General features: G+C 41.3%; 1 protein-coding gene and 2 pseudogenes across 1 annotated transcript; all 3 read right to left on the reverse strand.

Annotated features, from left to right (window-relative positions):
• Positions 1 to 15,767: 15,767 nt before the first annotated feature.
• On the reverse strand, positions 15,768 to 48,208 carry LOC112307335 (cytochrome P450 2C19). Its single transcript, XM_053922676.1, has 9 exons — positions 47,922 to 48,208; positions 43,970 to 44,132; positions 43,645 to 43,794; positions 29,561 to 29,721; positions 28,232 to 28,408; positions 24,636 to 24,777; positions 21,614 to 21,801; positions 17,010 to 17,151; positions 15,768 to 16,286 (listed from the first exon to the last, which is right to left on the reverse strand). Exons 1-9 carry the CDS (start codon positions 48,087 to 48,089, stop codon positions 16,105 to 16,107), a joined length of 1,473 nt encoding a protein of 490 aa, XP_053778651.1. The 5' UTR covers positions 48,090 to 48,208; the 3' UTR covers positions 15,768 to 16,104.
• A 759-nt stretch (positions 48,209 to 48,967) lies between these two features.
• On the reverse strand, positions 48,968 to 50,101 carry LOC128780730 (vacuolar protein sorting-associated protein 37A pseudogene; annotated as a pseudogene).
• Positions 50,102 to 66,141: 16,040 nt separating this feature from the next.
• Positions 66,142 to 66,872, reverse strand: LOC128780688 (large ribosomal subunit protein eL24-like; annotated as a pseudogene).
• Positions 66,873 to 72,089: the final 5,217 nt, after the last annotated feature.

Here is a 72,089-nt window from a genome sequence, read left to right on the forward strand (position 1 = left end):
AAATACCATATGATCTCACCTTTAACTGGAACATAATCAATAGAAGAAAAAAGCAAACAAAATATAACCAGAGACATTGAAGTTAAGAACAATCTAACAATAGTTGGGGGCTGGGGCAGTGGGAAGAGGGGATTACAGGAACTACTATAAAGGACACATGGACAAAATCAAGGGGAGGGTGGAGGTAGGGGAGGGAGGTGGGTTGACCTGGGGTGGGGTGGAGGGATGGGGAGAAAAGGCATACAACTGTAATTGAATAACAATAAAAATAAAAATAAAAAAGAATGTGTGTTGGATGGGCATATTGGCAAACTGGATAAAGTAGAGTTTCAACAGAAGTTATACACAATCTAAAACAAAACAAGCAGACTCATACACACAGAGGCCAAAGGGACAGTTACCATAGGGAGGTGTTGGAGGGATGAGGGAAAAGGGGTAGGGGAATAGAGTCAATAGTCTTGTCATAAATTTATAGAGTGACAGGTGATTATTAGAATTAATGGGGTGATCACATTGCAAAGTATAAAAATGTTAAATCATTGTATTTTACACCCGAAACTAACATAACCAATATAAGATTGTAACAAACTGTATTCAAATAAGAATAGAAATTTTAGAAAATTATAGAAATTATAGAAGGGAGAGAAAAGAATGAACAAAGAAAGAAAAGAAAGCACCACAGTGCCTTGTGGAATTCAACAGTTGAATAAACGTATAATGAGAGTCTTTGAAGGAGAGAAGAAACAAAATGAAGAAAAGAAAATATTTGAAAAATAATGTAAATTTTTACAATTGATTTCATAAACCTACGTATGATTATATACAGCAAATACATATCAATAGCCCTGACCGGTGTGGCTCAGTTGGTTGGGCATTGTCCCACAAAGCCAAAGGTTACTGGTTCAATTCCTGGTCCAGGTTCATGCCTGGGTTGCAGGCTGGGATCCTGGTTAGGGTGCATACAGGAGACAACTGATTGATGTTTCTTTCTCACATCGACGTTTCTCTCCCTTCCCCTCTCTCTAAAATGAGTAAGTAAAATCTTTTTTAAAAAAAGCAATAAGAAAATACACATCAATAAAAATGGTTACATAAAACATATTTTAGACAATCCGAAACTACATAAACTTATCACCAGCAACCACCCCAAAATTATGACTAAAAGAAATTATTCATGCTGAAGAAAAATGGTCCCAGATGAAAGCATGAATCTGCAGAAAAGGAAATTTGGGAATTTACTTGCAGAAAATGGTTTAGAATATTATAGACTAATATTTACGTTTGATCTTCTTTAAAGACTGTATATGTGGAAAAGCTCAGATCTCGGCTCAGATGTGACTCCTCAGAGGGGGCTCCCTGCCCCTCCCTTTACAACAGCCCACCCCACCCCAGCACTCTACCCCCTTACTCTTCTGCATCTTTCTCCATGTTTTCTCCGCTCTCCCCATGACTTATACTTGCAGTTGTCTGTCTCTTTAATGTCTGTCTCCCCCGAGAAAGTAGCCACCACAAGGGCAGGGCCTTGGTCTGTCTGTTCACCATTGTGCTCCTGGCCCTGGTCAGTGCCTGGCTCAGCATCAGGGCTCAGCAGGCACTAGGGAAGTGAGTGAAGACTGCCACATGTGTCAAGTCCCTCACTCCTCCTGGCTCTGCCCTCTCTCCCTGCTCCTGCAGGGAGGGGCACAGGGGATCCTCTAGGGCAGCAGGACCTCCCGGGGCTAAGCCAGGGAAGGGGCAGCCCAGCCTCCAGGGCCCAGGTCACCCCCTGCCTGTCAGCCTCAGATGCTTCTTCAGAAGCTGCCACCCCCTAGGGAAGAGGGACAGTGTTCCCAGGGCGCCAAAGGGCAAATACCAGAAGGTGGTGCAGTTTACTGAAGCAGATGGGTAGGTTTGTACATAAACAAGTTGTAATTTGTGAGTAAGGAACTACAGGCCATCCAGCCCGCCCAGCTGCCTCCCAGGCGTGAGGGTGCAGGAGGCAGTGACTACCAAGGTTCTCAGCGAATCTAACCACCTGTCCCTAGGGCTGAAGCCATGGTCAGAAATAAATTACCCAGTGTTTTACTCACTCATTTCTCACCCCCGGTGTAATTATTTCACATTCCATTTTGAAAGGAAAATTAAGCTATGCTTCCATGAAACCCAATGAACTTCAGAGATGAAGCCTGCAGACCTGTGACATGTAGCATGACTCCAGCCAAGAGAGCAGCTGGGATGAAGGTCAAAAGGTCAAAAATGGAGAACAATTCCCTCCATCGCTGCAACCCTGAAGAAGTCAGGAGGTGAGCCAGTGGGAGTGCGAGGGAGGGCAAGTTGGGAAACCTTGTGTTTACACTGGGCTGTGCTACCCGTGAGGTGGGGTCAGGGGAGGGAGAAAATAGACTGGGAAGGAAGGAAAGCAAAGATTATGGGGCAATGGAAATGGCTCTATATCTTGATTGAGGTATACAATCAAAAGTCAAAGACCTATGAATTTTATTGTTCATAATTACACCTGAATTTAAAAATATGTTGTAGTGCCCTGACTGGTGTGGCTCAGTGGATGTGGGTGTTGTCCCATAGACTGAAAGGCCACTGGTTTGATTCCCGGTCGGGGCACATGCCTGGGTTGCAGGCCAGGTCTCCTCCAGTCGGGGTGAGCAAGAGGCAACTGATCCATGTTTCTCTTCTCTCCCATGTCGATCTTTTTCTCCCTCCTTTCCCCTCTCTCTAAAAGTGAATAAATAAAATCTTTACAAATATATTGTGATATATATTCCCTAACACTCAACTGAATTGCAATATTGTAACCTAATTACTCCTGAGTTATGACAAAGTCAGTGTTCTAGAAAACCTGCCTCCCACAATGTGATGCACAGACCAGAAGCATCAGCATCACTTGCTAGAAATGCAAAATCTCAACCTCACTGAGACCTATTAATGACATCAGAATCTGCCTCTTAACAGAGTCCGCAGGTGATTCCCATGAACACTGAAATGTAAGAAACAGATTTCTAGAGGGACTGGAAAATTCCTCTTTTTAAGGCTCTGGAACCTGGCCACGAGGAAAATATGGCATTACTAGATCCTAATTGTTATTCCCAAAACAAAAGATTATTAGGGCTCTAATTTATCCTCCCAAACGAGATGTATTTCCACAAGGGAAGAGAATATTTAGTTTTTGCAAATACCCTTTAAAAGCCTTGTGTCTAACAAATACTCTTGCTTTCTATCCAGTGCCTCTCTTCATGAAAGCCAGTCCTAAATACCCTCAGTGACATAAGAAAGTTGTGACCAGATATCGTCTACCCAGTGATCTCCTGATTCCGGGCAGGGGTCAGGACACCTCTGTCCTTTCACGCTCCCATCCAGCCATTCTGCAGCTCTGGAAGAAGGGCACACTCCTCTGAGCCCCTCGGACCTGGGGAAACTGGGAACAGCTCAGACGTCTGGGGAAAAGGAAATGCAGATAAAATTTAAGTAGTGCTCAGCCTTATCATCAATAGAGAATAAGGGTAGAGAAGAAAAACTTTTCAAAGGCCTTTGCTTTGATTCCTGAAACTTCCGTCAGGTTGTTTTTCATAAGCAAAGAAAAGGCAGCATCCGAGGAAGGAGTCATCCCTGACCTTGGTAAGGAGACAAATAGAGACCCAGCAGTCAAGAGAAGCAGAAGGTGCCCCTAGAAAGTTCAGGATCATGCAAACCAAAGCCCTAGGTGAACAGTGATGGAAGTGTCACTGAGTGGCCGAAATGGTAAGGAACAAGAATAGGTCCTTGGGTTTGGCTGCACAGATCAACCGGGCGCCCTCCAGACCACAGTCCCAGTGGAGGTTGGGCCAAACAGGGAAGCCAGAGCACAAGGCAATCAGAAGAGATGTGGTGAACTTTGGGGACAAGGCATCAGAATGTGGCACACAGAAGGGAAGCGAGAACCCCCGGTGCCTCTGCTTTAAGGTTCAGGTGGTGTCGTCCAACACAACACTTAGTGGCATACGCTGAAACGATACTTTGGATAGATGGCACTATAAATGTACTATTAAAATTAATTTTATCTGTTTTTCTTTTCAATGTGACTACTAGAAAGTTTTGAATGACATGCATGGCTTGCATCCTCCTTCTATTAGACAGTGATGAAGCATTCATTTACAGAGTAATTCACCAAACGTTTGTGGACTCTCTCTACTTGGCGCTGAAGAGAGAAAAAGCTGAAAAAGATCGAGGATCTTGTAGTAGCACAAAAGATACAAAGATAATTTGGAGCAAGCTTCAAAGAAATGCAAGAACAGGCTCATTCAGATGCCAGATTTCTCAGACCTGGAGGGAAAGCCCTGAAAACCTCAGAAAGTGGGAAATCCAAAACAGTAGGAAAGGTTTCAGAAATCTCATCTGGCTTGAGACAGGAAATAGGGGACATGGCCAAATGAAAAAGGACACCACACTGCCCTAGAGTCTATACATTTATTGAGTAAAAACAACATCAATGGCAGACGTATCAAATTCATTCGGGTTCCAATTTGGCTGTCCATTTGCAGCAGAGAGGAACCGAGGTGAAGAGAAGGCAGAGAGATGCTGGCAAGGGGACAATGGACAAGACAGTCTTCCATGTGCTATAAAAGCAGGCATCACACAGCAGTGACAGTCAGTTAGCAAAGGCGGGGATGCAGGTTTAATGAGCAGAGATAAAACCAGAGTGAGCAAGTACTTCCTCGAGAGGAGAGGGCCAGAGCATTGAGAGAACAAACAGCAGCAGGGGCTACATGGAGAAGAGGGTTCTGAGCAGGTGTGCTGGTTCACTTGGGGAACACAGTGACCACATCGTAGCCTTCGAGTGGGGTGACCCACTCTCGGGAGTGCAATTCACAGTAGATTTGATCCTCCACAAAGAAATGGCCCTTCTGTTTCAGGTTTGTGCCGCAGTCGGTGCACACGTAACACTCGGGGTGGTGGTGATGGTCCCGCAGCTTCACAAACACGTGACTGCAGGAGGGAGGGAGGGAGGGAAGTGGCTCCATTAGTGACAAGCACAGGAAGGTGGCACACCAGGGCCAGGGGCTCCTCCCAAGAGGCCCCTCAAAAGGCAGATGAGGGCCTCCCAATTGGCCTCCATGGATAAAGGGACCTCCCATTCCTGGGGTCCAGAGAAACCACTCTTGAAACCTTCCAGAATTGTGTGTTCATACCCCAAGGGTCCATGGCCAAGGAAAACCTCCACCACCTGGCTCAGGGACACAGAATGTACCTGGCCTCTCTCCTCCATATTCCAGGTGGCATTTTTTCCCCATCACACCCAAAGTGGGCAACATTCAGCATTTCCTTATTTTCACGGTTTACTCAACTTGCAGGCCCCCCAGTGCCTGGGGACGGCAGATACTCACACAATGCCGGTGCCACATTTGTCACACACGGGCAGCTTCTGCGCATTGCCAATCGATGGGGTCACTTTGGGGACTGGAGCCTTAGCACTTCTGAATCCCGAGGGCTTGTTGGGATCCCCTACAGTGAGACAAACACCCGGGTTGGTCAGGAAGAGCGGCACCGCAGGATTGCGTAAGTATCACTGAGTTCTCAGAGCCGTTTATATGTATGTTCCAGCAAGGTCGTGGTCAATGGAGTCCACCAGACCTGAGTCTGCTGTGTGATCCTGAGCAAGTCACTTAACTTCTCTGGTTCCCACTTTCCTCTTCTGAAAAACACATCTTTTTTTCCCCCTTCACAGTGGCACAAAAAGATTTTAAAATGCACATAAACCCCTCCTACCATTCCTGGCGCGTGGTCAGCACTCAACACACACATGACCTTCTGATTAAATACATGCAAACGTCGCTATGGGAATTTAACAATGCCTCAGACAGAGTAAGTAAAGCCCCGAAAGGCTGTATTTAGAAAGAAATCTGATTCACAAGAACAAAGTCACTCCAGTGGAGCTTGATACGAGCAGCCAGAGCACAGTGAGCAGCCTTTCTGCAGTCAGGTTCATGTGTATAAAATAGGCTCCGGGTTGCTGGGTGCTGAACCGACTACAAGCCAGTTCATCAGGTCTGCAGAGCCCTGTCTCGGCAGCTGTCAACAATGGTGAGCTTCTAATTTTACTACTATTGCTATATACTTGGCTGGCTAGGTTTCCACGCCACGTGTTTCTTTACCATGATGTGGCCTAGTTGTCTTGTTATGTTTATCAGCTCTGTACACACATGTCTGTCAGGATGACAAATTAATAGAGCACCAGAACCCTGTTCTGTATACTTTTCAACAGTCCACAGAGCCTAGCATGAGGTCTCAATAAGCGCCAGGAACCCTGGCTGGTGTGGCTCAGTGGATTGAGTGCCAGGCTGGAAACCAGAGAGTTGCCAGTTTGATTCCCAGTCAGGGCGGGCACATGCCTGGGTTCGGGCCAGGTCCCTTGTGGGGGGCGAGTGAAAGGAAACCACACACTGATGTTCTGTCCCTCTCTTTTCCATTTCTAAAAATAAATAAATAAAATCTTTTTAAATTTTAATTAACTTATTTATTTTTATTGCTGTTCAAGTACAGTTTTCTGCCTTTTTCCCACACCCTTCCCCACCACACCAGCCCTCCCCTCTTCTCTCCTGTTTCCACTACCACTTGTTATTGTCCATACGTCCTTTATAATAGTTCCTGTAAACTCTTCACCCTTTCCCCCCATTTTCCCATCCCCTCTCCCCTCTGGTCACTGTCAGCCTGTACTCAATTTCAATGACTTTGGCTATATATGCTTGGTTTGCTTGTCCATTTTGTTGATTAGATTCCTGTTAATGGTGAGATCATATGGTATTTGTCTTTCACCCCCTAGCTTATTTCACTAGCATAATGCTCTCCAGTTCCATCCATGCTGTTGCAAAGGGTAGCAGCTCCTTCTTTCTTTCTGGTGCATTAAATACCATTGTGTAAATGTACCATAGTTTTTTGATCCATTCATTTACTGATGGGTACTTAGGTTGCTTCCAGCACTTGGCTATTATAAATTGTGCTGCTATGAACATTGGGGTGCATAGGTTCTTCTGGATTGGTGTTTCAGGGGTTCTTAGGATATAGGCCCAGCAGCGGAATTGCTGGGTCAAAAGGCAGTTCCATTTTTAGTTCTGAGGAAATTCCATACTGTTTTTCATAGTGGCTGCACCAGTCTGCAATCCCACCAACAGTGCACTAGGGTTCCCTTTTCTCCACAACCTGTCCAACACTTGTTGTTTGTTTATGATGGCCATTCTCACCACTGTGAAGTGGTATCTGGTTGTGGTTTTAATTTGCAAATCTCTGATGGCTACCGATACTGAGCATGTTTTCATATGTCTCTGAGCCCTTTCTATGTTCTGCTTGGAGAAGTGTCTGTTCAAGTCCTTTGCCCATTTTTTAATTGGGTGTTTGTCTTCCTGGAGTGCAGTGGTGTGAGTTCTTTATATATTTTGGAGATCAAACCCTTGTATGAGGTCTCATTGGCATATATGTTTTCCCATGTAGTTGGCTCTCTTTTCATTTTAATGTTGTTTTCTTTAGCTGTGCAGAAGCTTTTTATTTTGATGAGATCCCATTCATTTATTCTTTCCTTGATGTGCCTTGCTCTAGGGGACATATCAGTGAAAATATTGCTGTGTGGAATATCTGAGATTTTTCTGCCTATGTTCTCCTCAAGGACTTTTATGGTGTCACGACTTATATTTCAATCTTTTATCCACCCTGAATTTATTTTTGTGTATGGTGTCAGTTGGTGATCAAGTTTCATTTTTGTGCATATAGCTGTGCAGCTCTCCCAACACCATTTGTTGAAGAGGCGATTTTTACTCCATTTTATGCTGCTGCCCCCTTTGTCAAATATTAATTGACCATAGAGACTTGGGTTAATTTCTGGGCTCTCTATTCTGTTACATGGGTCCATGTGTCTGCTCTTATGACAGTATCAGGCTATTTTGATTACAGTGGCCTTGTAATGAAGTTTGATATCAGGTATTGTGATCTCCCATACTTTGCTCTTCTTTCTCAGAATTGGGGTCATATGGTTCTATATAAATTTTGGAAGTGTTTTTTCTGTATGTGTGAAATATGCCATTGGTACGTTAATAGGTATTGCATTGGATCTATAAATTGCTTTCGGTAATATGGACATTTTGATGATGTTAATTCTTCCAGTCCATGATCATGGTATATGTTTCTATTTGTTTGTGTCTTCCTTAATTTCTTCCTTCAGGGTTGTGTGGTTTTCTGAGTACAGGTTTTTTACCTCCTTGGTTAGGTTTAATCCTAGCTATTTTATTTTTCTTGTTCCTATATCCAATGGGATTTTTTTCCTGATTTCTGTTTCTGATTTTTCATTGTTGGTGTAAAAGAATGCCTTTGATTTATGAATATTGACTTTGTGTCTGGCTGTTTTGCCAAATTCATTTATTAGGTCAAGCAGATTTTTTGGTGGAGTCTATAGGATTTTCAATGTACACTATCATGTCATCTGCAAACAATGACAGTTTTGTTTCCTATTTTCCAATTTGGATGCCTTTCATTTCCTTTTGTTGTCTGATTGCTGTGGTAGGACTCCCATACTATGTTGAATAGAACTGGTGAATGGGGACAACCTTGACTTGTTCCTGAACTTAGTGGGAAAGTTTGTAGTTTTTGCCCACTAAGTATATTGTTGGTATAGGTCTCTCATATATGGCCTTTAATGTGTTGAGGAATACTCCCTCTATTCCTGCTTTGCTGAGTGTTTTTATCATAAATGGGTGCTGTACCTTATCCAATGCTTATCAACACCATCTGGATACAGGTGAAGTCAAGGTTCTCTTTAAGTAGGAAATAATTATCTGACTAATCTATTGCTCATGCCTAGCCCATCCCTTTGCCCTATTTCAAAATGGCTGAAGTATTTATCAGACTGTCATTTATAACCAATTAGTGAGTTATCAAATTAATTCAGCATGTTAAAATTAAATTTAAAACATGAAATATAGTAATAGAAAGATAAATGTTATAGTGCATCATGATAACAGGGTGTTTATTTGAAAAACTATTTCTCTGATTTTTACACATACAGATGAAGAGAGTGGTGGTGTGAAGTGTATGTGTTTCTTACTATAGTACAACACATTGTCAGATGATGTATATCAGAGTGGCCTATCTTATACAGTCATAACAACTAAAATCCAGTGTGGATCATAATATCATGAGATGTTCCACCTGTAAAAACCCTGGTGAACAAATAGTCAACTCTCCATTTTCTAGACCAGGAGCTATCACTCACAGATAGGATGCATAATTTCCAAAGTAGCCTAGCCAAGACAAAGAATGAACTAGACCTAGCATCTAGATTCCTCAATTCTCTATCTAGTTTGCTACAGGCTACCAGACTGAATAAATGGTTTCAGTGCCTACCAAGGGTACTATTAAATCATGAAGGCGCCGGCTAAAGCAAAGTCAATACACTGCGGGACTGGGAATGCCCAGTGAGTAAGGGTAAAATGTGCACATTCTGCAGGGTGTAAGTGCCTAAATGAAAATAAGCTAAGTACTTTGGGCGTTCTCTTAATCTCCCCGATGCACTCTTTATCCATTACAAAACAAGGGTATGAATGCCACAAACTTTTTAGATGCCTGTAGAAATATGTGTAGGGTATCCTGGGAAGAACACTGGCTTCTAGCTGTCACTAGTTTGGTCTTAGGCTGGTGGACTGACCTTTCTGAAGCTCCATAGCCCCTTTTGGAAAAGGGTGGTATGCTCCTGAATTCCTTCAGAGACTTATGGTTAGGAAATGAATGCAAATGGTTGTGGAATTGCTTTGTCACTTGAGAGTTCTGTAACTCTGGTCATTTTATCAGTTCTCTGTCTTTCCAGCCCTATCCATCTTTACTTCCTCAACATATAGCAAAGTCTCTGATGTGCATTATAGGCCTGTAAAGGTTGGCTGAGTGAATTAATGAATGGTTTTTATTCTTTCAGCTCTACAATGCTTTCCCTTTTTTTAATACATTATCTTCCAGGAAGTCATAATGAATTATTTAAAAACACTGCGGAAAAGAATACATTTCTTTTGGAGAAAGAAGAAGAACACCAGGAATCCCTGGATCTCAATACCCCTCGAGACTTTATTAACTCCTTCCTGATTAAAATGAAAGAGGCACAAATGACCATGCAACTTCATCTTTGCAGATGCCGTGACTCATGGGTTAGTTTTGATCTTTCCTGTGAAATTGGGATGTTAAAAATGGTGTGACTCAGTGGGCTGGGCATCATCGCACAACGCCAAAGGTCACAGGTTGATTCTCAGTCAGGGCATATGCTTGGGTTGTGGGTTTGGTGCCTCATTGGGGTATGGGTGAGAGGCAACCAATCAATGTTTATGTTTCTCTCTCACATTGATGGTTCTCTCGTTCTCTTCCTTCCTGTCTTCCATTCTCTCTAAAAATAAATGAATAATATCTAAAAAAAACCCAAAATGCTTCTCCCTAAAGAGGTATTGACTTCTTCCTTGTACAAACCATATTTGATATCTTGACATAGTTCTAAATTCTCGCTAAAAAGACTTACAAGATTTTATATTTACCTTGTTAGCTGTTATTTATTTAGAACAGATTGAACACATACATACAAACAAGCACACACATTTAAGGTTAATGGTAAACAACATAAGTCATTCATAAACTAAATTCCATGAATGCAAGATGAAATATGTGAGGGATCACAGGAATGGATAGGAATCAAGAAAGGCTTACCTTTGGAAAGATAGTAGGACATCTTCCCAGATGAGGCAGTTTTAGGGGATACTGGCTTAGATTAACAGAAGTGACACAATAGGTTAGGGAATGATGATAGAGTGTGTGGAATTCTCAGTGGTTATCTTGATTGTAACTGAGGAACTGTCATGGGTGTAATGACTGGTGACATTGGGAATAGTGATGCAGTTGTGGGGTGGGTGGTTCTGGTGCCTGAATGAGAAATTTAGACACGATAAAATAGACAAGAGATGCTAGAACTGACAGTGAGTAGCCATGATGACTTGATAAAAATTATGTTTGAAAGAACTGATTGGCTCTCATGGATGAGAAAGTGGGGAATCGGAAAGGAGTTATTGAAAGCTTGTAATCCTGATTCTATTTTAACTATTTGAACAAATCTTAACAACTCATCGAACTTTACCTACAGCTATTACACTCTCTAATGTCTGACTTGATTTGTCAAATAAGGAAGTTAAGCAAATAAAGATGTTGTATTGAGTTATATTACGGTATCTCTAAGGCTGTTTTATTTCTCAAGTAATTCTAATACATCATTCCTAGGAAGAGCACACTAAACAGTCTGTGTTTACCATGGACCACTTGATCAGCACCATACTGGATATGCTTGGTACAGGAACAGAGACCACGAGCTCCTCCCTGAAATGCGGAGTCCTGCTCCTGCTGAAGCACCCGGAAGTCACAGGTAAGATCACAGATGATGGGCGGGATGAACATCCGGGGAGCCATTGCCAGGCAACACTGACAACTATCCCACTCTTCGCCTGCCTAGACCATGCACATGAAAAATTTCCATCACTGATACATCTTCCTATCATTGAATGAATTAAATTCAAATTAGATTATGGTACAGTAAGATTTAAAAGTATTTAAATAGCGTAGAATTAAAGGGCAGAGGTCATTGTTCTCCCTGCTATGGTGGAGTGTTCCTGTATTGGGTCAGACCAGATGAATAAGCAGAGTTGTCTTAGGATCTGGAAAGAATTAGCCTTCTTCTTTCTCTGAAAAGATATCACGTGATATGCCTTCCATGTCCAGATAAATATACAGGGTGTGGCTGAAGTAACGCTTTCTTGAGTGTGGTTCGCAGGGTAATGTTATGGATGGAATAAGTTATAGTTTCAATTTGAACATTTCACTGAAAATGCCATATGGTGTGCTTGGGTGTGATATTGTTATTCGACAGAATTACATGGTTATGATTTTGTAACAAAAGATTTTGTAATAAAAAAGGGGCTTTATTTCTGCTGGACCCTGCATAATTTTTTTTTTTGTTAAAAGATATTTCTTCTCAAATTCATCTGCAATTTGAAGAATGACTCAACAACATTGTAATCTTTATCTACTAAAGAGATGTATTCTCTAAATAAAAAAGTTATACACAAATAAATTTTTTAAAAAAATATTCCCTTTTAGGCTAACAAATTTTCCCTCATGAACATGATTTCTCTTGCTAATGTAACTTTCCCATTTTCCTCATTTCCATAGAGTCCTCATGTAAGAGGATATTTCCTTCACCACTGTATCATTTTCTGTGTTTTGGCACATCGAGACACTTTTAGTACAATTAAACCTCATAATATTATCTCCATAACTTCAGCATCAGAGTTTCCTACTTTGTGTAAAGTCCTCTGCCCTCCGTTAAAAATGAGATGTTTTCCAAACGGTGCCATGTAGAAGCACAGCCTCCAAATTCCTTCGCTGGTGCACAGTGTGGGATATGGTGATGATGTGTTGGGGCAGAGATATCAGGGACTGACACAACATAGGGAGGGGAGACCTGAACAGAGATCTTGTTGAATGAAATAGGGAAGAAAACCAGTTTCCCCAGTCTCAAGTCTGTGAGAGGCACCCTGCTCCCCATCATGAGCTAATCAGCTGCTACTGCTGTGGCTTGTGGAGAGGAACCTTGCAGAATGGGAAAATTGCTCTGAGACTGGTTCTGAAATTTTCTCAGCTGCTCCAAGCCACACTAGATCTCCGAGTCTGTCCCCACTGAGTCCAGCTGGGTAGAGAGATCAGAAAGTTGCTCAACAAGGGGCTTGCTGAGGCCCACCCAGCTTGGCCAATGAGCAGCCTGGGAGCTGTGCAGAACATAGAAGTCTGGACTCTGTGTGATGCAAAGGCAGTGTGCTGGGAGTTAGCTGGGCAAGAGTTGAGCCCCTAAGATTCTTTGCAGCCAGGCAGACCCTGCCCCAGGAGGGTACAAATCTCTGGGAAGAGACAGGTGTGCCCACCCATTTCCTGCAGTATTGCAAACAGCACATCCAACAGGGAAACTCTGCAGAACAGTCCTGCCAGGCCCAAGTTTCCCCTGCAGGGCACCTTTCCACAGGGGAAAGAGAGAAACTCCAATCGGGGACTTTCTGAACTTTTCTCAGCCCAACAAGCCACGCTGGTTCCCTGGGGCCTGTTCCATTGAAACCAGTTGGGCAGAGGGAGCACAAATGGGTGCAACAAGGGATTTTCAGGGCTCCATCCAGCCTCAGATCTTCTTCAGAGCTGCTGTCAGCACCAAGCGGGAAAGAGCTGACCCTGTTATACACATTGGACCCTCATTGAAATGGACAGGTAACTCATCAGAAACTGTACATTCCTGGAAATAATCGAGGACAGACTAAGTGTGTGGCACAGGGGCAGGGGGCAGGGGAACATTCCCTGCATCTTCCCTGAAAGCTGAACTGTGCCTCCCAGGGGATGATCCAGGGGTCTCATCCTCCCAATTGCACTAGAGGTCCTCTCAGGAACAGACAGGTCAGTGGCAAGGCTAAGACTAATGGCAGAACTGCAGATAGAGACAGGTGGAGGTGGTACCTGCGGTGCTTTCAGACATTGGATAACCCACCCCTGGGTCTTGTGCTGATAAAAAGCCAGCAGTTCAGAGCAGAGAGGTCCATCCCAGACACAGCAAAGCCTGAAGGAGACAGCCAAAGACTGTGGATCACTTGTAGCCTTGAACAGGCTGCCTAGAGCTAGATGGGGACCACAGGGGATATTACCAGAGATGTAGCCAGAAGCAGGAGCTGGCAGGCCAGCACCAAACTCTGCTGAGATGAATTCCACCTCATTCTTTTCGTTATTTGTGTTTTTCTTTTGCATAGCTTTTGAACACTTTTTCTTTTTCCTCAATTTTGTTCCTATTGTTTCAGTATTTTTATTTCAAGTCTTGTTTTATTCTGTCCCATTTACTTATCCCATTTTGCCTGCTTCCTTCCCCTTCTGATTTTCATTTCAAATTTTATTTTCCCTCTCTTCACCTTGTTTCTATTACTCACTCGTATTACTTCTCCTCCCTCTATCCTCTCAAAATCATTTTTCTTTACTTTAGTCGCATCATAGTTATTTTTCTTTCTTATAATATTCTTTATTCTCTTTCTACCTTTACTGATATTTGCCCGAGGAATTCCTACTTCTTGCAAATGCATGCATGGAACTGGAGACCAGTATGCTAAGTGAAATAAGCCAGTTGGTGAAAGAGAAATACCATATGATGTCACTTATAAGATGAATCTAATGAACAAAAGAAACTAATGAGCAAAATAGAACCAGAGACATAGAATCATGGAATAGACTGCAGCTGGTAAAGGGGAGGAGGAAGGTGAAAACTGTTTGAATGAAGGAGAAGGGATTCGTCAACATATAGAAAGGACCCATGGACGTGGGCAATAGTGTGGGAATCGACTACAAAAGTGGGGGGCAGCTGGGTGAAGGTGGTCTAGGGGGAAACATCGGGACAACTGGAACAGCATAAACAATCAAACATAACGTGCTCAAAGTCACCCATCTACAGCCAGAGCCAGAATTTGAACTCAGGAGTTTGACTGCAAGCTCGTGATTTTCATCATGGTATGTATTGCTTTCTCTCTTTCCACTTTTGAAATTATCTCAGAAGTAACGTCATTTTTGAGAGGTAATAAAAGAAAACAAAGAAACTACATGAAAATGTTAACCATTTTTATCTCTGAGTAGTAAGGTGATCAGTGATTTATGAAAAAGTTAACCCATACTAAATACAAATTCCTTTTAGAAGGAAAACAATCTATGTGAAAAAAATATGACTCAGGCCTTGGGCTATACTTTTAGCCCAGCCAGCCTCTTAGAAGCCTAAGGATCACGCCATCCATCCTGAGCAATAAGTCACTTACATCATTTCTCTACATATTAGCCCTTCCAGGTGTTCAAGGATGTCTATGGGGGTACAAGCTTGGATGAGGAAACATTTGAAATTGAATCCATTCTTGATACCGACTTACCCCCTCCTCCCAAGCCCCTACAATTCCTCTGAACAGGGTAAGGAAGATGTATGTCCCTTGAGTTTTTATCTATTTAACCTCACTTGACTGACACATAAAACGATTTCATTAAATAAAACCCTCTGAACTGGCTGGTGTGGCTCAGTGGATTGAGCACCGGCGTGTGAACCAAAGGGTCGCTGGGTCCATTCCCAATCAGGGCACACGCCTGGGTTTCAGGCCAAGTCCCCAGTTAGAGTGTGTGAGAGGCAACTACACATTGATGTTTCTCTCCCTTTCCTTCTCCCTCCCTTCCCTTCTGTCTAAAAATAAATAAATAAAATCTTAAAAAAACAACTCCCTGAAATGGTTAAAAATATTAGTTGAGACCAGTATTGTTAAAGAAATGAAAACAGATTATAAAAAATTACCCTTTTTTTAACCTCTCCTCCAGTCTCAAGGTTTTCAGTCCTCAATACTCCGCTTCCCCACTCTGCAATCCCAAGGAATCATGACCAGAAAGTACTGAATTCATTCACTTCTACTCCTAGAAATCATTTCCACCAAGGAAAGGATATTAAATAAAATTCTCATAATTGTTGTAGGTATATCCATACTGGGAAAGGCTTATTGACACATAAAAAGACAAGACGGTACACTCTTCTTAGGCACCTTGGTCTCCCTGATTCCCTGATTCCTCCCATTGTATTCTACCTGCTGTTCCTCTTATCTATCTGTTTCTCTCTCTCTCTGTTTCTCACTCTTTCTCTCCCTCCTACAGATCACGGACATACCCATACACACACACAAGTATCCAAAGACTTTTCTGTTAACATTTAATATTTATATGTCTTTCTCATTCATGTGTTCATTTGAACCTTATCATCAGTAATTATCATACCTGGGTTACAGATGAGGATCTGAGTATGGACAGTAGCAGAGTATAAAGAATAGCAGATAAACATGTGAAGTGTAACTCAGGAAACTTTCTTGAATGGAGGCTGGAAGCTCACTGGAGGGAATGGGGAGATGTGAGAGGGCAGGTCAGAGAAGGCATTCCTGGGAAGAGGGTGAAGTGGGAAGGAAGTGAACAAAGCCCCCAGGGGTGTGATTTGTAGAGGACAACACAGCAGCAGCCAGAAGGTCTGCTCTTCCATCACACAGGAACAAAGCAGAGCTGGTAAGGAGGTGGCACAGAAGCAAGCCCATTGACAACTGGGGTGATGTCGATGTCCTTTGGGTTGACCACAGGTTTCAAGGTAAATTTCTGTAAAATGGCGGTCAGGAATAAGAACAGCTCCATGCGGGCCAGGCCCTCTCCTGCACACATCCGTTTTCCTGAAAATAACACACACACAGAGTAGATACTCCTTGAACGCTCATTTTCTGGATGCCAGAAAGAGAATGTGCAGTAATTGTATGATTAGTGGTTGAACGGGGGAGGGAAGGCAGAATAGTTGGAAAAACGCATGGAAAAAGGGTGGACATATATCCAATCCACCTAACATCCTACCCAACTTATCCAAACAGGTACTCTTCTTTCAACAAATATTTATTGAGTATCAGCACCATGCCAAATATTCCATTAAGTGTTCCACAGTGTAACTTCTATTTCGAGTGTCCATCAATCTTTTTGTGGAAACACACATACGTTGATTGTACTTTCTGTTCCTAGTCTGATGTTTCAGGATCCTTCTTCACACCCTCTGCTCTTGCTCTAAGAATACCTACTCTTCATCAATCTCCAACACACCCTGAAGTTTTGAGTTCTACATAACACTGTTCTTTTTGGTTGGGATGCATGTACTTCTCTCTCAGCACCAAGCTCCAAGTTCATTTCTGATTTCGAAGAAGTGAGTCAACTCTCCAAAGAGCCAGTGATCTGGCCTCACAGTGAGGCTGCACCATGAGGAAGGAAAGTGTGTGGGTATTGGCAGTGGGGCTTCTGGTAATGGACAAAGAGCAATCCTACCAGTCCTACAGTGAGCACTACACCAGTTCCAGCTGTTTCCCCCAAAGTATCCTGTCCTCTGAATACAAAAGAAAACAAACTTGTATTACCTGCTGAGAAAGGCATGAAGTAGTCACTCTTCTTAAAGTTGCCCTTCTCATCCAGGAAGTGGCCAGGGTCAAACGTGTCTGGGTTGGGGAATTGTTTGGCATCACGCATTACAGAAGTCAGAGAGGTTACTATGGTCGTGTCCTGGAAAGAAGAGAAGATAAACTGAGTTATGGAAAAGTCATGGAGCTGGAAGAAAGGTTGCAAGTCACTTAGTCCAAAATTATGATCTATGGATGAGGAGTCTTAGGTCCAAAGAAGGCAGAGAATTTTGAGCCCGAGAGAACAAGTAATAAACAATGATCAGTTTAAGACCAGTGGCAGTGCTGTTGCTAACGTGAATTCCAATAGCATTTGAAGAACGGAGGCCCTGGGTCCTAGGGTGTCTAACCTTCTGAATCCATCCTGCTTTTCACCCTGTTTGGACACTGGTGTATGACCCCACCAGCTACTTTATTTTACACTTAAATCTTCACTCACCTCATATATGGATTATGGTTTGAAATGGAAGTCTCTGTTGGAGCTGAAAATATCTGGAGTTATCTGTTCATAGGGCTTTTATAAGTAGACATCTGATCTAATTTAAAAATCTGTGATAACAACAGTAAGTACAGTGACAACGATTAGTGCTATCATCGCCATGTAGATTGTCTTAATTTAAAAACATAGAAACAAAGAACACACTGATGGCTGCCAGAGGGCAGAGTGGTAGAGGGTTGGATAAAAAAGGTGAAGAGCAACATAATCAATAATAGTGTGATAACTTTGAATGGGGACAGATGGTCACTAAACTCCGTGTGGCGAGCACATCACAAGATAAATGTTGGAGAGTCACAAGGATGTAAAAGTACAGCCTAGGGATTATAGTCTATAATATTGTTGTAAGTGTATGTGGTGGCAGGTGGGTACTGGAGTCTCTGAGGGGGGAACACTTTGTAAAGTATATGATGGTCTAACCACGATGCTAAGCACCTGAAGCTAATACAAACTAAGATTGAATGTAAACTAAACACAGTAACAAGCAAAGTAGAACCAGAAACATGAAAATAAAGAATAAACTGACAGTGATCAGAGGGGAGAGGACTGATGGGAAAGAACGGGAAGGGGCAAGTGAAGGAAAATGAATAGAGGACTCACGGGAACAATGGAGTGGGGACTGACTGTGAGAGTGGGGCGGGGTGGGGCACGGGAGAGCAATGGGGAAACAGGTGGGACAGCTGTAACTGGACAACAATAATAATAAGTTAAAAAATCAAAAGATACAAGGACAAAAAGAGAAAAAGTATATAAAAATAAATGTTGAGTTACTGTATTATATACCTGAAATTAATATAACATTGTATGCCTATTATTTTTAAGTATATTTTATTGATTATGGTATTGCAGTTTTCCCATTTCTTTTCTCCCCTTCATCCCCCTCCACCCTGTAAACCCCTCCCTCCAGCATTTCCCCCACCTTAGTCATGTGAATTGGTCAAACATATAAGTTCTTTTGCTTCTCCATTTACCATACTCTTCTTTTTTTTCTTTTAATATATTTATTGATTATGCTATTACAGTTGTCCCATTCCCCCCCCCACTCCACTCCATCCTGCCCACCCCCTCCCTCCCACATTCCCCCCTATAGTTCATGTCCATGGGTCATACTTATAAGTTCTTTGGCTTCTACATTTCCTACACTATTCTTACCCTCCCCCTGTCTATTTTTCACCTATCATTTATGCTATTTATTCTCTGTACCTTTCCCCCCTCTCTCCCCCTCACACTCCCCTATTGACACCCCTCCATGTGATCTCCATCTCTATGTTTCTGTTCCTGTTCTAGTTGTTTGCCTAGTTTGCTCTTGTTTTTGTTTTAGGTGTGGTCGTTAATAACTGTGAGTTTGCTGTCATTTTTACTGTTCCTATTTTTGATCTTCTTTTTCTTAGGTAACTCCCTTTAACATTTCATATAATAAGGGTTTGGTGGTGATGAACTTCTTTAACTTGACCTTATCTGAGAAGCACTTTATCTTCCCTTCCATTCTAAATGATAGCTTTGTTGCATACAGTAATCTTGGATGTAGATCCTTGCGTTTAATCTTGGGTAATGTAATTATGATGTGCCTTGGTGTGTTCCTCCTTGGGTCCAGCTTCTTTGGGACTCTCTGAGCTCCCTGGACTTCCTGGAAGTCTATTTCCTTTGCCATATTAGGGAAGTTCTCCTTCATTATTTGTTCAAATAAGTTTTCAATTTTTTGTTCTTCCTCTTCGCTTTCTGGCACCCCTATAATTCGGATGTTGGAACGTTTAGAGATGTCCTGGAGGTTCCTATGCCTCTCCTCAATATTCCGAGTTCTTGTTTCTTCATTCTTTTCTGGTTGGATGTTTGTTTCTTCCTTCTGGTCCACACCATTGATTTGAGTCCCAGTTTCCTTCGCATCACTATTGGTTCCCTGTACATTTTTCTCTGTTTCTATTTGCATAGGCTTCATTTTTTCATCTACTTTTCAAACAGATTCAACCAATTCTGTGAGCATCTTGATAACCAGTGTTTTGAACTGTGCATCCGATAGGTTGGCTATCTCTTCCTCGCTTAGTTGTATTTTTTTCTGGAGCTTTGAAGTGTTCTGTCATTTGGGCCATTTTTTTTTTTTTTGTCTTGGCGCTTCTGTTAGTTTAAGGGGCGGAGCCTTAGGTGTTCACTGGGGCGGGGTAACTCTGGTTGCTGTGCTGTGACGCTGTACATGGGGGAGGGGCCGAGAGGGAGTAATGGCGCCCGCCTCACTCTCCCCCGGACTTCAGTCCCCCACTCCGATACCCACAATCAAACTGGGCCCCTCTGGTGTTGGTTCCCCAGTGGGTGGGCTTGTGCACACTCTAGGCCCCTGTGGGTCTCTCCAACGACCTCTCCCGTGAGGCTGGGAGTCTCCCCTGCTGCTGCCCCAACCCCCAAGGGTGCTTTCAATCAGAGGTTTGAGGCTTTATTTCCTGGAGCTGGAGCCCTGGGTTGCGCAGTCTGCTTCGCTCCCCCGCCGTTTGCCCGGTTTATCTGTGTGAGAATGTGGGGCCGCGGGGTGCTACCCGCTGCTCTGCCTGCCCCACTCTCCGCCACTCCCAGTCCGGCCCTCTCGGTTCATCGGTCTGGATGAATGTTTATTTTGTATTTCCTTGGAGTCGGACCCCCTTGCCGTTCGATTTTCTGTCAGTTCTGGTTGTGCGAGGAGGCGCAGTGTGTCTACCTACGCCGCCATCTTGGTTCTCCAGAATATATATTTAGAGTGGGAAAAGTGAGTCTAATACACAACTATTCCAAAAGATGCAGAAAATTGATATGAAAATATTACATACACATTCATGACAAAGAATTGTGAGAATGAGAAAAGAAGGCAAACTTTCCAATCTAACAGAGAATATCTACCACACTGGCTGGTGTGGCTCAGTGGATTGAGTGCCAGCCTTCAAACCAAAGGGTTGCAGGTTCAATTCCCAGTCAGGGCACATGCCTGGGTTGCGGACCAGGTCTCCAGAAGGGGGCACCCAAGAGGCAACCACACATTGATGTTTCTCTCCCAATCTCCCTCTCTCTCTCCCTTCTCCTCTCTCTAAAAATAAATAAATAAAATCTAAAAGAACCCTAATGTCTACCAAAAATATCATTCTCAATAGGGAGGTATTAAACCTCCTCTTCCCTGAAAAACAGAAATAAGCATTAAAGAAAGATATTAGCTCAAATAGCAGGATAATATATGTAGAATTTTCAGATCAATCGAAAGACAAATTATCACCAATGATTTTAAATTTAGCAAGGTTGCTACGTATAAGGTCATCAAAATAATAAAATCAATTATAATTCCAAGTAGTAGATTTTAAAAATGGAAAAAGAATTTAAAAATTTGTAATAACAATAGTAACATTAAGTACCTATGAAAGAGGAAACAAAAGATTTGCGAGCCAATGCCCAACATCCTAAAAAAAATGAAGAAATTTTGAAAAGCCCCCAACCCCCAACTAGGAGCATATTCCATATCTATTCACTGAAAGATTCAATGTGTCATGATGTTAGGAATTCCAAATGATCTAATTTCATCCTGATAAAAATCCCAGCAGATTGTTTTGGTAAATTGACAAACTGACTCTAACATTCATTTAGAAATGTAAGCAGCTAAAATTAGCCAAACAATATTAAAGACGCAGAACAACGCTGACTGGTGTGTCTTAGTTGGATGGGTGTTGTCCTGCAAAGCAAAATTCCCCTGGTTTGATTCCTGGTCAGGGCTCATGCCTGGGATGAGGTTTTGGTCCCCGGTCTGGGAGTGTAGGCAATGAGTCGAAGTTTCTCTCTCACATCAATGTTCTGTCCTTTTCTTTCTCCCTCCCTTCCCTCCTCTCTAAAGATAAACAGATTTGAAAAAGAGCAGAACAAATCTGGAAGACCTACAGTGCCAGGTGTCCAAACCTGTTTTAAAGGTTTATAGTCTGAACTGGAAACCACACGGAGTCCATCAAGCGGCCACATGTCTGATTTCTGCCCTTCTCTCACCTTGTGTTGGTGCAGGATGAAACTCATACTGTGAAAATGGGAACTTCAAGACCACTGAGGTCAGTATAAGAGAAACAAATCTTACCTTGGGGATGAGGTAGTCTCTGAATTTAATGTCACAGGTCACCGCATGGGGGAGGCTGGTGGGGAGAAGGTCAATGTATCTCTGGGTCTCGTGCACCAGGGCATCCATGTAGGGCATGGAGCTCCTGTCCTGCATGCAGGGGCTCCTGTCTCTGCCAACCACACGGTCAATCTCTTCCTGGACTTTAGCTGTAAGACACAAGAAAGACTGATGGAAAAGGAGAAAAATGCATACCAGAATTACATACTGGTCCAGGGAATATGAAGCACTATGAAGGTGCCTCAACATCATTATAAACATCAGTTCAGTTATATGCCCCAAAATACACCTAGAGAAAAAGAAATAATTGCCAGAGTAGATACCTGTAACTCTCCTACAAGCTACACTTAACAAAGATCAACCCATATCTATATGTCAGCATACATGATAATATAAACAGAAATGATGAAATCTTTCAAAATATAAGCTGAATATAAGTCAAGAAATTACAGTCTTTGCAGGAAGAAAAACAGGAAATCAAGTATTAGTTTTCTATCAAAATAATCTGTGGGTTGAAAAACTCAATGACAAGGTGTGTTTTATATGTACGTGTTGTTTGTGCGTGTGTACGACTTGTAATGGTCCTCTCTCCATCCTCCAGCTCGACAGTGTGACCGAGATGAACATTCTAGCGGTTTCTCCTGAAATGAATGTTCAATTTCTAAACAATGATTCACTTTATTTCTCACTCACATATTTTAAGGCAATATCTGATTTCCTGGTATGAAAAGAGAGAATTTACTTCTCCAAGCCCGCCTCATGCAAAATACACACAGACACACACACAATTCCACTTACTCCATTTCCCCCAGCCCAGTTAGGTTAAGAGTCTCTGTGTTCAAGAAAGATTCTTCCCAAAGCTTTCTTTTCAGCCCTACACCTCACTCTTTCCCTGTCGTTGTCCAGTGTCCCTGAGTGTAGGGCTCTCACGTTCCATGTCTCCAGAGAGTAAACCCCCCTCATTGTGTTGGGCAAAAACAGTTACTTGACAAAAGAAGCTGTCAAAGGGGCCTGGGCAGGGAGAGCTACCTTTTTCAGCCTGTGTCTACCTCTACCTTTGTTGACCCTTGGTACTTCTAAATACCAGAACGTACGGGGATGTAGGGACACACAAATAACTTTTCCTCTTCGTGTATCTTCCTCTTCTGACACTGAGGTCACAATTTCATCCTCTCTATCGAGTTCATTATCTCCCCTTCGCATGCTCTCCGTGTTTCAGAAATTGGTTGGAGATTTGTTAGCTGTTTCCTGACCTCCTCAATCTAGCTTTAGAAGACTACTTCTCATTTGTAGTAGGTTATAATCATTTTAGTGGGATTTTGACACAGGACAAAATAATGTATATTTCTAAACTGCTATGCATGACCATACTGTTTAAAAGTAAGTCTCTGACAGTAACCAGAGAGGAGAGGGGAGAGGGACAATAGGGGAAGGGACATCAAGGAACATGTCTAATGGACACATGGACAAAGCCAAAGAGGGTAGGTTGAAGGGTGGGAGGCCGGGATGGGTGGGGTGTGGGGCATGGTGAGGTGAAAATGGACACAACTGTACTTGAACAACAATAAAAAACTTTAAAAAAGGAAATTTCTGACAGGAAATGCTGTGTAAAATATTGAATTATTGACCTTCTCCCCAGAAATTCTTATTTTCGCAATCACCACCTTTCTGGAAACAGACTTCTGAAATAACAAAATCCCTTCTTTTTCCTACTATAATGTAGTTATTTTATTTTATCATTTTCCACTAGTTCTAAGTATTTATTTATTTATTTATTTTTTTATTTATTGTTGTTCAAGTACATTTGTCTCTATTTTCACCCTACCACACTCCTCTCGCCCCACCCATCCCTGCCTCCCACCCTTGAACCCACCCCCTTTGCTTTGTCTATGTGTCCTTCATACATGAACCTGATGGCCCCCTTACTATCCCCCATTATCCCTCTCCTTCCACCTCTCTGATTAGTGTCAGATTGAAATAAAGAACGAATAACAAAATTCCTTTACGCAATATTTTTTTAAATCATCACCCAAGGATATTTTTTAAAAATTGGTTTTTGAGAGAAATGAAGGGAAAGAGAGAGAGAGAAACACCAATTAGTTGCCTTCTCAAACATGACCCAACTGGGGATTGAACCCACAACCTGAATATGAGCCCTGATTAGGAATTGAACCTGTGATCATTCCACCTACGCAATGATGCTCCAACCAACAGAGCCACTTCAGCCTGGCCTCACAGCGTCTTAAGCCTGCAGAGTAACAGTATTTTTGAGAATCTAATTTTTTAGAACATTTTCTAGAGCGTGGAACTTATCTCAGACAGCCTCACTAAATCTCTTGGATTTTAACTTATGCTTCAGTAAGGAGAGTTTCCACCAGAACCCTGCATTTTCATAATGAGGAGAGGTCTGTGCAAGAATATACCTACTGTTGAAAGTGGATAACCTTTTCATAAAAAACCAATATGTAGTCCTCGCCCTGGCTGGGTGGCTCAGTTGGTAGGAGTATCATCCTTACACCAAACATTTTGGGTTTGATCCCTGGTCAAGGCATATACCTAGGTTGTGGGTTTGCTCCCCCGTCAGGCTGCATATGGGAGGCAACAGATTGATGTTTCTTTCACATCGAGGTTTCTCTCCCTCTCCCTTTCTCTCTTCTAATTAATTAAAAAACATATCCTCAGGTGAAGATTTTAAAAAGTGCAGTCCCAGGTGAATCCATCCTGGCTGGGCCTGCCACATTAACCTCCTGTGAAATCCAGACACTGCTTTACTGCTTCTGCTACTGCCCACAGGGTCTTCACTCCTCTCTCAGTCACCTCTCTGTGTTATAGGAAGATGTCCATTATCATCCCTCCTCTAAACCTGGAATATTAAGCAGGTCAAACAGACATTTTAATAATAACACTTCCCTAAGAGAAGCAAGATAGAATGCACTTGCCCACACCTTTTCTGAAATTGCCCCTCCCACCAATTCTGGCATACCTGAGACTTCTGGGTGCTTCAGCAGGAGCAGGAGAGCATACCTCAGGGTGGTACTTGTTGTCTCTGTTCCAGCTCCAAGGAGATCAGATACAGTGATTGTCAAGTTTTCCAAAGTGAACAGTGACTGTGGGTTGTGCTTTTCCTAGGAATAGTTTGATGAAATATCTAACACATTAATTTGTCAGAATTACAGTTCATCCAAACTAAGTCACACTGTTATCAAGTTAAGGCAACAAATTAACTGCAAGGTGCAATTTCAGAAAACAAATGGCTATATGGTATGGCAAGAGACTGTAAATTTGTTGACTCAAGCATCATTTTCTACTGCCTCTCCCTCACTTGCCTGAATGTTCCTTCATCGCCTCTTTTGCAGGTAAGTGAGCCATGCAGCCTAGTTATTCCATTGAGATATAAGCAGAAGCCTATTAATGTCACTTTTCTACTTCCTCTTTCTTATGCAAACTGATATGAGAAGGAGGAGAAAGAGTAGACATACTCTTGGGGTGAGGGGGCTTAATCATAAATTGAAGCCTATCAATGAAGTGTGGGTGAAGAGAAATGAAAAGTATTTGTCTCTGATGTGTTGAGACCTCAGTCCTATCCCTCTGCTGACACGTCATAAGACTCCTTTTATGTGAGGTCAATAAACCCACTATTTGTTGAAGCCATTCTTAATGGTTTTTCTTTTATTTGTAGTCAAACGCAATCTGAATTGGTCAAAATAGGTAAAGAGGTAAAAGGCTTGTACTTTGAAAACTAAAGCCATTGTTAAACAAAATGAGTAAGTAAATGAAAAAAACATCCCACATACAAGTTTTGGAAGATCGAACATTGGTAATATGGTGATGCTCCTTGAAACTATACAAAGGTGCAATGCAATCCCATTACAATTCCAAAGGCCTTTTTGCAGTAATGGAAACACCCATCCTCCAAATTCCTGTGGAACTACAGGGGAAGGATGCAACTTCCCAACTTGAAAACTCACTACAAACCTACCATAATCAAAACAACAAACTTCTGGCAAAAAGATAGAAAATGAAACCAAAGAAATAGAATAGAATTCTAGATATACACCAATACACCTATGGCCAATTTATTGTCAACAGTGTGCCACAACTATTTAATTCACGAGAAGAGTCTCTTCAACAAATAGTGCTGGAACAACTGGATAACCACATGGAAATGCATGAAGTTGCTCCACTTTACTCCGAAAGCAAAATATAACTCAAAATAAATAAAAAACTTAAATCCGAAAACAAAACCTATAAAATTCTTCAATGAAAACATGGGGAAAATCTTCACAAATTGAGGCTTGCTTGGCAATAAATTCTTAGATTTGATGACAAAGAAACAAAAGAAAAAATATGTAAACCAGTCTCCATCAAAATAAAAAAGGTTGTATATCAAAGGATATAATTAAGAATGTCAAGTGACAAGCTACAGAATGGGAGAAAATATTTCCCTGTCACATATGTATAAAGATTTACTGCCCGAATTATATCAACAACTCTTAGAGCTGTACAACAAAGAGAAGCAACCCAATGTTTAAGAGGCAAAGGCTTGAATGACATTTCTCCAAAGAAGATGGACAAATGGGGAACAGCACAGGAAAATACGTTCAACATCATTGGTCATCAAGGAAATGCAAATCAAAACCAAGAGTTACAACTTTATGTTAACTAGAATAGCTTTAATAATTACCAAAAAATTAGAAAATAAACATTGACAACTGTGTGGGAAAGTGAAAACCCTGCTCAGACACTGCTGGTGAGAATGTAAATGCTGTAGTCACTGAAGAAAAGTTTCACTGCTCCTCAAGTGTTGTACATAAAATAACCATATGTCTCATTAGCTCCTGTCTTAGAAATGTACCCTCCAAAATTAAATTATATCCATGAATAGATGTGTACTCAACACAAACATCCATCAATAGATGATGAATTAATAAATCATGACACGTACATAAAATGGAATATTACTCAGCCACAAAAATAGGAAAATACTGATACATATCATAACTTGATGAACCTCCAGAACATTATTCTAGGTGAAAGAACCCAGAAGCAAAAGATCACAATGCTATGAGTGTTTTTAATATGATATTTCCATAACAGCCAAACCTGCAGATTCATAACGCAGATTACAGGTTAACACATGATGGGGTAGGAGAAATGGGGAGATCATTAATGGATGTGGTGTGTTTCTGCAGAGTGTGGGAAAGTTTTGAAGTTAGAGCAACCTAGTGGTTGCACAATAGTGTGGAATGCACTAAATACCACTAAATTGTATACTTTAAGGTAGTTAATTGTATGGGATGTAAATTTCACATCAATTCTTATAATGGTGGGTAACTCCATGAACTGATCTACAAATTTAATGCAATCTCCAACAAAATACCACTGGCTTCTTTGCAGACCCTGAGAAATTTGTCCTAAAATTTACATGGAAATCAAGGGACCAAGAATAGCGAGAAAGTCTTGAAAACAACAGTTTTGGAGCACTCACACTTTGCGATTTCAAAACTTACTAAAAAGCTAGCAATTAAGACTACCACACAGTGTGCCACTGGAATAGGGACCAACATATAGATTATCAGAATAGAATTGCAATCGAACAAATACACCCTTACACTTTCAGTAAATTGATTTTTCATGAGAGTACCAAGGCAATTCATGTGGGAAAAAGTCTTTTCAACAGCCCTGGCTATTGTGGCTCAGTGGACTGAGTGCTGGCCTGCAAGCCAAAGGGTCACTGGTTTGATTCCCAGTCAGGGTACATGTGAGAGGCAACCACACATTGCTGTTTCTCTCCCTCTCTTTCTCCCTCCCCTCCCCACTCTCTAAAAATAAATAAAGAAAATCTTAAAAGAAACAAATGGTGCAGGATTCATGCTGACCAATACCAACCTCTAACTCCATTCCTATGCCATTTCACTTACTTTACACTCAACTAAGTCTTCTTCTTCCATCCAGCTATTTATCACCACATCGTCTGCACTTCTATGTCCACCATTCACCCATCAGAAAGTGCCTCCCCAGTTCTTCACTCTAAATTTATTAAGATTTATTTCCAACCATTGGACACACAGGAAGCCCAGCTGCTTAAACCAGTCTTTTCAAAAAGTTTTTTTATTGTTGTTCAAGTACAGTTGTCTCCATTTTCACTCCATCAGTCTCCCCTGCCCCACCCACCCCACCTCCCACACTCAGTCCTGCCCCTCTTTGGCTTTGCCTTTTCCATTCATTTATGCACTGTGTGCAGTGACCATGTCCGTCCTCACAGTATGCTATTCTGTATTGACTAACATGTTTGTAATTGTTTCCATGTGTCCTGAGGAGCCATTGTGTCTCCCCTCAGGTAGATTATTAGTACCCCAAATTGGGTTAATGTAGCCCAGTCATTTGATGATTTACTTTTAACAAGTTAATCTTATATCTTCCATAATGCTTAGTGGAGATTTATGCATACCGTATGCCCTTAAAATGCTTTTCAGAGTCACTTGCCTAACCATTGAAATATCACTGGTAAATACAAAAAATATTCAACTAACCAGAAGATACACAAGCAATCAAATCCCTGAGCTCTTGTTAGTTTACCTGTTCCATTTTGATGAGGAAATAATCGATAAAGTTCTGAGGATTGTTAATGTCCAGGCATACTTGATGTTCCCTTATTTTCTCCATAATATAACTTCTTAAATTAGCAACATTTTTAAATATTTTGTTATGACTCCCTGGGAAATAGTCAAGGAGAACAGGGAAATTATTGCAGAGCTAGAAGAGAAAATGATAGTATATTAGATAAAACTCTTGATGAAGACATATAATATATGCTAAAACCTGGTTAGATACTGTACTGTAAATATTAATGAAATATGAATTTTTAATACATAAGTAATTTTCTACATTGATATGTGTTTTTGAGGGAGAAAATTCTGACCAGGGGATCAGAGTTATAATCACTTTCTTTACTCATAAGTTATGTCCATAGTATAAAATCATCTGTTTATCAATTTTCTCACTTTTAACATCAATTCTTCCCTACAATCTTGAAGTATGTGATGGCATGAAATACGAAGATTTACATTTTGTAGGTGACAACAAAGGTGAAGTGAGTTTGGGAAGCCTGATGGAGCACACAAAAGTAATCCCTGCTGTTTCTATTTCTGTCTAGTAGCCTCAGACAGCATATCAGTAGTTAGAACTGGGAGGATTCTGACAAGACCATGAAACACAACTCAACATTTTATATATAAGGTAACTGCACCAGAGCAGTTAAGTGACGTCTCCAAGATGACATCATCATCTTTCAGGCAGACTGTCATCAGCAGAGTGTAAAAATTGTGATGTTTCTTTATGGTTCATACACTAAATGACCAATCATTCTGTCATCCCCCAAACAATTACCTTGTCAGGATGCCAAGTGAAGCATCAAATACTCTTACCCTTAGTGTTCCCTAGCAGCATCTGTGGTCCCAAATATTCTCCCTATTTGAAGGAGATATTCTCTTCCTTCCTAAGTGCTAACTAATGTACTAAATAAGTCACTCTAAGTGTGGATCAGATGACAAGACTTGTGGGTAATGGAAGCCCTTTAAAAGGACCTGAGAAGTCCATTTAGTGCTATAGGCATGTTTTTGGGAAGGTAACAAAGTACTTTATGGGAAATTGGGCTTTAGAATTTAGTAGAAAATCCACTGGACCAGGTCAGTGGGTTGAATTCCAGTTCTGAGTTCTGTCCATGGCTTTTCCAGTCTATCATTAAAGGGCTTGGCCAAACTTCCCAGATGAGCACTTCCTGATGCTGCACTCTGGGAATGGGTGGTGTCCACCCATTCACTTTACAGCTTGATACATACAGAGATTTGGGCTTTTGTGAGTAAAGTGCATGAAGGATTCCTTGTGAAGAAACAATCTGGGCCTCACCTGTATCCATGGAGAGCTCAGAATCCTAATATTCTCATCAAACATTCCCATTATGTTAAGAAAATTAAGGTCTTTATAATCAAAACGATTCTGGAAAACAATGGAGCAGATCACATTGCAGGGAGCACAGCCCAGGATAAAAGTGGGATCACACGGTGATGCTAAAGAATGAGAAACAGTTTTAAAACACCATTAAAATAGACATATGAAACACTTTATTTATGAAATCATAGGTAAAGGTAATTTTAGAAACTTTGAAACAATTTTCCCTTACAAATTGCCTAAGAGCAAAATATTCAGCATGCATAAAAGCAACTCATCACTTTTATCTTAACTTGAGTGTTCGATTTCTACCTAGCTAAATAAATAACGATTTTCTGCAAAATACTCAATTGGCATCCACTGCCTTTATTTGTACCCTTTTCACCCAATGTTCCTGCTAATTTATAGGATAAGAGAAAGAAAAAAAAACATTTAAACAGGCCATTTTTATATCATTTCATAATTAAAGTTTTCAGTGCTAAAAATCATTTGTCTGCAAAATCTGTAGAAAATTAAGTGCTGATATAGAGAAACAATAGGGACCTCACAATGTTTTATATAAAAAGAATAGTTGAAAGAATCATGTGTAGAAGCAAGAGGGGAAGCTAAATAGAGGGAGATTGTGGTGAATTCATGTATTTGAAGAAATAAATGTAAAAAAAGCAGGAAGCATCTATGTTTGTGTGTTAAAAAATACAAGTGAATAATTATTATAAAATGGAATGTTTTTGTCTGAAACAAAAATACCATGTAGCCCTGGCTTGTGAGGCTGAGTGGACTGAGTGCTGGCCTGTGAACCAAAGGGTCTCCAGTTCAATTCCCAATTGGAGCACATGTCTGGAGCCAGGTCCCCAGTAGGGGGTGCTGAAGAGACAACCACACATTGATGTTTCTCTCTCTTTCTTCCTCCCCCTCTCTCTAAAAGTAAATAAATAAAATGTTAAAAAAAACCCAACAACAATGTGATCTCGCCTATAAGCAGAACTGTATGAACAAAGCAAACAAATGAGCAAAATAGAACCATAGGTGCGGAAATAAGGAACAAATGACAGTGACCAGAGGGGAAGGGAGAGAGGAAAAATGGGGGAAAGAAGGGGTTGGTTCAGGCAAGGAACATCTGTAAAGGACCCATGGTAATGGACAACAGGGTGGGGATTGACTGAGGGAGCAGTGGAGTGGGTGGAGAAGGGGAGAGCAACAAGGGAAAAAATTGGGACAACTGTAACTGATGAAAATTTTTAAAAAACAATGAAAAAATTTTTTCATACATAAACCACAGGTAAGTGAAACAAAGAAAAGAGGTAAATTGATAAATGGAGTTCTTTAATTTTTACTTCAATGTTTACTAATATTTCCCTCATGGAGGATCCAAGATGGTAATGGAGTAAGCAGATATCATACTCACCTCCTACCAGCTGGAATTACAGCTAAAATATAGAGCAATTTACCTGAATAACCAGCTGAAGATTAGCTGAAGAGATGTCTTATAACCAAGGATTTACAGAAGAATCAACATCAAAACTGGTAGCAAGGGCAGAGATGTGAAAAGTGCTGGCTCTCTCCCATAAGCAGCAGCTGCCTTTCTAGAAGGATATCTCAGCTCAGGGTTCCCCTGGAGAAGTGTGGGATCTCCACCTGAAACCAGGCTCCCCAACCCAGAGCACCAAGCCAGGCAGAGGCAACACATAACATGTAGCTGTGAAAGTCAGCAGGGAATCTGTCCATCAGAGAGAGTCAGGAGTCTGTTAGAGACCCAGGTGCCCTCTTAAATGGCCAATGCACAAAATCTCATTTGAACTACTCATCCTGGGCTCCAGTGGAGGAAGGGCAGAGCAGACTAGAGTTGTGTGAGGAGAGACTGGAGCTTGTGTCTCTGGGGAGACAGCTGAATGAACAGCCTCCAGGATCCCTGTGTTGAGACCCTCTTCCACACTGCAGACACCATCTTTCTTGGTTGGAACTCCACTTTCTGGACTCCCTTTGGCCCCTCAATATTTAGAGCACTATTGTTATATAAATTGCTATGAGTAGAGCAGTTATTCACTCATTCACTGAACAAATATAATAGAAACTGAAAGTTTCTGAACCTTCAGTTATTTCCCTAACTGCACATCGGTGTACTTTTAGGAAAATTAAGTGTTGTGATGCTATGAATCTAATTCGTTTCAAAAGTTGAATGTAGTTTCATTGCTATTAGAGTTCACTGAAAATTAATTACTAGAAAGAAGACCTAACTCACAATATGGACAGGGAATTCCTACTTTTGGCAATTTTAACAATCACCTCGAAGTTCTCATTCCTTTCTGGATGCCTCTAGCTGTACACCATTTAAAATCATGTCAGTTGGAAAACGTTTATACTCTGGTGGACAGAGCAATCTTGGATGTAGGTCCTTGCCTTTCATGACTTGGAATACTTCTTTCCAGCCCCTTCTTGTTTTGAGAAATCAGCTGACAGTCTCATGGGAACTCTTTTGTAGGTAACTGCCTCCTTTCCTCTTCCTGCTTTTAAAATTCTCTCCTTATCTTCAGTCTTGGGTATTGCTATTATGATGTGCTTTGGTGTTTGTTTCCTTGGGTCCAAATTCTTTGGGACTATCTGGGCTTCCTGGGCTTGCTGGAATTCTATTTCTTTTGAAAGATTAAGGAAGTTCTCCATTATTTTTTCAAATAAGTCTGCAATTTCTTGGTCTTCCTCTTCTCCTTCTGGCACACCTATCGTTCAGATATTGGAATGTTTAAAGTTGTCCTGGAGGTTCCTAAGCCTCTCCACATTTTTTTGAATTCTTGTTTCTTCATTCTGTTCTGCTTGAATGTTTATTTCTTCTTTCTGGTCCAAACCGTTAATTTGAGTCCTGGTTTCCTTACCTTCACTTTTGGTTCCCTATACATTTCCCTTTATTTCACTTTTCACAGCCTTCAGATTTTCCTCTATTTTGCGATCATACTCAACCATTTTTGTGAGCATCCTGATTACCATTGTTTTGAATTGTGCATCTGATAGGTTGGCTATCTCTTCATCACTTAGTTGTATTTTTTCTGGAGCTTTGATTGGTTCTTTCATTTATTTTTGTCCCAGGGCACCTGTTCTGTAGGAAGGTGGGGAATCTTAGGTATTGGTCAGGGTAGGGCAACCCACATTGCTGCTTTGTGGTGCAGTACGTGGGGGAGGGGTCTGAGAGGGAACAATGACGCTTGTTGCGCTCTCGGCCAGCTTTCAGTCACTTTCTCTGCTACCCACAAGCAAATTGGGTCCTTGTGGTGCTGATTCCAGGGTTGGTGGGTTTGTATTCATTCTAGGACCCTGTGAGTCTCTCCAAGGAAGTCTCCTGTGAGGTTGGGAGTTTCTCCCACTGCCCTAACCCTCACAGGTGTTTTCAGTCAGGGGATTAGAGGCCTTATTTCCCTGAGTTGGAACCCTGGGTTACAGGGTGTCTCACTCTCCAGTTGTTCCTCCCAGTTTATCCACACCCAGATGTGGGACCACTCACTCTACTAGCTGCTGCCTTGCCCAGTACTCCAGTACTTGTTGTGGGTCCTTTCCAACCTGGCTGCCAGCCTTTGCCCCACAAACCACTCTGGATGAATGTTTCTTCTTTAATTCCTTGGTTGTTGGATTCCATACAGTTCAATTTTCTGGCAGTTTTAGTTGCCTTTTGTTTTTAAATTTCTTGTCCCTCTTTTCATTGTGCGAGGAGGCACAGTGTATCTACATATGCCTCCATCTTGGCCAGAAGTCCCATTTTCACCACCTCTATTCAACATAGTATTGGACATCCTACCTATAGCGAATACACAAGAAAAAGAAATAAAGGCATCCAGAGAGGAAAGGTGGTGGCGAGATAGGTGGGAGCAAAGTCTATTTCCGCCAGCACACGGGTGAAACACCTAGCCGATCTACTGAGGAACAAAGCGAGTAACCAACAGTACCCCAGCATTTATGAAGATAAGAGACCAAAAAATATAGAGGACACTGAAAAAACAGATGGTAAGGGGATTGCTTCAGGACAAAAAGGTCCCTGGGACCAGTGCGGGGACCAGGGCTACTGCAGCCCCAGGCCAGCGCCCTCCGGGCCTGCTGCAGGACGCCTGGGCGAGAGCCAGGTTAACTAATGGCTCGCTCCCTCCCCTGCCAAACAAGGCTTGAGCAGCACAGGGAGAGACCTGGTTGCTTGAATGCTTGAAGTCGCAGGGAGGGGAGTAAGGACGAAGTGGTAAACACACGGAGACTGCGGGCGCCGACTGGGGAGAGTTGAGAGTTGGGGCCCTGATGTGGACAGTCCCCAGTCTAGCTAGAGAGGTGGGCAGTGTGAGAGGACAGGCCCTTCCTTGTATTGAGCAGCATGATTGAGCGGGAGGATTTTCCTAAAAAGAAAAAGACCCTCGGGGGCACTTTGGGGAATTCTCCTGCAGCAGCAGCTCCAGTCTCCTCTCCACCTGGCTGCCTGGAGCTCCCGCAGAGCTGTGGGGGATATGGAGCCCAAATCCTAAACAGAGGGGGAGAGGGCACACCACACCGAGACCACAGGCACTGACCAGGGAGAGTGCAAAACAGAGAGACGTGAGACCAAAGGCACCGGAGAGAGTGGGAATCACGAAGGCCCTGTGCATGCACACCCATAGCCTGAAGGAGGGTAAGTGCCTGAACCTGTGGGTCCGGGGGCCGCTGGAGAGCTGGGTGGGAGGCTGCCCGAGTGCTAGTCGGGAAGGAGAAGAGCTGGGCTAGGCTGCCTCAGTTGGCTACAGCCAAAGAAGACCAGCAAAACTGGCTTGGCCAGCAAGCTTGGGTTTTTTTTTTTTTTTGGTAATTCTTCATTATTATTATTATTTTCTTTTTTCTTTTTTTAACATCTTTTTCCTCTCTTTCCTTTTTTCTTGTTCTAGTCCTTCTTTCTCTCCCTTTATATCTCTTCTTCCTTTCGTCTTTTTATTTTTTTAAATCCCCACAAGTGAGACAATAAAACCTGGAACTCTGAAGAGACCAAAGTTGGACCCAAACAGGGGGCATCCCAACAGCTGAGACAGTGAAACAAATTTCACTTTGCTACTCCAGAGAACTTGCAAGATATTGTATATTTGTATTATTATGATTGTTCATTGTCCTTACATCACTCATTTTATTAATATTTTTGTATCTCTCTTCTTTCTTTTTAGTCTTCTTTGCTTGACTGGTTAATTTGCATTGTTGAATTGGTTTCCCCTTGTTCTCTCTTTCACAGTGTATTGTTAATTAACTGTCTTTCACTTCACTTGGGTTCCCTTAGCACACTACTCTAGGACCTATACTCCCTATTCTAGTTACCCGGATCACATAGATTCTGTCATATGATTGTTTCTCCATTACTATTGTAAATAATAGCTGTTCCATACATCTGTAAATACTACACAGAACTTCTCCCAGCTCTCAGCCCACTTCACTGTTTCCTAAACTTTATTACTGGTGTGGTTAAATCTATTCTCTCACACATTACACCTATTTTCTACCCTTTACTCTCACTTTACCTCATAATCTGACCTCCCACAAGCTCAAAGCTTTCTATATCCAACTGACAATCCTTCCCCCCAACAACAAGAGTCTTATCTTCTTTCCACCATTTCTAAAAAGTAGCTAAGTAGATGAAATATCACAGTTAACACTATATATATATCCAAAGGATCTCCTATCTCTTCTCTAAGGGTTGGTACTTTAAATATCATATAATACACTCCTGGTGTTTTAAACCACTTCACCTTTCCCCTACAAACCTACCTTAAAAAAGAGTAGATAGAAGCTGTGAACACCAGGATACCTCCTGGAAGAGGAAACTCGCCAACAAAGGTAACACCAACAGCTAAGAACAGGAGAAGGTGAAGGAGGGAGTGGAAGTCACACTAACTCAACCCAGGACCTCTCTGGATACACAACTAAATAGTGAGAACAAACAACTGAACAAAGCAAGAGAAAAGCCTCAAAACCTTGTAAACACGGAAGAACGAGCTCCAACACTACCTGCCCACACCTGCACAACAGAAGACAAGAGGTGGGAGACAGACTGACCCTCAGATAACCAGCTGGTGGGAAAGACCCACCAAACAAAGAGCCAACAAGAACCAAAAACCAGGGGGAAAGGAAGGGGAGAAAAGGCATACAACTGTAATTGAATAACAATAAAAATTGAAAAAAAAAAAGAAAAAAGAAAATTCAACTATTAAAAAAAAAACACCCCAAAAACAAAAGACATACACAGAGCTAACATAAACCACAGCCCAAGATCAGTAAGATTGGGAGATCAAGGAGACTGTACCACTGAATCTCACAGGTATTTTACCACAGAAGTTTACACCAAAAACTCAGGGGGTCAGAACAGAGCAACTTAAGAAGCAGAGGCTAACAGGAAGAATCTCACAAAGAATGGGAAGACAAAAAAACAAGCCCCAAATGAAAGGAAAGGGGGAAGTCTCAGAAAGAATGCTAAATGAAAAACAGGCAAGTCAACTATCAGATTCTGAGTTCAAGGAATTGGTTATGAGGAAGCTTAATGAGCTCACACAGAATTACCAAAAGCTACAGGGAAACTACAATGAACTCACTGCAAACTATATCAACATGAAAAAGGAAATAGAAACTATCAACAAAGGCCAAGAGGAAATGAAGAATACAATTTCTGAACTGAAGAACACAGTAGAAGGAATCAAAAGCAGGCTTGATGAAGCAGAGGACCAGAGCAGTGAACTGGAGGGCAAGGTAGAAAAAAACACCCAGAATGAGCAAGAAAAGGAAAAGAGGTTCAGAAAGAATGAAGAGGGGTTAAGGGAAATGCAGGAAAACATGAAATGCAATAATATCCATATAATAGGGATACCAGAAGAAGAAGAGGAAGAGCGAGGGATAGAAAACCTGTTTGAAAAAGTAATGATGGAAAACTTCCCTAATTTGATAAGAGAAAAAGTCACACAAATCCAGGAATCACAGAGAGTCCCAATCAAGAGGAACACCCAAAGAGGCCCACTGCAAGACACATCCTAATTAAAATGGCAGAATTCCAAGAAAAGGAAAGAATCTTAAAGGCAGCAAGGGAGAAATAGGAAGTAACATACAAGGGAGCCCCAATAAGGTTAGCAACTGACTTCTCAATGGGAACGCTCCAAGCCAGAAGAGAATGGCAAAAAATATTCCAAGTAATGAGAACCAGAGGCCTGCAACCAAGACTACTTTACCCAGCAAAGCTCTCAATCAAGATAGAAGGCCAATAAGGAGTTTCCGAGACAAAAGAAGTCTAACAGAATATACCCCCACCAAACCAGCTCTGCAAGAGATGCTAAAGGGGCTGCTGTAAGTAAAGGAAGGAAAAGAGAGAAAGAGGGAAGAACACAGGTACAAAGAATCAGTAATGAATAAATACCTATCAACAATAACCTTAAATGTAAATGGATTAAATGCTCCAATCAAAAGACATAAAATAGCTGAATGGATAAGAAAGCATGACCCACACATATGCTGCCTACAAGAGACCCACCTCAGGACAGAAGACCTACACAGACTGAAAGTGAAGGGCTGGAAACAAATATTCCAAGCAAACGGACAGGAAAAAAAAGCAGGGATAGCAATACTCATATCAGACAAAATAGACTTCAAAAAAAGGGCCATAAAGAGAGACCCAGAAGGTCACTTCATAATACTCAAAGGAAGAATGCACCAAGAAGACATAAACACTGTAAATATATATGCTCCCAACATAGGAGCACCCAAATACATAAAGAAAATCTGGGAGGACTTCAAGAAAGATATTGACAGCAACACAAATATAGTAGGGGATTTCAACACCCCACTGTCAAAAATGGATAGATCTTCCAAACAAACTATCAACAAAGATATTGTGTCACTGAACAATGCCCTAGATGAAATGGATATATAGACAGCCTTTCATCCCAAAGAAGCAAAATACACATTCTTTTCAAACGCACATGGAACATTTTCAAAGATAGACCAGATGATAGGACACAAAACAAGCCTCAACAAGTTCAAGAAAATGAAACTATATCAAGGATTTTCTCTGACCATAAGGGACTGAAACTAGAAACAAATCTCAGGGAAAAAACCCAAAACACTCAAAATCATGGAGATTGAATAGCATGCTATTAAACAATGAATGGTTGAAGAATGTGATTAGGGAAGAAATCAAAAAGTTTCTGGAAACAAACGAAAATGAACTCACAACAATCCAAAACCTATGGGACACAGCAAAGGCAGTCCTGAGAGGGAACTTCATAGTGATACAGGCCTACCTATAAAGAATAGAAACATTTCAAATAAACAGCCTAACCCTACACCTACAAGAACTCAAGAAACAACAACAAAGACAACCCAGAGCAAGTACAAGGAAGGAAATAACCAAGATCAGAGCAGAATTAAATGACATAGAGACTAAAAGAACAATTATAAGGATCAATTAATCCAGGATGTGGTTCTTCGAAAAGATAAACAAAATCGACAAGCCCTTAAGCAGGCTCATCAAGAAAAAAAGAGAGAGGACCCAAATAAACACAATCAGAAATGAAAGAGGAGAGACTACTACTGATACCACCAAAATACAAAGGATTGTAAGAAATTACTACAAAGAACTATATGCCAAGAAATGTGAAAACCTAGATGAAATAGACAAATTTCTAGAAAAATATAATCTTCCAAAACTCAATGAAGAAGCAGCAGAAAGCCTGAACAGAGCAATAACAGCTGATGAAATTGAAACAGTAATCAAAAAGCTGCCAACACACAAAAGCCCTGGACCAGATGGTTTCACAGGAGAAATCTACAGAGCATTTATGGAAGAGCTAACCCCCATCCTCCACAGATTATTTCAAAAAATTCAAGAAGATGGAAGACTCCCAAAATCGTTTTATGATGCCAACACCATCCTAATTCCAAAACCAGGTAAAGACATAACAAAGAAATAAAACTTCAGGTCAATATCGCTGATGAACATAGATGCTAAAATCCTCAACAAAATATTGGCACTCTGCATCCAGCAATACGTTAAAAAGATCATACACCATGATCAGGTGGGATTCATACCAGGGATGCAAGGATGGTACAATATTCACAAATCAATAAACATAATACACCACATAAACAAAAGCAAAGACAAAAACTACATGATCATATCAATAGATGTGGGAAAAGCATTGGATAAGGTACAACACCCATTTATGATAAAAACACTCAGCAAAGTGGGAATAGAGGGAGCATTCCTCAACATCATAAAGGCCATATATGAGAAACCTACAGCCAACATCATACTCAATGGAGAAAACCATAGAACTTTCCCACTAAGATCAGGAACAAGACAAGGATGGCCTCCCTCACCATTCCTATTCAACATAGTATCTGAAGTCCTAGCTACAGCAATCAACAAGAAAAAGAAATAAAAGGCATCCAAATTGGAAAGGAGGAAATGAAACTGTCACTATTTGAAGATGACATGATAGTGTACATGGAAAATCCTATAGACTCTACCAAAAAAGTACTTGACCTAATAAATGAATTTGGCAAAACAGTGGGATACAAAGTCAATATTCAGAAATCAAAGGCATTCTTGTACACCAACAATGAAACATCAGAAACAGAAAACAGGAAAAAAAAATCCCATTTGATATAGCAACAAGAAAAATAAAGTACCTAGGAATAAACCTAACCAAGGAGGTAAAAGACCTGTACTCAGAAAACTACACAACACTGAAGAAAGAAATTAAGGAAGACACAAACAAATGGAAGAATGTACCATGCTCATGGATTGGAAGAATTAACATTATCAAAATGGCCATATTACCCAAAGTGATTTATAGATTCAATGCAATCCCTAGTAGAGTACCCATGACATATTTCACAGATATAGAACAAACATTTCAGAAATTTATATGGAACCATAAACGACCCCGAATAGCTGCAGCAATTTTGAGAAAGAAGAACAAAGCAGGAGGGATCAAAATACCTGAGATCAAACTATTACAAGGCCACTGTAATCAAAACAGCCTGATACTGGCATAAAAACAGGCGCATAGACGAATGGAACAGAACAGAGAGCCCAGAAATAAACCCAAGTCCCTACAGTCAATTAATATTTGACAAAGGAGGCAGGAGCATAAAATGGAGCAAAAATAGCCTTTTCAACAAATGGCGTTGGGAGATGTGGACAGCTATGTGCAAAAAAATGAAACTCAATCACCAACTTACACCATACACAAAAATAAATTAAGTTGTATAAAAGACTTATGTAGAAGTTGTGACAAAGTAAAATTTCTAGAGGAGAACATAGGCATGGAAATCTCAGATATTCCATGCATCAAATCTTTACCCATATATCCCCTAACGCAAGGGACATAGGGGAAGGAATAAACAAATGGGACTTCATCAAAATAAAATGTTTCTGCATGGCTAAAGAAAACATCAGCAAATTGAAAAGGGAACTGACCATACAGGAAAATACATTTGCAGATGATACCTCGGACAAGGGTCTGATCTCCAAAATATGTAAAGAACTCACACGACTCCACTACAGGAAGAGAAAAAATCCAGTTAAAAAATGGGCAAAAAATCTGAACAGACACTTCCCAAGGAGGACATACAGAGGGCCGTGAGAAATATGAAAGGATGCTCAGCATCACTAGCCATCAGAGAGATGCAAATTAAAACCACAGTGAGATACCACTTCACACCAGTCAGAATGGCCATCATAAACAAATCTACAAACAACTGATGCTGGCCAGGTTGTGGAGAAAAGGGAACGTTAGTGCACTATTGGGAATGAAGAGTGGTGCAGCCATTGTGGAAAACAGTATGGAATTCCTTAGAAAACTAAAATGGAACAGCCTTTTGATCTGGCAATGCCACTGTTGGGATACACCTCAAGAATCCTGAAACATCAATTCAGAAGAACCTATGCACCCCAATGTTCATAGCAGCACAATTTACAATAGCTGAGTGCTGGAAGCAACCCAAGTGCCCATCAGTAAATGAGTGGAGTAAAAAAATCTATGGTACATTTACACAGTGGAATTCTATGCAGCAGAAAGAAAAAGGAGCTCCTACCCTTTGTGACAGTATGGATGGAACTGGAGAGCATTATGCTGAGTGAAATAAGCCAGGCAGTGAAAGACAAACACCATATGATCTCACGTATAAGTGGAACCTAATCAACAAAACAAGCAAGCAAGCAAAATATAACCAGAGCCATTGCAATAAAGAACAAACTGACAGTAACCAGAGGGGAGGAGGGAGAAGGATAACAGGGGCAAACAGGGAAGGGCCATCAAAGAACATCTATAAAGGACACATGGACAAAGCCAAAGGGTGTAGGTATGAGGGTGAGAGGTGAGGATGGGTGGGGAAGTGGGGCATGGTGGGCGGAAATGGGGACTACTGTATTTGAGCAACAATAAAAAAAGAAATCTTATATACTACAACGCTGATGAAACTTGAGGACATTTTCCTAAGTGAAATAAGTGGATCACAGGACAAATAATGCATGGTTCCACTTATGAAGTACCTAAGTAGTCAAACTCTTGATATGTACAGAGTTTTGGCTGTGCAAGATGAAAAGTTCTAGAGACCTGCTGTACAACAGTGTGATTACAGTTAACAATACTGTGATGTACGCTTAATAATTTGTTAAGAGAGTAGATCTCCTGTGTCTTTTAACTTTATTTTGATTGTTGACGCTACTACAGATGTCCCCATCCCTCCCCACTTGCCCATTTCCACCCAGCCCCAACCACTCCTTCCTTCTGGCCATCACCTCACTGTTGTCTATGTCTATGTATCATGTGTATATGTTCTCTGGGTAATCCCTTCACCTTCTTTCATTAGGTGCCCTCTCTCTGCTCTCCTCAGACCACTGTCAAGTCTGTTCCATGTATCCATGCCTAGGTTTCTGTTTTGTTCATCAGTTTATTCTGTTCATTATATTCCACATATAAGTGAGATCATATGGTATTTGTCTTTCTCTGGCTTGGTTAGCATAACCCAGGGCCATCCATGGTGCTGCAGAGGGATTTCATTCTTTTTTATGGCCATGTGGTACTCCATTGTGTAAATGTATCATTGGTTTTTATTCACTCATCTACTGATGGGCACTTGGGGTGTTTGCAGACCTTGGCTATTGCAAATAATGTTGCAATGAACATAGGGGTGCACATATTCTTTTGAATTAGTGTTTTGGAATTCTTAGGATATATTCCCAAAGGTGGAATTGCTGGGTCAAAAGGCAGTTCCATTTTTAATTTTGTGAGAAAACCCCATATTATTTTCCACAGTGGCTGCACCAGTCTGCATTCCCACCAACAGTGCACAAGCGTTCCCTTTTTTCCACATCCTCACCAGCACTGTTTTGTTGATATATTGATGATGCCATTCTGATAGGTGTGAGGTGATATCTCATTGTGGTTATAATTTGTATTTCTCTGATGATTAGCAACATTGAGCATATTTTCATGTCTATTGGCCATCTGCAAATCCTCTTTGAAGGAGAAGCAGGGCATTTGTCCACTTTTTAATTGGGTTGTCTTCCTGGTTTGAGTTGCATAAGGTCTTTATACATTTTGGAAATTAACCCTTTATTAGACGTATCTTAAGCAAATATGTTTTCCCATATAGTGAGGTCCTTTTTCATTTTGTTGGTTTCCTTAGCTATGCAAAAGCTTTTTAGTTTGATGTGGTTACATTTATTTATTGTTATCTGTGTTTTCCTTGTCCTAGAAGCCATATTGGCAAAAATTATGGCTGTGACAGATGTCTGAAACTTTATTGCCTATGTTTTCTGCTAAGATTTTTACTGTTTTACAACTTACATTCAAGTCCTCTTTTCTATTGAGTTTATTTTTGTGTTTTTTACTGTAAAATTTTTTTAAACATGGGGGGTAATGGAATGAAAGGAAATGTGTAGTTAGCAGCTTTTAGGCCCGGTTTTGTGAATCGTTCCAGGGATATAAGCTTTAAAACAACTTTTATTGTAGCCTCATAGGTAGAGGATAATTCGAAAAGCTTTGGTGATTTCTGTTGTCTGTGTGAGTTTCACAGGTGAAATATGATTTTCAGTTTTTCCTTTCACTTAATATGAAAGAAAAATTTAAAAGCAAGTAGTTTGTATTCAAAGCTAAAAATCAGACTCATTATGACAAGTACTTTACAGGTCATTACATCTGACTGTAGAAGGCAAATATTTGCCATTACTTGCTACCCAAATCCAACAAAATTGGGGCAAAGTTTAGCAAACTGAAAACAGAGCCAAATTCCACTAAGAGAAGGCAGGGTAAGTAATTATTGATAATGCTTGAAATCCAGTTTAATGACACATCTTATAACTTGGTATTTGTGTATTTCAAAGACTTATAGTATAGCATGTATCAAAAATACATAAATCAATACAGTAAACACTAGGGACAAAAGTAATTAATGTCCATGTCTTAAAATAGTGCTGTCTTCACAGAGAAATGATAATTGATGAGAATTTAATGAAGACATGACTAAGCATTGAAAACCATAGATGGTATCATTTTGAGCCAGAACTGTAGTCCTAGGCCCTAAAAGCCACTCTCAGAGATACCTTTGAGGCTGAGCAAACAAATACAGGCATTTTTATGAAAGCACACAATATTTGTTACATGCTCTATAAGGGTGTGATGAGTCATTCTCTCACCTTGCCCACTTGACAAGTACCACCTGGTGAAAGGCTCTAGAATAAATAACCCATTTTTATGCTGCAGGAAAAACAATATTCCCTAACATTTTCAATAAAGGTCTCAAAATTATTCTTTGTGATTTCAGATTTGAAAACAATCAAACAATGTTCAGGAGAAAATAGGATTGAATGACCCCTTCTACCCACACTGTCTGCACAATTGTGGGTGTACACAAAAGAAGCATAAACACACCACCCTCCCTCCTTCACAAGGGGGCTGACACCACCACCCATAAAAAAGATTTGACCACCCCTGAAATGTTTCCAAGGACGTCACTAGGGAACACAGCAGTCTGTTAAGGTCAGAGTTACAGTGTACAGAATCACCCACCATTGGTTTTCCTCAGCTCCTCCACAAGGCAGCGGGCTTCCTCTTGAACACGGTCCTCAATACTCCTCTTGCCCATCCCCAAATTCCTCAGGGTCATGAGGGTGAAGCGCCGCATCTCTTTCCATGCATTTCCAGTGCTGAAAACGACTCCTACCAGGAGGGGAAACAGAAACTGACATGGAGGGGCTGGGCACGGAGGAGGAAGCTGACACTTGGCAGACACACGCATGGGCCAAAATCTGCTGAAGGTATCTTCAAATTCCTGTTGTCCATCCTCTCCACCCCCATTATAGAACTGAACATATATGGGTACACACGCACCTACCTTTTCCCATTTTAAATTTTTCAATAACTGGTAAAATTCCTCTGCCAGAGAACTCCTCGCCCCGATCAATCAGGGCTTCCTTCACTGCCTCATATCCATGCAGCACTACAGTGGGCTTCCTGCCAAAGTACACAGTGAACACGGAGCCGTAGACTTTGGAGAGCTGGCAAATGGAAAGGAGATGCAAATAGTAGCAAAAAAAGTCCCTCTTTGACAATGTATTGTGCCTGATTCAAAATGATATCATCCTGATTTTATGTTTTTATTCTGTGACACAGCTTAACATATTTCTGAAATTAATACGTAAATATGAGGGTGATTGTAAATAGCTGCCACTTATGTTCCTGTAAATGGCCTGGGTAATTTGTACACATTTTACAATTAATCCTCAAAAGAGTACCATCAGCAGGTTCATTTGCTGCTATTACAAAGAAGGAAACTGATGTCAATGAAATTCCAATTCATTGTCAGCATCCCCTAGCTACTATGTAGAAGATCAAAATTTGAACCTCTTCTTATTTGACCACTGCTATTTCAGTAATATGAGGGGACTCCCCTAAAAAACTGGGATTATCTTCTGGAGTATGGGCCCCTTGTAGTACAGGCTTCCCCCACTGGGTGAGTGTTCTAGGAACCCATCTGTATCAGTGTGCCATCTAGCATTGTTATGAGAGGCTGCGTTCAGCCTCAGTACATTTTTTTGGAAGACTTTCAACTCATTTGCCCAATTCATAATGGGTGATTTATGAGCACACCTGCCTACACCACACTGAGTGTTCAGCAGTTTTTAACCAAAAACAGCATGAGTCCCATGCCACATCCTCCCTATCTATCTGATCTCACCCCCCTGAATTAAATAAAGTCCTTAAAAAATGTTTTTCTCTATGTAGAAGTGGTAAAACAAAAAATGGCAGAAGCACTAAAAGGCATCAAAATTGATGAGTTCAAAAAACTGGTTTGTTTTTATATATGTATTTTATTGAATATGCTATTAGAGTTTTCCCAATTTTGTCCCCTTGGCCCCCCTCCACTGGGTACCCCTATCCCCTCCAGCAATCCACCCCCACTTAGCTCATGTCCATGAGTAGTGCATATAAGGTCTTTGTCTTCTCCATCCTATACTATTCTTGACATGTCCCTATTTTGTACCTCTTTACTATGCTTCTTACCCCCTGCCTCTTTTCCCCCATTCCCCACTTCCTCTTTGTAGCTGATAACCCTCCAAATGATCGCCATATTTATGAATCTGTTCCTGTTCTGGTTGTTTGTGTAGTTTGCTTGTTTCTTTGTTTGTTTGTTTGTTTTATAGATTCAGTTGTTGATAGCTGTGAATTTGTTGCAATTTTAATGGTTATAGTTTTCATTTTCTTTTTTTTAAATAAGCCACTTTAACATTTCATGTAATAATGGCTTGGTGAAGAACTCCTTAACTTTACCTTGTGTGGGGAGCACTTTATCTGCCCTTCCTTTCTAAATGATAACTTTGCTGGATAGAGTAATTTAGGTTGTAGGTCTTTGTTTTTCATGACTTTGTGTACTTCTTTCCAGTTCCTTCTTGCCTGCAAAGTTTCTTTTAAGAAATCAGCTGATTGTATTCTGGGAATTCCTTTGTAGGTAACTCACTGCTTTTCTCTTGCTGCTTTTAAGATTCTCTCTTTATCTTTAATTTTGGCATTTTAATTAGGATATGCCTTGGTGTGCTTCTCCTTGGGTCCATTTTATTTGGGACTCTCTGTGCCTGCTGGACTTGTATATCTATTTCCTTCACCAAAGTAAGGATGTTTTCTTTTGTTATGTTTTCAAATAAGTTTTCAGTTTCTTGCTCTTTCTCTTCTTCTGGCATCACTATGATTCAGATATTGCTATGTTTAGAGATGTCCCAGAGGCTTCTTATACACTATCCTCATTTATTTGAATTCTTATTCCTTCTTGCTATCTGGTTGAATGTGTATTTCCACCTTATGTTCTAACTCAATGATTCAAATCCCGGCTTGTTCCCATTCATTGTTGGTTCCCTGTAGATTTCTCTTTATTTCCCTTAGTTTCTTCCTTTCTTCATTTCTTCCTTTATGTTGTTGCCACACTCAATGAGTTCTTTGAGTACCCTGATCACCAGTGTTTTGAACTCTTGGTCTGATAGGTGCGTTATCTCCATTTCATTTAGTCTTTTTCTGGAGTTTTGTTCTGTTCTTTCATTGGGGCCATATTTCTTTGTCTCCTCAATTTGTCAGCCTCCCTATGTTTGTTTCTGTGTTTTAAGTAGAGCTGCTTTGACTCCTGGCCTTAGTAGCGTGGTCTATTGTAGTAAAGCACCTGTATACTGTGTGGGGTAGAGGATTACATAATTGCCAGGGTGGGGAAACCCTCTTCACTGCTTTATGGCTCCGTGTGGGGGAGGTCTCAGAAAGAGGTTCAGTGTTGCTGCCTTTCTTCTAGAGGTTGCCCAGCTCTCACCCCTTTTCCTGTCACTTCACCACTCCCCATATGCGATTGGCATCCCTGCAGCTGTTGCCCTGGTGCTGAATCCCAGAATGGGTGGGTTTGTGTACATTCTAAGACTGTGAGGGCCCTTTAAGCAGTGTCCTGAAATTCCAGCAGTTTCTTCCACTGCCCCAACCTGCATTGGAGTTTACACTCAGAAGCTATGGGAATGTCTGTTCTTGGCGCTGGAACCCTGGGCTGTGTGGTCTGGCCTGGGGCTGTGATCATTTTCTCCCAAGGTATCCGTCCTGATTTGTATGTGGATATGGGACTGTCCATTGCACCACCACTGCTGCCTCTCAGCACCACAGGGCATCTCCATGCCTCTGGGTCTCTGGGTCTCCACCCCCTCCTACCCATCTGGATGAATGTGGCTTCTTCAAGTCCTTGGTTGTTGGACTTCAATACAGTTTGAGTTTCTGAGAGTTTTTGGCGTTATTGTTTTTGCTGCTTAGTTGTAATTCTCTCTGTGGTTGCGCAAGGTGGAAAGCATGTCTACCTACTCCTCCATCTTGACTGGAAGTCTCCCAAAAATGTTTTGAGCAGTGGAAAAAAGTCTCAATAGGTGTATTGCATGAAATGGAGAGTACTATGAAGATGACTGAAGTTTAAATGTAAGAATAAATGCACATTTTTAAAAAATACAAATTCCATGTTTTTTCTGGTCCCCTGTCAGATATCAATCCCTGATGACCATCACATGAGCAACACCCAGCTGACTACTTCAGGATCATTTGCAGAGCTTTTATTACCAGAATTCTGATTCAGTAGCCCTGTGATAAATATGAGAAATCCATGCTTTACAAAATCACTCCAGATGATTCTAATGACCAGCCCAGTTTGTGATCCACTGGCATCACTATCACAGAGGAAGGTGAGCACCACAGAGGCAGTGCTAGGACTGCCATCGTTGCACAGATGGACAGTTTTGTGCTGGCTCTGGCCAAAGGATCCTGTTTCCAGGAAGGCAGCACTGATACCTATTTTTCTTTCATTTGCTTTTACTGTTCCTGATCCCAGAGTTTCTTTCATGACACCAGGCTTACTTTGGATCCTCAGACAAGTCAAGTTTTTATGGCTATTCTGAACAAAACACATTGCTTATGTAGTAGACGACTTTTTTAAATTAAAGTTATTGGAGTGACATTGGTTAACAAAATTATATAGGTTTCAAGTGTGTCATTCTGATACATCATGTGTATATTGCATTGTGTGCCCAAAACCCAATGTAAAATCTTCTTCTGACAACTTTTTGAGTGAAATCTCTAATCAAAACACTTTCCTTACCATTTACCTCCAGCTAAAAATTATAGCAAATCATGCAAAAACTAAAAACGGAAGCAGTTCTATTGTTTTATTTTAATGTACTATGGTTTATTCAAATATATTTTAATAAATATATTTTATTTAAAAGTAGGTGTTAATTTGCTTACCCTTTGCAAGCTGCTGGAGGAACATAAAACATACTTACATTGCTTAAGGATTTGCTGATGTTATTCACATCCAACTGTAGCATATTTCCAATAATTGGCAGAGGCGTGGGGCCCGGTGGAAGTTTCCCTTTTCCAGAGCTCTGTTTCCACAGTGAAAAGAGAAGCAAACAGGAGAGACAGATCACCAGGACCACAGCTGGATCCATCGTAGCTGTCTCTTTCTACCGAGGCAACTGAGAGCTTAAAGTCCAAACATTTATAACACTCCCTGCTACCCAGCATTACCTGTTTGAATCATGGGGTGATTACTGAGCTAGGTCTATTTGCTTTCATCTTTCTTTTTTGAGTGCCTCACTGTGGAGATTCTGGGTTGGGTTAACAGACTTGGGGTACAGCCAAACTGCTGTTATTTATTTTTAAACACCCCATGTAGTTGAGAAACAGAAAAGTAAATATTTTGATTTTAAAATATTGCTCAATATTCTGGATTCTTAGAAAAATGACCAGGTGAGAATTTATAACTTTGGGGCAATCCTTGTACATAAAAATGTTTATTCTTTAATGTTTGTTTTTTTATTCTTTTGATTTACTGTACATTTTAAAAGTTACTTTTCGAGAGGGCACATTGCCAGGCTTAGTGTTTACTGATACTAGGAATATTTAAAAGAAATTGTTTTTGAAGGCTTGATTATCCAGAAAGAATGAGGAAAAATAAGAGTCTTTCTACAGCTGGAAACAGTAATTTTTCATAAAAGTTTAAGAGGGAAAATATCTAAACAAACCATTTTTGATAAAGGAGTGAGGCATTTTCAAATCAAAAATACAAATTAAATGAAGTAACTATAAACTACTAAAGCTAGCTAAATGACATGCATAACTATTTAATAAGAGAAGAACAGCAGTGGAACTTAAATAATATATAATAAATTTATCAGTAACAAATAAACATTTTTAGTGCAAATTGTGCAGAAAATTTTCTCAGTCAAGATCACAGCAGTCATTCTGACCTGCACAAAATCAGTCTCAGTTCTGTGTATATTCTGTGGAGTATAGCTGTGTGTTCAACTGCTGTGGTGAATGATGATTTGCAAATCATAAATACAAATGTGCTTCGTTACGTGTCCCATTTCTCTCTTGGCAGTTTATGTTCCCAGGAACGTCTACAGTAGAGCAGGGCACTGGCTGTGCATTGCTATCACCTGCTGAAGTTTCTCTCCCTCGGCTCTTCTACCATGGCAAATTGTTCTCTTTTCCACGAAGCTAGTGAGAAAATCACGTATTTCAGTTTTTCCTCCCAAGGAATCTTCAGCTATGTTGTCAGATTCTTCCTCAGCTTCCTGTGCACCTACTTTTTTCCTGCCTGTATGGCACTCGCACTACAGCTCTCACGAAGTTCCTGCTGTCTTCGCATCTGTTTTTCAAAAGCAGATTTCTTTTGTGTAAGTAGTTCATACTTACCTGAATCAGGCTTACAACCTGCACTTCAAAGGCAGATTTTTTTCTTGCCAGCTACTCAGTACTTTTTAGTTAGTCATCCTTGTCAGTAATAACTTGTTTTAGTTCAGGGAAAGTAAGAAACTGTTTTAGTAATATCTCCTCTTGTTCATTCATATCTATAAGTTGTGTCACACTTCGTTCTGGGAGTGCTGGAAATGCATCAAGGACATCTGGAATCTTGTAACCCAAACCACTTTGGTTTACCTGTGCTCAAGTGTCTGTTGTGGGAACAGGTATTGGCAGATTTCAAAGGACAGTAAATGAAGGACCAGTGGGGTTGACAATTGTATAATTTGTCATTGATGAAGAAAGAGTGTCAGCAACAGATAAAGAGCTGATCGTCCTATTAGCTTCTTGTGGGGGATATGGAGGAATAAATGGAAAACCCTGAGAAGCACAAGGAGGCATCACCCTGGGTTACTGTATAGGAAGGGAATGCTGCTGAAGTCAGAGGTAAAATTGAAGATTCTTCCAAAGCTCACCCAATAGACTCTGAATAATTTTTCCAAGATCTGAGTGCATTGTACACTGTTGACTGTCAGGTTTTTTATAGAGAATGCCAACCCGTATTCCACATCTTTCTGTATTTCACCTATACTGGAGCAGGAGCTCTGGAGGGACCCTATCAGAGCCTCCTCTGCTGTTGGAGGCTGCCAAGGTCATCAGGGGAACCAGATGCAGAGGAGGAGGCTCTCCTGGTCAGGGGGAAGAGCCAGATCATCCTCCATGGGTCTCTGGACTGAGGCCCTAGACGGTTCTGGGCCTCAGCTGCTTCACCCAGCTGCTCAGCCTGGATGTTCTCCATGATCAAAAAACAGGTGTTCATACCCTGGACGAAGTGCATGGCAGCTGCGTCTTCTCTAAGCAAGCCCAGCTGAGAGGACTCAGATCCTGCGAGGCATTACTGCGGGGGAGCAGAGAGAGAGGACTCACTGCCCAGGACAGTCAACCCCTCTACATCTTTATCCTTTAATGGTTTAGCAAACACTAGTACACTTTATCCTTGAAATGAAAGCCTTTTGAAATATTTTAGTGTACCGTACTAACAGCATACCGAGATAAATATTAACTAGGGAACATAACTCACTCATCTTGAATGCCCAAATTGTATCAACTAATTAGCTAAGTAAATTTACATATACATTTTTACATCAAACAACACACTGAAAAGAGAATTATTAACTTTTCAAATGGGGAAAAGAAAATCCAGAGAGAACGGGACATCCATCCAGTGTCACACAGCTCATAAGTCACAAAACTGGGATTGGAAATTATATTTCCTAATGCTCACTGCGAGGCCCTATGGCTGCCTCAAGAACAGTTTTAGGAAAATTGTATCAAACCCCCATAACATTAGTTTACCTGGGTGTGTGTGCCACTGACTGTTCACTAAATAATAGACTTCACGTTAAATAGAAGCCCTTATTTGACTCCCAGGATATAAGGCCTATAGGATACAATGAGAAGAAATGAAAGACAGAGATTCTCCTCCTCTCCATCTCTCCATCACTGAGGGAAGAACCCATGTCAGAGAAGTTGTGGGGGAAGTGTTGAAAATCCACTCACCTCTTGGTCACCTCCAGGCACAGCTCCTTCCGTGGATTTGTTGGCCTGCCATTGCCAAAAATAATGGAATGACATATGCACAGCAAGGAAGGGGGATTTTAGACGGGATCACAGGTATGGATTCTGTGGAGGATGGAAGACAGGGACTTCAATGAACAGACCCACAGCACGAACCAGCATAACATGCAGACCCGATCAAGGAACATGTAAAGATCATGAGGATCCACATACCACTGCAATGATATGCCTTACTAGATCGCTAACAGTAATGCTTGTCCAAAGGCATACTCTGTAATGACACCAACATTTTGTCCTAACTACATCACTACGATTATGTCTACGGTCCTTTAGTAAGGAAAATTAAGACTTGTCAAGTCCTCATTTATACAATGTTTTGTCCCTCATGGTAACAGGGAGACTGACAAGTTACAGAATTTTCACATCCATCACATCTCTTTTGATACACTCGGTTGCCATTGCCGAAGGTAGAATTATGCCCATTTGAAGGATGAGGCAGCTGGCTGTGAAGTTTCGGCACCGTGCCCAAGGACACAGAGTCCTGCACACTTTCTCACAAGTAAACATTCAGTTCAAGCAAGTTCCCCAGCATGTAATGAGTGTGTACTGCATATGGTTCAGTGTTCTGTGTCTTACCTTAATCAGTAACTATGAATTGAACATTAACTGGGTCAATATTGCAGGACAGGCTGATGAAAACAGGGGTTAGGTTTAGTGTTATAAACTCTAGAAGCTGAGTGAGTCAGGTGTTGGTAAACCTTTATCCAGGACAAAGAGCAGCACAAAATTGCTGCCTCAGTAACATGCTCTGGACTCTAAAAAAGCCATGTTGCCAAGTCTTGGATGAAGTGAACTCAGCAACTCTGTTTTCACATAACCACATCGATCTTTGAGAAATACCTTACTTTCTGACACAACCACGTACCCCAGGCTCATTTGTCCTGCTCCTGCCCCAGCTCTCTAGTGGGCCATTTCTCCAAAGAACCATGGTTCTTAGTCTAAAGTGTGGCTTAGAAGCCAAGCTCTGTGCACTAGATGTGCCCACTGTTAGGAGTGTCACAGCTACCAGGCTTCTCAGTGAACAGAACTAGGGAGTATATGCACTCTGTGTTTGTGAATGTATGTGTGTGTGTTTATGTATATACATATCATCTACACATACTGGGTACCTTGAATTCATACTGATATATCCTATTCTAATCCAACACAACAGGGTTTTTTACCCTGTCTGTATTTATACCTTCCTTTGCCGACAATGATGAACTTGTCTCCCTTTATCCTTAATATATTTACTTATTTGATCGTTTCCCTTAGAGAACCAATCTTTTATGTCTGCCACCCTACCCTCCCCTGGGTAAGGATGTTCTTCTTTTCCTACTTGGACTACAACAGTCACACGAGACCACCACACCTGTGGATGCCCACCTTGTCCTGATGAGGCCCAATACTCCACAACTGACTGCTCCAGATGTGGACACTGCTCAGTCTCTGACTCTCCAGGTCAAACAGCCACCTTTGTGTGGCCACATTCACTAGCATAGGAGAACTTTGGTCCCCTGAACCAGGCAGCTTCCCTCATCTGTCCTTGGAGGTGCCTGCCCCACCTCTCCTGGATGTGACACCCCATGCTTGACTGCCCCTCCATGAGGATGCCTTCTTTCCTCTCTTTGACTCTAGGTCCCATTGTAATGTAGCCTTATCCTCTGCATCAATACCATCTGCTGCACTCTCAAGTCCTGACAACCCAATAAATAAACAATAAATAGGTAAATCTCAACCATAAAAGTACAAAGAAATTTTAAATGGCATAAGCATTGAAAGCCAATTCACAAAGAAATGAAAGCACAAGGAATACATGCAAAAGTGATGCACATCATTGTACACCAAAGGAAAACTAATGAAAAAATGGGATACCAGCCCTGGCTGGGGGCTCAGTTGCTTGGAGCATTGTCCCATACACCAAAAGGTTGTGGGTTCGATCCTTGGTCAGGGTACATACCTAAGTAGTAGGTTGAACTCTGGGTTAGGACGTATATGGGAGGCAATTGATTGATGTTGCTCTCTCAAATCTCTCTCTCTCTCTCTCCCTCTTTTTATCCCTTCTTCTCCCTCTAAAATCAATAAACATATTCTCAGGTTAACATAAAAAAAGACAGAGTCCTGGAATACATTGTTGAAATAAGATGCAGCCATACATTTACTATTAGAGACATTACCTAAAGGAATTCATAAAGATTAGACATAAAAGCCTGGAATGATGCCTCAGGTGAGTATCAAGTGAAAGAATGCCAGTGTGGCAACATTAATAACTGGCAAAACAGAATTTGAATGAAAAACGTTCCTGGGGACATAGTGTATGTTGGCAAAAGAAATGTATACACATCTAACAAAGTAGTTCTAAAATATATAAAACCCAAGCTAAGATTATTAAATTTACAACTGTAATTGGTGATTTTAACATATTTCTTGGAAAATAATCAAGCAGAGGAAGCAGAAAGAAAAATAAGAAATATTTAGAAGATTTGCATAATATTAAATAAACAGGAACATATTATAGAGAAATTAATCCTCAGTAATTAGAAAATATACATTATCTTCAAGACAAATGGAGACATTTACAAAATTGACCATGTGCTAGGCCACAAATGAAGCATCAATATATTCTTAAAACATAAACCTCCTGTGGGAGACAAAAGAAAATAGTGACAGAGTAGGAGGGTATATCGCACACCTCCCCCTAGAACCATTTTGGAAATGAAACTAAAGAAAGGACTAGACACCTGAAATAAACTGAAGACTACTTGAAAAAGAGGCTTTTAACCAAGGACTGTAAAAATAAAAAATAAAAAAACCCACAAAAATGCCTGACGGGAAGGGTGAAGTCATTAAAGAGGCTGGTCCATTCACAAGGGCAGCAAGCTAGGGCAGCAGCACAGCTGTGCGAGCTTACCCTTAAAAGGAGCAAAGTGGTGAACACAAACCAGGCTCCTGGATGCAGAGCCTCAGGGCCAGAATCAGCAGACCACTAGCACCCAGCAGTGAAAGTTGTGAGGTTTGTCTCTGCTGAGCAGAGGTGAGACCCACTAGTGACAAAGCCACTAGTATTTCTTCTTGTTACTGTCTTAATTCTCGAAGGGGCCAAAGCACAGGTCTTGTGTTTGCAACCACTCACCTTGGGCCACAGCAAAAAGAAGGCAGCACAGACTGTAGTCTCACAAGGAGAGTCTAGTGTGGGAGGCACTAGGGAGCCATGCAGGTGAGTGGCTGTGGGGCTTTCTGTGACAGGATGTATCTGGATTCTGCAGTAGCCATCTTGCTTGAGAAAAAGCTACACCCCCCCCCCCCGTGGGAAAAGCAATGACCTTACCCTCACCCTTTGCTTCCTCTGGAATCCTGCTCCCTCTGCCCTGCATCTTTCCCCCCCCTTTTATATGGTTTACTTTTTTGCTTTCTTTGTGTGAGAGGTTTTTATTTTATTCTTTCTTTTCTCCCATTCTGCATTTTAAGCCCTGCTGAGGAGACAGCAGCATACGCAGAGTAAGAGTGTGTCAGAGACTGGCTGTAAGGTACAAACATACCATGTATTCTCCCAGGAAACAGACTGGTGTCTCCCCTTTGGGGAAAGCCATAGAAACACCCTGCCGGTTTCTGGCAGACCCAAAACCGGGACTCTGGAGGCCCCACCTGATAGCCTAGTAGGGGCCCCACCCTGCTGAATACAGGGAAATAATCCTGAACAGACTGAGACCAGTGGACTGGAGGAGGTGGAACACACCCACCATCTTCCCTGAAGTCTGAAAGGCACCTGCCATGGGACACTCAGGAATCTAATCCCCCTGATCCCACCAGAAGACTTCTTAGAAACACTCAGGTCTATGACCAGGCTAAGACAACAACAGGTCGACACGTAGAGGCAGACAGAGCAGATCCTCCAGTGACTTGGGTTGTTTGCTGACATACCCCTAATGTTGTTAAAACCGAGCTGTACAGAGCAGCATGGCCCATCCTTGGTGCAGCCAAGCCTGGAGGAATCAATCACAACCTGGGGATTGCTGGTAGCTTCAAAGAGGCTACCAAGTGCTACAAGTGGACAGCATCTAACCCAAACTACAGTAGAGCCATAACTGAAGGGGGAATCCAATAAGCAAGTACTAAACTTGGCTAAGACGAATTCTACTTTGTTTTTTTCATTATTTCATTGCTGTCTCTTTTTAATAGCCCTTTCTTGACTTTTTTTCGATTTTTACTTTTATTCTATTTTTATTGCTCTTTTTTTCTTAACTATTTTCTTAACGTTTTCTTTTTACTCTTACCATTGATTACCCCATGTTTCCCTTCTTTCCTTTTCTTATTTTTGTAATTCTTTCCCTTTGTCCTTTTTTCCTCTTTTAGTCTTTCGATTCGTTATTCATATAAGTTCTCCTCCCTTGATCACATTTCTGTCCTTTGGTCTTGTCCTATTCTTCTTCTTCTATTTACCCCCTTTCTAGTATTCCATTTCTCTTCCCACTTTTCTTACTCTCTGATCTTTTGTCATTGAAATTGCTGTGGTGGTTCGGGGTGTTGCTTGTTTTGGTTTCACTTTGTGTGTTGTTTTGCTTTGTTCTGCCAGCACCTGTACAACAGCATACAAAACATTGTGGGGTGTTTGCAGCCAGAGCCAGGCAGCCAGAGGGATGATTCCACCAAAGAATCAGCCAACAACAATCAGGATCCAAATACAACAGGAGAGCCCACAGAACCCACACAAAGAGTATCTCTAGAGGACCCAGAGCAGGAGATCAAGGAGTCAACATCACTGGTTACCATAACAGGACTCCTAACATATAAAGCTACTCCACAAGACAGGGAGTCAAAGCAGATCCATTTAAACATAAAAACAAGTACAAAGAGACAGCTAAAATGGGGAGTGAAAGAAACAACCTCCAAATGAAAGGAAAGGAGGAATCCCCAGAAAAAGAGCTAAAAGAAATTGAGGCCAGCAATTATCAGCCACTGAGTTCAAAGTAATGGTTATCAGGAGTTCGGGATACTTAGAGGGAACCCAAAGAATTTAGTGAAAACTACATCAGCCTGAAAAAGGACATAGAGACCATGAATGAGAATCAAAAGGAAATGAAGAGGGCAACATCTGAAATGAAGAATACACCAGAAAGAATTAAAAGAAGGCTGGAGGAAACAGAAGATCTAATCAGCGGCTTGGAACACAGATAGAAAAAAACACTCAGTCAGAACAACAAAACAGAAAAAGACTTAAAAAGAATGAGGAAGGTTTAATGGAGCTTTGGGACAACGTGAAATGTAATAACATTTGCATCATAGGAATACGAGATGGAGAAGAAACAGAGCAAGTTATAGAAAACTTGTTTGAGAAAATAATGAAAGAAAACCACCCAAACTTGAAAGAAGAAGTCATACAAGTTCCAGAAGCACAGAAAGTCGCAATCAGGATGAATCCAAAGAGGCCTACAGCAAGACACATCACAATTAAAATGGCAGAGTTTAAAGACAAAGAGAGAATCTTAAAGACAGCAAGAGAAAACAATTTGTTACCTATTAGGACACTTTGATAAGGCTATCAGCTGATTTCTCAACAGAACCAATATAGGCCAGAAGCAATTGGCATGAAATATTCCAGTAATGAAACCAAGGACCAGGAACCAAGACTTTTCTCCCCAGCAAGCCTCTCATTTAAAACGGAAGGAGAAATAGAGTGCTTCCAAGACAAAACAAAAATGACTAAAGTACATTTCCACCAAACCAGCACTGCAAGAAATGCTAAAGGAAATCCTTTAAGAGGGGGAGGAAATGGAGAGAAAGAGGAACATAGGTACAAAAGGGGAAATATGGCAGTGAAACAGTACTTATCAATAATAACCTTAAATGTAAATGGATTCAATGATCCAATCAAAAGGCATAGAGTAGATGAATAGATAAGAAAACATGACCCACATATGCACTGTCTAGAAGAGAACCACTTCAGGACAAAACATTTACATGGACTGCCAGTGAAGGGATGAAAAAAATATTCCATGCAAATGGAGGTGAAAAGAAAGCTGGGGTAGCAATACTTGTATCTGAGAAAATAGACTACAAACAAAGTCCATAATAAGAGACGAAGGAGGACACTACATAATACTCAAGGGTTCAATCCAACAAAAGGATACAACCCTTCTAAAAATAGATGCACCCAATATACAACCACCTAAATATATAAAGAACACCTTGGAGGACTTTAAGAAAGAGAGCAACAGCATTGCAGTCATAGTCAGGGATTTTAACATCCCACTGCCAACAATGGACAGATCTTTCAGACAAAAAAATCAACAAGGATATAGCAGCATTAAATGATAAACTAGAGCAATTGGATTTAATTGATATCAACAGAACATTTCACCCCAAAGAAGTAAAAAATACATTCTTCTCAAACGCACATGGATCATTCTCAAAGACAGACCACATGGTAGAACACAAATAAGCCTTAACAAATCAAGAAAATTGAATTCCTCAAGAATTTTCTTGGATCAATGGCCTGAAACTAGAAATCAGTATCAAGAAAAAACCCCAAACATTCAAGTATATGGAGGCTCAATAACATGGATTCCATTCAATAATGAATGGATTAACAATGACATCAAGGAAGAAATCAGAAACTACCAGGAAACAAATGAGAATGAACACACAACGACCCCAAAGCTATAGGACACAGTGGAGGCAGCCGTGAGAGGGAAGTTCATAGCTATACAGGCCGACCTAAAGAAGAAAGAAAAATCTCAAATAAACGTCCGAAACCTACATCTAAAAGGACTAGAAAAACACCAAACAAAGTCCACGGTGAGGAGAAAGAAAGAAAAAACAATCAGATAAAAGCAGAAATAAATGACGTAGAGACTAACAAAAAACAAAACAAAACAACAACAACAACAACAACAGTTCAAGGGATCTATGAATCCAGGAGCTGGTCTTTGAAAAAATAAACAAAATTGACAAACCTTTAACCAGATTCATGAAGAAAAAAATAGGAACCAAATAAAACCAGAAATGAAAGGTGAGAAGTAACAACTGATACCACAGAATACAAAGGATTGTCAGAAATTACTATGAACAACTATATGCCAAAAAATTGGACAACCTGGGCAAAATGGATATATTTCTAGACACATACAGTTTTCCATAACTGAATCTAGAAGAAACAGAAAACCTGAGTAGACCAATAACAACTAGTGAAATTGAAGCAGTAGTGAAAAAATTCCTGACACATAAAAGCCCTGGGCCAGATGAGTTCACAGGCAAATTTTACCAGTCATTCAAAGAAGAACTAACACCTATCATTTTCAAAGCATTCCCCAAAATTCAAGAAAAGGGAAGACTTACAAACTCTTTTTATAAGGCCAGTATTGTCCTAATTCCAAACCATGTAAAGACATAACAAAAAAAGAAAATTACGGGGTAATATCTCTGATGAACATAGATGGTAAAAGCCTCAACAAAATATTAGCAAACCACATCCAGCAATAATCCCAAAATCATACACCCTGATCAAGTGGGTTTTATCCAGGGATGCAAGGATGGTACAATATCCACAAATCAACAAATGTGATACATAACATAAACAAAATGAAGGACAAAAATCATATGATCATATCAATAGATGCTAAAAAAAGATTTGATAAAATTCAGCATACCTTTATGAGAAAAAACACTCAGCAAAGTGGGAATAGACTCTATGTCATTTAATTCTGCTCTGATCTTGGTTATTTCCTTCCTTGTACTTGCTCTGGGTTGTCTTTGTTGTTGTTTCTTGAGTTCTTGTAGGTGTAGGGTTAGGCTGTTTATTTGAAATGTTTCTATTCTTTATAGGTAGGCCTGTATCACTATGAAGTTCCCTCTCAGGACTGCCTTTGCTGTGTCCCATAGGTTTTGGATTGTTGTGAGTTCATTTTCGTTTGTTTCCAGAAACTTTTTGATTTCTTCTCTGATCTCATTCTTCACCCATTCATTGTCTAATAGCATGCTATTCAATCTCCATGGTTTTGAGTGTTTTGGGGATTTTTTCCTTGAGATTTGTTTCTAGTTTAAGTACCTTATGGTCAGAGAAAATCCTTGATATGATTTCAATTTTCTTGAATTTGTTGAGGCTTGTTTTGTGTCCTATCATGTGGTCTATCTTTGAAAATGTTCCATGTGCGTTTGTAAAGAATGTGTATTTTGCTTCTTTGGGATGAAAGACTCTATATATATCAGTTAAGTCCATTTCATCCAAGGCCTTGTTCAATGCCACAATATCTTTTCTGATATTATGTTTGGAAGATCTGTCCATCTTTGACAGTGGGGTATTAAAATCCCCTACTATAATTGTGTTGCTGTCAATATCTTTCTTGAAGTCCTCCCAGATTTTCTTTATGTATTTGGGTGCTCCTATGTTGGGAGCATATATATTTACAGTGTTTGTGTCTTCTTGGTGCATTCTTCCTTTGAGTATTATGAAGTGACCTTCTGGGTCTCTCTTTATGGCCCTTTTTTTGAAGTCTATTTTGTCTGATATGAGTATTGCTACCCCTGCTTTTTTTCCTGTCCATTTGCTTGGAATATTTGTTTCCAGCCCTTCACTTTCAGACTGTGTAGGTCTTCTGTCCTGAGGTGGGTCTCTTGTAGGCAGCATATGTGTGGGTCATGCTTTCTTATCCATTCAGCTATTTTATGTCTTTTGATTGGAGCATTTAATCCATTTACATTTAAGGTTATTGTTGATAGGTATTTATTCATTACCGATTCTTTGTACCTGTGTTCTTCCCTCTTTCTCTCTTTTCCTTCCTTTACTTACAGCAGCCCCTTTAGCATCTCTTGCAGAGCCGGTTTGGTGGGGGTATATTCTGTTAGACTTCTTTTGTCTCGGAAACTCCTTATTGGCCTTCTGTCTTGATTGAGAGCCTTGCTGGGTAAAGTAGTCTTGGTTGCAGGCCTCTGGTTCTCATTACTTGGAATATTTTTTGCCATTCTCTTCTGGCTTGGAGTGTTTCCATTGAGAAGTCAGTTGCTAACCTTATTGGGGCTCCCTTGTATGTTACTTTCTATTTCTCCCTTGCTGCCTTTAAGATTCTTTCCTTTTCTTGGAATTCTGCCATTTTAATTAGGATGTGTCTTGCAGTGGGCCTCTTTGGGTTCCTCTTGATTGGGACTCTCTGTGATTCATGGATTTGTGTGACTTTTTCTCTTATCAAATTAGGGAAGTTTTCCATCATTACTTTTTCAAACAGGTTTTCTATCCCTCGCTCTTCCTCTTCTTCTTCTGGTATCCCTATTATATGGATATTATTGCATTTCATGTTTTCCTGCATTTCCCTTAACCCCTCTTCATTCTTTCTGAACCTCTTTTCCTTTTCTTGCTCATTCTGGGTGTTTTTTTCTACCTTGCCCTCCAGTTCACTGCTCTGGTCCTCTGCTTCATCAAGCCTGCTTTTGATTCCTTCTACTGTGTTCTTCAGTTCAGAAATTGTATTCTTCATTTCCTCTTGGCCTTTGTTGATAGTTTCTATTTCCTTTTTCATGTTGATATAGTTTGCAGTGAGTTCATTGTAGTTTCCCTGTAGCTTTTGGTAATTCTGTGTGAGCTCATTAAGCTTCCTCATAACCAATTCCTTGAACTCAGAATCTGATAGTTGACTTGCCTGTTTTTCATTTAGCATTCTTTCTGAGACTTCCCCCTTTCCTTTCATTTGGGGCTTGTTTTTTTGTCTTCCCATTCTTTGTGAGATTCTTCCTGTTAGCCTCTGCTTCTTAAGTTGCTCTGTTCTGACCCCCTGAGTTTTTGGTGTAAACTTCTGTGGTAAAATACCTGTGAGATTCAGTGGTACAGTCTCCTTGATCTCCCAATCTTACTGATCTTGGGCTGTGGTTTATGTTGGCTCTGTGTATGTCTTTGGTTTTTGGTTCTTGTTGGGTCTTTCTTTGGTGGGTCTTTCCCACCAGCTGGTTATCTGAGGGTCAATCTGTCCCCCACCTCTTGTCTTCTGTTGTGTAGGTGTGGGCAGGTAGTGTTTACAAGGTTTTGAGGCTTTTCTCTTGCTTTGTTCAGTTGTTTGTTCTCACTATTTAGTTGTGTATCCAGATAGGTCCTGGGTTGAGTTAGTGTAACTTCCACTCCCTCTTTCACCTTCTTCTGTTGTTATCTGTTGGTGATTCCTTTGTTGGTCGGTTTCCTCTTCCAGGAGGTATCCTGGTGTTCCCAGCTTCTACCCACTCTTTTTTTATGGTAGGCCTTCTCTGGGCTATGGGTGTGCGTGCAGAGCCTTCCTTGATTCGCACTCTCCCTGGTTCCTGTGGTCTCAGTTCCCTCCGAGATGAGGTGCAGACACTCCCATTAGCTGAGCACCCTCCCCCGGGTGGTTCCTGTAGTCTCAGCTTTCTCCGAGAAGAGGTGTGGGCACTCCCAGGTAGCTGGGCACACTCCAGGTTGCTGGGCACCCTGCCCCGGGTGGTGCCTGTAGTCTCAGCTCCCTCTGAGATGAGGTGCGCACAGTCCCCCTTCCGGGTGGTGGTGTGGAGAGGAGACTGGAGCTGTTGCTGCAGGGGAATTCCCCAAAGTGCCCCAGAGGGTCTTTTTCTTTTTTGGGAAAAATCCTCCTGCTGGATCCTGTGGCTCCCTCCGTACAAGGAAGGGCCTGACCTCTCACACAGCCCACCTCTCCAGCTCGGCCAGGGGCTGTCCGGGTCAGGATCACACGGACCCAACTTTCAACTCTCCTCAGCCAGCACCTGCGGTCTCCCTGGGTTTTCCACTTCGTCCTTATTCCCCTCCCTGTGACTTTAAGCAACCAGGTCTCTCACAGTGTTGCTCAGGCCTTGTTTGGCAGCGGAGGGGGCTGTTAACCGGCTCTCTCCCAGGAGTCCTGTGGCAGGCCACGCAGGGGAAGGCCTGGGGCTGCAGCCACCCTGGTCCCTGTGTTGGTCCCAGGGACCTTTTTGTCTTGAAGCAACCCCCTTACCTTCTGTTTTCTCAGTGTCCTCTGTACTTTTGGTCTCCTATCTTCATAAACGCTGAGCTGCTTTTGGCTGTTCGCTTTGTTTCTCAGTAGAGTGGGTAGATGTTTCACCCAGGTGCAGGGGGAAGTTAACTCCACTCCCACCTAGCTCGCCACCATCTTCTCTCCCCCCGCAATAAAATATTTAAAAAAAAAGATTTTCATTTCAGTAATTCTAGGTGAGGGTCTTTTATCTCAGGAAATGATAATGTCACTTAAGTAGAAATGTAAATATAATGGTGACAGCCTCAGAATTCCCACTGAGCCCTACTTCGCCTGCCTTCTCTATTACCCCAGCCTACCAGCTTACTGTCAAGACTCTTGGTTTTACACATTATTAAACTCTTCTTCATCCATTAACTCCTCTAAGCTTCACAATAACTCTGAGAATCAGTTTTTGTCCCAATTTAAATCCTGAAAATGTTGAAGATCATGAAGACAAAATGCTTACACCTTGAATGCAGAGCTTATAAATCATGGTGAGTCCGAGTAATAGGTTAAATTTTCTGGGCCAAATTCAAAGCATTGTAAGTGAATTTTAGAAGCAGCAACAAATGGAGCCAGTTCTTGAAAGAAGGAGAAACAGCTCTTGTGCATTGGAAGGATGCTCATGAAATTCTATTGGTCAGGTAAGGGATTTGAGAAAGGAGAGGAAGGCGGGGGAGAGACAGAGAGAGAGAGAGAGAAATACTTGTTGTTTTACTTATTTATGCATTCATTAGTTGATTGTTGTGTGTGCCCTTGACCACAGATCAAACCCACAGGCTTGATATATGGAAACAATACTCTTACCAACTGAGCTACCCAGCTAGGGCTGAAGTGTGCTCTAAACACCAAGGATATTCAACACCAGACTTCCTGAGTCAAGACAAGACCAATGGAAAAAAGAAAACAATGCTCAGAGGAAACTTGTTCAAGATGAACTTTGAGACCAATGTGGAGGAGGAAAAGACCTTACCTGTTTTGTACCCTCTCCCAGAGGACTGGGTAGTTCAAGTCCAGCTCCAAACACAAATGGAAGATAGTTCAAGTAATTACTTTAAACGGCTTTTTTTGGGGGGGGTTAATTTTTATTGTTATTCAATTACAGTTGTATGCCTTTTCTCCCAATCCCTCCACCCCACCCTAGCCAAACCACCTACCCTCCCTCACCTCCACCCTCCCACTTGATTTTGTCCATGTGTCCTTTATACTAGTTCCTGTAATCCCCTCTCCCCACTGTCCTCTCCCCACTCCCCCCTGACTATTGTTAGATTGTTCTTGAAGTTAAACAGCTTTTTGTAATATCAATTCCAACTCATTCTTACTATGTGTTTCTTTATAATCCTCTTTTTGGAGCATATATGTGCTTCATGCTTTGTATTCCTTTGAGTCCAAATACTTCTTATGCTTTTTAGAAGATGAGAAGATTTACAGATAAGGTTGGAAATATTCCTTATTTATGTTGATTTCTTGCATACTATGTAAGATTTATAAAATAATCTGTTGGCAACCATGAGTCAGGACAGAAAGCAAAATATTTGGGGAATAGGATAATTTAGTCAATTTCCTAGTCCCTCTTTGCTCTCTGTCTCTTTCTCTTCTTAACAGGCCATAATTTAAAGTGAACATGGCTTAGTCACAAATTCATAGAATTTAGTGTTTAGTGTTTAGAGGGGGTTTAGGGGAATGGGTGAAAGGGGTGAAGGGGAACTTCTGGCCAAGATGGAGGTGTAGGCACATACACTTTAGCTCCTCACACAACCAAAAGAAGGATAACAACAAATTTAAAAACAAAAAACAACCAGAACTGCCAGAAAATCCAACTGTATGGAAGTCTGACAACCAAGGAGTTAAAAAAGAAACATTCATTCAGATGGTAGGAGGGGCGAGATGGGCAGCCGGGGTGGAGAGGATGCGTGGCAAAGCAGTGGCTGGAGGACAAGGGAGGGCAACACAGTGGCTGGTGGACCACATGTCCCATATTTGTGTGCAGATAAACCAGGAGAAACAACTGTGGAGGGAGAGAGACAAGACAACTGAGGGTTCCAACACAGGGAAACAAAGCCTCAAAACCTCTGGCTATAAAAATCTGAGGGGGTTGCCACAGTGAGAGAAACTACCATCTCACAGGGAAGTTGGTTGGAGAGACCCACAGGGTCCTAGAATGTACGCAAACCCACCCAGCAGGGAATCAGCACCAGAAGGGCCCAATTTGCTTGTGAGTAGTGGGGGAAGTGACTGAAAGCCAGCTGAGAGCTGAGCAAGTGACATGGTTCCCTCTCTGACCCTCCCCTACATACACCACCACAATGTAGTGCTGTGGGTTGCCCCTCCTTCGTGAATACCTAAGGCTCCACCCCTTACAATGTAGCAGCTGCACTGAAACAAGCAATATGGCCCAAATGAAAGAACAGATCAAAGCTCCCAAACCAGAACTAAGCAATGAAGAGATAGCCAATCTATCAGATGCACACTTCAAAACACTGGTAAGCAGGTTGCTCACAGAAATGGTTGAATACAGTCACAAAATAGAGGAAAAAGTGAAGGCTATGAAAAATGAAATGAAAATATACAGGGATCCAACAGTGAAGGGAAGGAAACTGGGATTCAAATTAATTATTTGGAACAGAAAGAAGAAATAAACATTCAGCCAGAACAGAATGAAGAAACAAGAATTCAAAAAAGTGAAGAGAGTCTTACAAACCTCTGGGACAACCTGAAACGTTCCAATATCCGAATTATAGAGGTGTCAGAAGGAGAAAAACAACAGCAAGAAATGGATAACTATTTGAACAAATAATGAAGGAAAACTTCCCCAATATGGCAAACTTCCCCAGTATGGCAAAGGAAATAGACTTCCAGGAAGTCCAGGAAGATCAGAGAGTCCCAAACAAGTTGGACCCAAAGAGGAACACACCAAGGCACATCATCATTAAGTTACCCAAGATTAAAGACAAAGAGACAATCTTAAAAGCAGCAAGAGGAAAGGAGGCAGTTACTTACAAAAGAATGCCCATAAGGCTATCAGCTGATTTTGCAAAAGAAGCCTTACAGGCAAGACAGGGCTGGAAAGAAGTATTTAAAGTCAGGAAAGGCAAGAACCTACATCCAAGATTACTCTATCTAGCAAAGCTATCATTTAGAATGGAAGGGCAGATAGAATGCTTCCCAGAAAAGGTCAAGTTAAAGCAGTTCATCATCACAATGCCATTACTAATTGAAATGTTAAAGGGACTTTTCTCAGAAAAGGAAGATCAAAAATATGGACAGTAAAATGAAAACAAACTCACAACTATCAACAAATGAACCTAAAAAAATAAAAGAAAGAAAAATAACGAGAACAAGAACTAATCAAACAACTAGAACAGGAACAGAATCAGAGAAATGGACATCACATGTAGGGTTCTCAGTGGGGAGGGGGAAGGGAGGAATGGGGGGAAAGGTACAGGGAAGAAGAAGCATGATTGGTAGGCATTAAATAGACAGAGAGAGGTTGAAAATGGTATAGGAAACAGAGAATTCAAAGAACTTGTATGTACAACCCATGGACATGAACTAAGGGGGGAATGCTGGAAGATTAGGGGGTACAGGGCAGAGGGAGAATAAAGGGGGGAAATTGGGAAAACTGTAATAGCATAATCAATGAAATATACTTTAAGAAAAACACTGGATGGCACAGATAGGTCTAGATAAATTTTAGCCTCGGGAAAGACAAGAACGTGAATGATTGCTTAGGAAGAAAGTATCTTGGCCTTGCTTGGCTCCATGGTAAACTCAGAGTCCTCATGTTTTCAATTAATTCCTCAATTGAATTAATACAATTCTGATCTTTATAACCAAAATGGCTCTGGAAAATATAGGAGCAGATCACATTGCAGGCAGGCAACATAGCTCAGGCGAAAAAGTAGGATCAAAGGGTGGAGCAAATAGTGAAAAAAGCATTTTAAGGACTAAAGTATACACTGTAATTCTGTCTTTGAGGTCAAAGTCCTACTAATTTTAAGAGCTCTAAAGCGATGTGCACTGAAAGAACACTATTATCACCAAAAAGTTAACGTGCATGAAATCAAGCATCATTTTCCCCTCAAACCTCAATTATCTGGTCCATTCTAGCTTGCTTGCTTATTTATTTATTTTAAAGTCAGGTCTTTATTTAAAAATATGATCTGCCAACTTAATGTTTTCCACCAACATGGGGAGCAGAAATCTTCACAGGCTTCACATACTTTGCTCAGGTGCTGTGTTTGTGAGAGCTGCTGTCTTTTCAGATGCTTGCTTAGCCTGTTTTGCTTCCTTGACCATCCTGATAGCTTGTACTCTTGAGCCTCCTAACTTCAGGCTTCTCATTCTTCTTGGCCATTATAACAGCAAGAGATGAACCAGTGATGGCTCCCTGGAATCTGACTGCCCTCTGGGATTTGAATTTTTTTAAAGATTTTATTTATTCATTTTTAGAGAGAAGGGAAGGGAGTGAGAGACGGAGAGAAACATTGATGCAAGAGAGAAACATCAATCTGTTGCCTCTCAAACGTTCCCCAACCAGGTCCTGAACCCGCAAGCTGGCATTGGTGCCCCGACCAGGATCCGAACCTGCTATCCCTGGCTTTGCGGTAGAACACACAACCAGCTGAGCTACCTCAGTCAGAGCACGGTTCTTTTCTTTTGAATTCTTCCAACTGTTCCTTTAAAAAGTGCATTCTTTTGTAGAGGACAGTCCAGTTTATGTCAAGGATTCCTCTAGGAAAAGGATGCCAGCTAGCGTTTTGCATTAAGAAATTGGAAAACCTTCCCATGGGCGCTGGCATAGCACTTCCTGCACCTGGGGTAGACCTTGTACCCGGAGACTGCACAGCTCAACATTATAGCTGTGGCTGCTGGCAAGAAGGAAAGACGGTGAAGAGCCATCCTAACTTATTTAATAATGTCTCCCAAATACTCGTTCACACGCCCTGCCTTTCTCTACACTATTCTGTAACCAAAAGCTATATGCAAGGCAAAAGAAAAATATTAGGAGAAGCTATTCTTTTAAATCCTTATACATAGTAATTTAAACTATCCCCGCAGAGTCACAGCTGTTTGCAAAGCGTGGAGGTAATAAGCATTGATAAAAGAAAGAAGAGGGGAAACCCTTTCATACACTGAGAACTTGAAATAGTTCACTGTAGGTCCCAGGAGGAGAAGAGCAAAGAGAGACAAAGAAGATGAGGTCAGCCACAGCAATCAGACAAGAAAAAGAAATAAAAGGCATCCAAATTGGAAAGGAGGAAATGAAACTGTCACTGTTTGAAGATGACATTTTAGTGTACCTGCAAAATCCTATAGACTCCACCAAAAAACTACTCAACATAATAAAGGAATTTGGCAAAACAGCCAGACACAAAGTCAATACTCAGAAATCAAAGACATTCCTGTATACCAACAACAAAACTGCAGAAAAAAAAATCGGGGAAAAAATCCCATTTGATATAGCAACAAGAAAAATGAAGTACCTAGGAATAAACCTAACCAAGGAGGTAAAAGACCTGTACTCAGAAAACTACACAACACTGAAGAAAGAAATTAAGGAAGACACAAACAAATGGAAGAATGTACCATGCTCATGGATTGGAAGAATTAACATTATCAAAATGGCCATATTACCCAAAGCGATTTATAGATTCAATGAAATCCCTAGTAGAGTACCCATGACATATTTCACAGATATAGAACAAACATTTCAGAAATTTATATGGAACCATAAACGACCCCGAATAGCTGCAGCAATTTTGAGAAAGAAGAACAAGGCAGGAGGAATCACAATACCCGATATCAAACTGTATTACAAGGCTACTGTAATCAAAACAGCCTGGTGCTGGCATAAAAACAGGCACATAGACCAATGGAACAGAACAGAGAGCCCAGAAATAAACCCAAGTCCCTACAGTCAATTAATATTTGAAAAAGGAGGCAGGAGCATAAAATGGAGCAAAAACAGCCTCTTTGACAAATGGTGTTGGGAGATCTGGACAGCTATGTGCAAAAAAATGAAACTTGATCACCAACTTACGCCATACACAAAAATGAACTCAAGATGGATAAAAGACTTAAATATAAGTTGTAACACCATAAAAGTCCTAGAGGAAAAGATTGGAAGGAAAATCTCAGACATTCCACGCAGCAACATCCTCACAGACACATCCCCTAAAGCAAGGGACATAAATGAAAAGAATAAACAAATAGGACTTCATCAAAATAAAAAGCTCCTGCATGGCTAAAGAAAACAGCACTAAAATACAAAGAGAACCAACAGTATGGGAAAACATATTTGCCAATGATACCTCAGACAAGGGCCTGATCTCCAAAATATATAAAGAACTCACACAACTCCACTCCAGGAAGACAAACAACCCAATCAAAAAATGGGCAAAGGACTTGAACAGACACTTCTCTGTTGGGGGGCTTTAACGCAGCCCCCCGGGTCCACCATGGATGAAGCCGTGGCGATGGTGGCTCGAAGCCTCTGGTCTGTGCAGGTCCTGAAAATCCTCAGGTCCCTGTTCCCGGCACCAGATGTCAGGGGGCTTTAACTCAGTCCCCCCGGTTCCACCACAGATGAAGAAATCTCTGATCTGTAACACACCTGGGGGCCTTACCATGCGGTGCCCCTGTCCCTGGGGGGATGAAAGCGCTAATTCCCGTCCTCTTAGGCGTGCTGTCTGTGGCGATGGTGGCTCGAAGCCTCTGGTCAGTGCAGGTCCCGAAAATCCTCAGGTCCCTGTCCGGTGCCCCTGTCCCCTGTTCTGGGCGCCAGATGTCGGGGGGCTTTAATGCAGCCCCCCGGGTCCACCATGGATGAAGCTGTGGCGATGGTGGCTCGAAGCCTCTGGTCCGTGAGCAGGTCCTGAAAGTCCCTGTTCCAGGCGCCAGATGTGGGGGTGCTTTAACACAGCCCCCTGGTTCCGCCACGGATGAAGAAAAAGACTACCAAGGCATGATCTGCTTGGGGAGGAAAGGTGGCCGTTTCTCTCAAGGGGAGAAAGGCCCCGAGCCTCTCTCTCCAGGGGCTTTTATTAGGTTCATTCGCATAGGAATATAGATAAAGCTCATCAATCATTGTCAGCCAGTAAGGGTTAAACAATACAAGATTTACAGAGAACTCTGAGGGCTTATTCTGAGTTACAGCCAATTAGTTAGAGGGCCATAAAACTTTAGGCGCCAGACTCATCTCAGGTCTGGACCCTTATCTCTTAAACTGAGGGTACAAATCAAGTAGGTTTCACAGGAATGTATGTATTTTTGTTAGGCCTGATTCCCCAGGGAATCCGCCCCTCCCAGAACAGGACTGCACTGCCCTCTGTTATTGCTTCAGGCTTAAGTCAGGCAAGGGAAGTAAGGCAGCCAAGAGATTAGGAGACTTCTTGCAGACAGAATGAGGACTCAGGCTATTTCAAAGCCGAGGGGCGAGGGTCCATCACCCCCTTTTTCTACAGCCCCCCGAGTCCTTCCCTGCGGGCCTCTTCCGTGACCAGAGCCTGTCTTAGGTTGATCCTCCCTTGAGGATTCTTATCCATCATTGGCTAACTGGCCAAGCTCAGGGCCAAGCAGGGTGAAGTGGGCAGAGGTGGTACACCTACCAGGGAGACAAGCTTTGTCTCCTTAGTGGCTTATGGTCCCAACTCTGACTCAGCCTTAACCATGAGGGGTTACAGCCTCTGAAACCAGGCAGGGCTGTTCCCAACACTTCACCAAGGAAGACATACAGAGGGCCCAGAGACATATGAAAAGATGCTCAGCATCACTAGCCATCAGAGAGATGCAAATTAAAACCACAATGAGGTACCATCTCATACCAGTCAGAGTGGCCAACATAAACAAATCAACAAACAAATGTTGGAGAGGATGTGGAGAAAAGGGAACCCTAGTACACTGTTGGTGGGAATGCAGACTGATGAGACCACTGTGGAAAAAAAGTATGGAATTTCCTCAGAAAACTAAAAATGGAACTGCCCTTGACCCAGCCATTCCACTGCTGGGATTATACCCTAGGAACCCTGAAACACCAATCCAAAAGAACCTATGCACCCCAATGTTCATAGCAGCACAATTTACAATAGCCAAGTACTAGAAGCAACCTAAGTGCCCATCAGCAAATGAGTGGATCCAAAAACTATGTTACATTTACACAATGGAATACTACAAAGCAGAGAGAAAGAAGGAGCTTATACCCTTTGCAACAGCATGGATGGAACTGGAGAGCATTATGCTAAGTGAAATAAGCCAGACGGTGAGGGACAAATACCATATGATCTCACCTTTAAATGGAACATAATCAATAGAAGAAAAAAGCAAACAGAATATAACCAGAGACATTGAAGTTAAGAACAGTCTAACAATAGCCAGGGGGGAGTGGGGAGGGGACAGTGAGGAGAGGGGATTACAGGAACTACTGTAAAGGACACATGGACCAAATCAAGGGGGAGGATGGAGGTGGGGGAGAGAGGTGGGTTCAGCTGGGGTGGGGTGGAGGGATGGGGAGAAAAGGCATAAAACTGTAACCGAATAACAATAAAAATTTAAAAAAAAAGAAAATGAGGTCAGACATCTGAAAAGTTACAAGTCAGAAAGAAAAAATCCATATTGCTGTAGAAGAAAAATGAGTAGAAATTACTAAAAGTACTACGTTTTTTTATTTTAAAAAATAAAATAAGATGTTTTGTTTGTTTTGTTTTCAAACTGCAAACCTAGGTAAAGAAAGGAAGAAAAAGAAAAGGTCTTGTTACCTTGTTTCAATGAATTAAAAAAAAAAAAAAAGCAAATCGAATTTCTAGGAAAGGTATCCACTCAGGCCTAAAGTTCTGCTCTTCCAGGGGAAGGCACATCATCTTGTGGATGGGGTGACCACAGTGAGTTTGCACGTTTTAAATTTCCACCATAATTTGGTTCAACTCCTTTACCTGATAGACAAATTTATAAAGAATAAGAAAGTTTCTTTCAGAGATGTGCGTCCATTAAGTAAGACTATTATGCTAGTCAGGCTGAAAACTGACCTTCCACCTATCTCTTCATTCCTTTAGTCTGAAGAACAAGACCAAAAAAGAGTGAAGGGAAAATGTGAAAAGCAACACAACAATCAGAGCCCTTGTGTGAGTCGGGTCTAGGCCCTTGCCTGGGCAAGCTGGCGGTGGGGTTAAATCATTACCACCAAAGTCTTAAACTATCATCCAATACAAATTCTTTCTTTTGAGGTAACCAATCATGAAGCTGGAACCAAATTATTGACAGTGAGCAAAGAGGAAGCAGTGATGGTTAAATGTACACGTTTATACCTGGGTATTTGTGTATATTCTGGAACTGTGGTACATCTTTCCTTAAAATATACACAAAAACTAATTGGTGAGTAAGTAAAGAAGTCTGTGTGGTTTATTTTTTCATTTAAAGAGAAACCGTACTTGGTAAGGTTTGTTCTAACGGGTCCCAAGACACCTAAATCCATTTGAAGGGCCTATATTTGGTCTGATGGCACAAAATCATCACAGGCATGGCCCAGGGAGAAGCAAGCAAATGCCTGCCTGGTCACACAAATACAATCCTTTAAGTGGCAAATGTGTCTTGTATATATATATGCCTGTTGTATGCTCCAGAGGGATGAGGTGATGTCAATTCAATAATTTCCACATAAAGTACTCACGGATAGTTAACACAATTCTGTAAGAAAACACTCCCCTGTAACTGATTGTGAAAATGCATCAAAAACATTATACCTTCATGACGTTCTGTTTAAACTTTTAGAAAGCTGATAGGGGGTAGAGGGGTCATAGTTCAGTCTAAATGGGACAAACAGTGAACTCATAAAAACTATGTACGGCTCCCACAAGAACATCAAGAAAACACTAGGTACGGGGCAAGATCATGTTTTTTCCATTATAATAGCCATCTTTATTTGTAAAAATCCAGAAATAAAGTGTATTCTTTTAGTCTTTCCAGGATTTTCTTTTTACAAAAACAAAAACGCACATGAAAACCTTTCCCGCTGTCATTCCCACTGTTCATCAGGCAGCCCTGCCACCCCACCCCCCCACTCCCCATGCAGCTTCACACTTTCATTCAGGGAAGTCTGGCTTCCCCCTCCCACCCCTCCGTGGA

Source organism: Desmodus rotundus, chromosome 4 (genome assembly GCF_022682495.2).
Source record: "Desmodus rotundus isolate HL8 chromosome 4, HLdesRot8A.1, whole genome shotgun sequence".
NCBI lineage: Eukaryota > Metazoa > Chordata > Mammalia > Chiroptera > Phyllostomidae > Desmodus > Desmodus rotundus.

Bases quoted from the DNA above. Each gene is read 5' to 3' on its own strand.
- LOC112307335 (XM_053922676.1), bottom strand. From the start codon at position 48,089: ATGGATCCAGCTGTGGTCCTGGTGATCTGTCTCTCCTGTTTGCTTCTC. The intron at 43,795-43,969 runs GTAGGTGCGTGT...CCCTCCTGGTAG, and splicing joins AAAATTTAAAATGGGAAAAG to GAGTCGTTTTCAGCACTGGA. The intron at 29,722-43,644 runs GTGGGTGATTCT...CTCATTCTTTAG, and splicing joins GGAGCTGAGGAAAACCAATG to CATCACCGTGTGATCCCACT.